We start from the raw sequence: 72089 nt of genomic DNA, 5'->3' as shown, positions 1-72089 counted from the left end.
TCATTGGAGATGTACAATAAGGATTTTGCTGCCTACAGAGCTAAAGGAAAACCTGATGCAGTAAAAAGGGGGATGATCAAGGCTGAAAAGAGCAAGAAAAAGAAGGAAGAGGAAGATGAGGAGGAGGATGAAGAAGACAAGGAAGAGGAGAAAGAAGAGGAAGAAGATCATGATGATGAATAAGTTGGTTCTAGTGCAGTTTTTTGTCTAGAAAGCATTTAACCCCCCTGTACAAAACTCACTCCTTTTAAAGAAAAAAATTGAAATGTAAGGCTGTGTAAGATTTGTTTTTAAACTGTATAGTGTCTTTTTTTGTATAGTTAACACACTACTGAATGTGTCCTTAGCCCTGTCCTGGTGGTATTTTCAATAGCCACTAACCTTGCCTGGTACAGTCTGGGGGTTGTAAATTGGCATGGAAATTTAAAGCAGGTTCTTGCTGGTGCACAGCACAAATTAGTTATATATGGGGACAGTATATTTTTTGTTGTTGTTTTTTTTTCTTTTGGTTTTATTTTTGTTTGTTTTTTTTTCCATCTTCAGTTGTCTCTGATGCAACTTATACAAAGGTAATTAATTGTTCTGTTCACTGAATACAACTCTGTAAATGCAAAAAGAAAAAAGAAAAATGTGGCTGTTTTGTTGGCATTCTGAATACTTCTAAGTAAATAAAATAAAATAAAACAAAAAAGAAAACATTAATAGTGTCTGAGACAAGGAAAACAAACAATTCCCCATTTCTACTCTTTATGTTCTGAGGAGCATAGTAAGTGCAGGTAAGAATGCCCAGACAGAGTGCTTTGTCCTCATTGCACAGAAGAATGGGGTTAACAGGAGACTGACTTCTAAAAAAAGTAAAACAAAATTATGAAAAGACATTGAGATTCAAATAAATAAATCTAGAAAGTTTGCATCAAGCACCTTGAGTCTCTGTTTATTATGCAGAACTCTAGAAGACTGACAACCAATAATCAGAGAAGAAAATCATAACCATTTCCTACATTCCTGAACAGACCAGGTGACTCTAAAGAGGCAGAGTGGAAAGATCTTATTCATTAAATTGACTAGGTAGTGGAGACTTCAGTTGAACTAGATATCAGCATGAGGTTGAACTATCTCTAGAAGGTGATAATTAGTCATTGTAGGAACTGTCAATAATGGAAAAGTAAAATTGATGTTGCAGGTATCCCCAAACTATAAGGGGATTGATGTAAACAGCTGTTTGTATATACAACATATAAGGAGAATAACCATTTTTACATGACAAGAGGAAGAATATGGCAATATCTAAAAAAAAAAAAAAAAAAAAAAAAAAAAAAAACTGAGTATATAGATGTGAAAGGTAGCCAAGAGTAAAGAAATATAAGGTATTAAAATATGAAAAATAATGAAATGAGATTAGTAAAAAAAATTGCAAGACTGCAGATTTGTCTATGTAAATAATTAGTTTTTGTTAATAGCCTAATTAGGTAAACATACAACCAGTGAAATTGCCAGACTTCATTAACAAACAAGACTTAGAAAATTGTTAGAGGGACCAGGTAGGAAGACCATCTTGTATCCCAGGTCCCAAAGAGACTAGTCCACACAGGAGAGCACACAAAATGACCAGTCCCTGTAGGAGAGCGCACAGGTGGCAGAAGCAACATAGCTTCTGGGACAGGGTCATTTTTGAGCATTTATCTTCAGCCAGAGGGCAGACCTGAGAACTAGACCTCTAGACTCTTTTCCCCACCAGAGGAGAGGCAGCCTCCAGGGAGAGATCTGTCCACGTGACCAAGGTAGCAATGCCATCTTGTATCCAGGGTTCCAAAGAGACCAGTACGAGAAGGAGAGTGCACAGATGGCAGAAGCAACATAGCTTTCGAGACAAGGTCCCTTTTGGGCCTTCATCTTCAGCCAGGAGACAAAGCTGAGCTCCAGAACTCTACGCACTTACCTGCAGAGAATACTCTGACAACTGAGACTCAGGAAAGAATTGGACTCCCAGGAAAACTGACAGAGGCTAACAGATTCACAAGAGGAACAAGCTCCAGCCAGAGACAGCTAGAACAACTAACGCCAGATGGCAAAAGGCAAACGTAACAATCTTACTAACAGAAAACAAGACCACTCAGCTTCATCAGAACCCAGCACTCCCATCACAGCGAGTCCTGGATGCCCTAATACACCTGAAAAGCAAGATTCAGATTTGAAAACATATCTCATGATGCCAGTAGAGGATTTTAAGTAGGACATTAATAACTCACTGAAAGAAATATAGGAGAACATGGCTAAATAGGTAGAAGGCCTTAAAGAGGAAGCATAAAAATCCCATAAAGAACTACAGGAAAACACTGCTAAAGGGGTAGAAATCCTTAAAGAAGAAGCACAAAAATCCCTTAAAGAATTACAGGAAAACACAAACAAACAGGTGATGAAATTGAACAAAACAATCCAGGATCAAAAAATGGAAGAAGAAACAATAAAGAAAACCCAAAGGGAGAAAACTCTGGAGATAGAAATCCTAGGAAAGAAATCAGGAAACATAGATGTGAGCATCAGCAACAGAACACAAAGATGCAAAAGAGAATCTCAGATGCAGAAGATTCCATAGAAAACATGGACGCAACAATCAAAGAAAATGCAAAATTCAAAAAGATCCTGACTCAAAACATCCAGGAAATCCAGGACACAATGAGAATACCATGGATAATAGGAGTAGATGAGAATGAAGATTTTCAACTTAAAGGGCCAGTAAATGTCTTAAACAATATTATAGAAGAAAACTTCCCTAACCTAAAGAAGGAGATGCTCATGAACATACAAGAAGCTTATAGAACTCCAAATAGACTGGACCAGAAAAGAAATTCCTTCTGACACATAAAAGTCAGAACAACAAATGCACTAAATAAAGATAGAATACTAAAAGCAGTAAGGGAAAAAGGTCAAGTAACAGATAAAGGTAGAACTACTTGAATTACATCAGAATTCTCACCAGAGACTGAAAGCCAGAGGATCCTGGACAGATGTTATACAGACGCTAAGAGAACACAAATGCCAGCCCAGGCTATAATACAAAGCAAAATTCTCAATTACCATAGATAGAGAAACCAAAGTATTCCATGTCAAAGCCAAATTCACACAATATCTTTCCATTATCAAAGGATAATAAAGGGGAAACACCAACAGAAGGACAGAAATTACGTCCTAGAAAAAGCAAGAAAGTAAGCCTTCATCAAACCTAAAAGAAGACAGCAGAAGAACAGAATCCCAACTCTAACACTAAAAATAACAGGAAGCAACAAGTAGTTTTCCTTAATATCTTTTAAAATCAATGGACTCAATTCTGGAATAAAAAGACATAGACTAATAGACTGGCTACACAAATAGGACCCAACATTTTGCTGCTTACAGGAAACCCACCTCAGGGAAAAAGACAGACACTACCTCAGAGTGAAAGGATGAAGAACAATTTTCCAAGCAAATGGTCCAAAGAAACAAGCTGGAGTAGCCATTCTATTTATGAATAAAATTCCAACCCAAAATTATCAAAAAAAAAAAAAAAAAAGGACAAGGAGGGGCACTTTGTACACATCAAAGGTAAAATCTTCCAAGATGAACTCTCATTTCTGAATATCTATACTCAAAATACAAGGGCAGCCACATTCATTAAAGAAACTTTACTAAATTCAAAGCACATATTGGACCTCACACAATAATAGTGTGAGACTTCAACACCATACTTTCATCAGTGAACAGATCCTGGAAACAGAAACTAAGCAGAGACACATTGAAACTAACAGAAGTTATGAAACAAATGGATTTAACAGATATCTGCAGAAGATTTAATCCTAAAACAAACAGATATACCTTCTTCTCAACACCTCATGGTGCCTTCTCCAAAGTTGACCATATAATTGGTCATAAAACAGGACTCAACAGGCACAAAATTATTGAAATTATCCCATGCTTCCTATCAGATCACCATTGACTAAGGCTGATCTTCAATAACTAAATAAATAATAGAAATCCAACATTCACATGGGAGCTGAACAACACTTTACTCAATGATACCTTCACCAAGGAAGAAATAAAGAAGGAAATTAAAGACTTTTTAGAGTTTAATGAAAATGAAGCCACAACATACCCAAACTTACGGGACACAATGAAAGCATTCCTAAGAGGAAATCTCATAGCTCTTAGTGCCTCCAAAAGGAAACTAGAGAGAGCACACACTGGCAGCCTGACAGCACACCTAAAGGCTCTAAAACAAAAGGAAGCAAATTCACCCAAGAGGAGTACAAGGCAGGAAATAATCAAAGAAAAGGCTGAAATCAACCAGGTGGAAACAAAAAGAACTATTCAAAGAATCAACCAAACCAGGAGCTGGTTCTTTGAGAAAATCAACAGGATAGATAAATCCTAGGCCAGACTCTCTAGAGGGCACAGGGACAGTATCCTAATTTTAAAAATCAGAAATGAAAAGAGAGACATAACAACAGAACATGAGGAAAGCTAAAACATCATCAAATCCTTCTACATAGGGCTATACTCAACAAAACTGGAAATCCTGGATGAAATGGACAAATACCTGGACAGATACCAGATATCACAATTAAATCAGGGTCATATTGATGATCTAAACAGTCCTATATCTCCTAAAGAAATAGAAGTAGTAACTAATAGTCTCCCAACCAAAAAAAGCCCAGGACCAGATGGGTTTAGTGCAGAGTTCTATCAGACCTTCAAAGAAGACCTAAACCAATTCTCCTCAAACTATTCAGCAAAATAGAAACGGAAGGTACTCTACCCAGTTCATTCTATGAAGGCACAATTACTCTGATACCTAAACCACATAAATACCCAACACAAAAAGAGAACTTGAGATCAATTTCCATTATAAATATCAATGCAAAAATACTCAACAAAATAGTCACTAAGGGAATCCAAGAACACATCAAAACAATCATCCATCGTGATCAAGTAGGCTTCATCCCAGGGATGCAAGGATGATTTAATATATAGAAATCCATCAACATAATCCACTATATAAACAAACTCAAAGACAAAAAACACATGATCGTCTACTAGGTCCTGAGAAAGCATTTGACAAAATCCAACAGTTATTCATGTTAAAGGTCTTGGAAAAATCAAGAATTCAAGGCCCATACCTAAATATTATAAAAGCAATATACAGCAAACCAGTAGCCAACATCAAACTAAATGGAGAGAAACTAGAAGCAATCCCACTAAAATCAGGGACTAGCAAGGCTGCCCACTTTCTCATTACCTATTCAAATAGTACTTGAAGTCCTAGCCAGAGCAATTAGACAAGAAAAGGAGATAAAGGAGATACAAATTGGAAAGGAAGAATTCAAAATATCACTATTTGCAGATGATATGATAGTATATATTAGTGATCCTAAAAATTCCATCAGATAACTCCTAAACCTGATAAAGAGCTTCAGTGCAGTAGCTGGATATAAAACTAACTCAAACAAATCAGTGGCCTTTCTCTACACAAAGGATAAACAGGCTGAGAAAGAAATTAGGGAAACAACACCCTTCTCAATAGTCACAAATAATATAAAATACCTTGGTGTGACTCTAAGGAAGTGAAAGATCTGTATGATAAGAACTTCAAGTCTCTGAAGAAAGAAATTAAAGAATATCTCAGAAGATGGAAAGATCTTCCATGCTCATGGATTGGCACAATTAATATAGTAAAAATGGCTATCTTGCCAAAAGCAATATACAGATTCAATAAAATCCCCATCAAAATTCCAACTCAATTCTTCACCAAGTTACAAAGTGCAATTTGCAAATTCATCTGGAATAACAAAAAAAATTGGATAGCAAAAACTATTCTCAACAATAAAAGAATATCTAGTGGAATTACCATGCCTGACCTCAAGCTGTATTAGAGAGCAATTGTGATAAAAACTGCATGGTACTGGTACAGCGAGAGACAGGTAGATCAATGGAATAGAAATGAAGACCCAGAAATAAACCCACACTCCTATGATCACTTGATCTTTGACAAGGGAGCTAAAACTACCAGTGGGAAAAAGACAGCATCTTCGACAAATGGTGCTGCTACAACTGGTGGTTATCATGTAGAAGAATGCGAATTGATCCATTCTTATCTCCTTGTACAAAGCTCAAGTCTAAGTGGATCAAGGAACTCCACATATAACCAGAGACACTGAAACTTATAGAAGAGAAAATTGGGAAAATCCTCGTAGATATTGGCACAGGGGAAACATTCCTGAACAGAAAATCAATGGCTTGTGCTATAAGATCAAGAATCAACAAATGGGACCTCATAAAATTGCAAAGCTTCTGTAAGGCAAAAGACACTATCAATAAGAAAAAAAAGAAAAAAGGCCACCGAGAGATTGGTAAAGGACTCTCTCTCTCTCTCTCTCTCTCTATATATATATATATATATATAGATAGATAGATAGATAGATAGATAGATAGATAGATAGATAGATATTCCAAGAAGATGAATTCCAGAAAGTCAAATAACCCTATTTTAAAAAGGGGGTACAGAGCTATACAAAGAATTCTCAACTGAGGGATACCAAATGGCTGAGAAGCACCTAAAAAAATATTCAACATTTTTAATCATCAGGGAAATGCAAATCAAAAAAACCCTGAGATTCTACCTCACACCTGTCAGAATGGCTAAGATCAAAAATTCAGGTGAAAGCAGATGCTGGTGAGGATGTGGAGAAAGAGGAACACTCCTCCATTGTTGATGAGATTGCAAGCTGGTACAACCATTCTGGAAATCAGTATGGTGTTTCCTCAGAAAATTGAACATAGTACTACCTGAAGTTCCAACAATACCTTTCTTAGGCATATACCCAGAAGCTGTTCCAACTTGTCTTAAGGACACATGCTCCACTATGTTCATAGCAGCCTTATTTATAATAGCCAGAAGCTGGAAAGAACACAGATGTCTCTGGACAGAGAATAGATACAGAAAATGTGATACATTTACACAGTGGAGTACTACACAGCAATTTAAAACAATGAATTTGTGAAATTCTTAGGTAAATGGATATATCTGGAGGATACCATTCTGAGTGAGGTAACTCAATCACAAAAGAACACACCTGATACGCACTGTATGATAAGTGGATACTAGCCCTGAAACTTAGACTAACCAAGATACAATTTGCAAAACACATGAAGCTCAAGAAGAAGGAAGACCAACAAGTGAATACTTGTTCCTCCTCAGAATGGGGAACAAAATACCCATAGAAGGACTTACATAGACAAAGTTTGGAGCTAAGACAGATAGAGGATCATCCAGAGACTGCCCCACCCAGGGATCCTTCCCATATATAACCACAAAACCCAGACACTATTGCGTATGCCAGCAAGATTATGCTGACAGGACCCTGATATAGTTACCTCTTGTGAGGCTATGCCAGTGTCTGAAAAATACAGAAGGGGATGCTCATAGTCATCTATTAGATGGAATACAGGACCCCTAATGAAGAAGCTAAAGAAAGTACCCAAGGAGCTCAAGGGGTCTGCAACCCTATAGGAGGATCAACAATATCAGCTAACCAGTACCCCCCCAGAACTATGTATCTAGTTGCATATATGGCAGAGAGTGACCTAGTCATCCATCAATGAGAGGAGAAGCCCTTGGTCTTGTGAAGATCTTATGCCCAAGTACAGGGGAGTGTCAGGGCCAGGAAGCAGGAGTGGGTGGGTTGTGGAGCAGGGCTGGGGAGGGCACAGGGAACTTTCCGGATAGCATTTGAAATTTAAATGAAGAAAATATCTAATAAAAAAATAATAAGTAATAATAAATAATATGGTGCACAACAGTATCAGGGACTATATCCCATGTTGGCCTCTCTGATTCAAAAAAGAAAAAGGAGAAAAGATTAAGAAAATAGTCTATTTCATTTAGAATAGTCAATTTTGTGTAATACAGGCATTTGAAATAATATCTGGTGATTCTTTTAATGTCCTCAGTGTCTGTTATTATGTCTTGCTTTTCATTTCTGATTTTGCTAATTTGGATATTGTTTTTCTGCCTTTAAGTTAGTTTGGCTAAATGTTTGTCTATATTGTTGATTTTCTCAAAGAACCAGCTCTTGGGTTCCTTGGTTCTTTGTATTGTTTTCTTTGTTTTTAACTGATTGATTTAAGTCCTGAGTTACATTATTTCCCTCCATCTATTCCACTTTGGTGTGTTTGCTTCTTTGTATCCTATAAATTTGGATATGTTGTGTCTTTGTTTCCATTGATTTCTAGAAAGTATTTAATGTCTTTATTTCTTGCCTGACCCAGTGATCACTGAATAAAGAGTTGTTCAGTTTCCATGAGTAAGTAGGCTTCCTGTTGCTTCTGTTGCTGTTGAAGTCCAACTTTAATCCTGGAGCAATGGGACTCTATGGAGGTGACCCTATCTAAGACTCCTAACAATGGAGAATATGGAGCCTGATGTGGCAACCTCTTTTAGTCATTCAGGACCCCAGTGGAAGAATAAGGACACCAGCCTACTCACAAGACCTTTGTCTCAAAACTGTGAAATATGCAGGGACAAAGTGAAAGGCCAACCAATGACTGACCCAAATTGAGTAAGAACCAATGGGTAAGAACCAATCCCTGGTACTATTAATGATACTCTGTTAGGATTGCAGACAGTATCGTAGCATAAATGCAAACAGATGCACAGATCAATAGCCAAACAGTAGATGGAGCTTGGGGAGTCTGTGGAAGAGTTGGGGAAAGAATAGAGGGATCCAATGAGGATAGAGATTCTACTGGTTGACCAACAGAATCAACTAACCTAGATGCTTAGGGGTTCCCAGAGACAGAATCACCAACAAAAGAACACACATGGGCAGGATCTAGGTCCTCCACACATATGTAGCAGATGTGCATCTTGGGCTTCATGTGGGTCCCCCAACAAATGAAGCATTGTCTGTCCCTGAATCTGTTGCCTACCTGTGGATCCTGTTTCCCTAACTTGGCTACCTTGTCTCAGATCAGTGAGAGAGCATTAGCCTAGTCCTGTAGTGACTTTTTGTGCCAGGGTGGCATGATACCCAGGAGGAACTTCCCCTTTTTCAGAGGAGAAGGAAGTAGGGAAATGAGGGGATGAGCTGTGTGGACTGGACAGGGGAGGGGGGACTGATATTGAGATGTAAAATGAAAAAAATCAATTAATTAATAAATGTGCTATTTTGAAAATTAAAAAAAAAAAGATACCCACAAAACAACCAAGACTTAATTGTACTCCCTGGTAAAAATGCCATTTTAAACTAAAAGAAATAGAGTGGTTAAAAATAACTTTAATATAATACAATCTCACTACATTCCTATTAGCATGGCAATGCACATGCTTTGGGAGGTGATTATCAATCCGTTCCCATATATTTCTGAAGAGTATACTAAAGTTGTAGAACCACTTTAGAAAATTGCTCAGAGGTTTACAAAGGAAATGCACACACACACACACACACCATAATTGTCCAAGTTAGGGTTTCCATTGCTGTAAAAAGACACCATGACCAAGGCAAGTCTTATAAAGGCCAACATTTAATTGGGGCTGGCTTACAGGTTCAGAGGTTCAGTCCATTATCATCAAGGAAAGAGCATGGCAACATTCAGGCAGGCATGGTTTGGGAGGAGATGAGAGTTCTATATCTTGATACGAAGGTCTCCAGAAGACACACTTCTAGGCAGCTAGGATGAGGCCTACACCCAGTGACACACCTACTTCAACAAGGCTTACCTTCTAATAGTGCTGCTCCATATATAAACCATAACAATTTTGTAGGCATTCTCTAAAAAAGCTTTATTTATAACATCTTTAGTTAGCAATGATGAAACACACCATAGTATCTTCACATCAAAGAGTAGTACTCAAAACACTATAAGGAAATACGTGAGCATACAACAACATGATGTCTTATTATAATATATGAAATAAGCCAGACTCAAAAAGTTACATTAATTTCATCTGTCCAAAATTCTACAGGAGTTAATGCAATCATGCCAGAAGACAGGGCAGTAACTGCAGGATTAGAATGGTGACAGACAGGATCAGCAAACCAGCATCAAACAAGCTTCTGCACTGATAGAGACGGTGGTATTGGCTAGTTAGCTATGCATTTGCCAGTCATTATGAAATAGTATACTCAATATAATGCATATACTATAATTCATACAAGTTAGATCTCTAAAACAGTTAAATAAATGAGTACAAATTAATTCTTTCATGCTCAATCATAAAAAGCCTGAAGTGATATTAATATCAAATTAATATCAGAACAAAGTTTTCAAATATTTAAAAGTCAATATAAATATTTTAATTATAAGGGTTAAATAAGCTATCATTAAACTGTACTTGATATTTTTTTCCTTCTATTAGCAAAGGTGTTGGAAAATTTAAGATGATACATGTGGCTTATCTTAAATCTCCATGAGATATTTTTAGAAGAGTATTTCCAGAGATAGATTTTCTAATGGAGGCATAATATAAGGTCAGAAAAGAATGATCCTTTCAGCAGATGGTATATGGAAAACTAAATGACTATAGGGGAAAAACATGAATTTATACCCCTATCTTACACAATGCACCCAAACTAAATCAATACAACTACATAATTATAAAATACATAGAAGAAAATTTAAGAGAAAATCCTTGAAACATGTTATATTTATCTTAGGAATGACACAAAAAGCATATGAAACAAAGAAGTTTATCAAGTTGGCTTTTATCAGTACTTAGAATTTCTGCTACTCAGTGGATGAAAATATTTGAATTATGTATTAATACAAAGACCTTGAATCAAGGTTATGAAAAATAATCTTACAAATATAACTCAATAATACAACTTAAAAATGGGCAGAAGATTTGAACAAACACTGGGCTTACATGGTAGAAAACCAAATGGTGATTGAAAAGAGGTTCAATGGGCTTAGCTGTTACATAAATGCAAAAGTTCAGAAGGTATCATTACACATGTGCTGAATACCCAAATTAGAGTAAAATTAACAAGTTTGCCTGACTTCAAACAAAGGTCTTTTCATATTACTGCAGGAATAACTTATACAATAACTCAACAAACTTCAGCCCAGCCATAAATCTACCATATGACTTAGTTTACTGATTTACCTCAAGTGAATGGAAGTATATGTCTATGTAAATAATTGTTCATGAAGTGTCCTCTTACTTTGTTCTCCATAGATGAGACACATAACAATATTGATACCACTTAGCAGGTGAAAGAATAAGCAACCTGGTGTGTATTTGTAAAGCAAAAATAATATTCAATGATAAAGGAAAATGTATGAAAAATGTAACAAAAGAAGTTAGCTTTACAGCAGTTCCAGTAGATACCACGTCGTAATTACACTTAGAGGAAACTCTAGAAAATTCTGATCAGTATCAGTGAGTGGTAGGATTTTCAGTTAATAAAGAAACATTACAGGAAACCAATCACTGGGCAAGTAGGCAGGACTCCAGGGTCTGGAAGAGGAAGAGGGAGGGAGGAGAAAGGAACACTAAATTTTGGATGTCAGAGAGCATGGAGGCACAATGTAGGCAGCAAGGCATTGTCAGTTTATGTGTTGGATCCACCACCAGAGAATTTTTAACACAGATTAGTTTATAAAACAGGACGTTAGGTTCTGCACCCAGTGATTGTGTTACGTGTTGATTCTAAATTAAAGTTGTGTTTTGTCTTCTTTTACATGGCAACTCAACTGGGTTCAAGAGAGAAAGGAATGGCAGCAGAGCAGCAGGTTACAGGAATTTGGAAGAGCAGGTCAGGAATGACAACAGCTAACTGTGGAATTTAGCAACCCTGGTGAAGAGAGCACTTTTGGAGGTCTGGAGAGATAGAGCCAGCATGAGTGAGACAGGCTCTGGCTAAAAGGAAAGAATGCAGTCTCTGTCTGTCCACAAGACTGGAAACAGACCAGCCGGTGCCTAGTGAGCGATAGCATGGTATTTTTTTTAATTAGATATTTTCATTTACATTTCAAATGCTATCCTGAAAGTCCCCTATACCCTTCCCCTCCCTGCTTTCCATCCCAGTCACTCCCACTTCGTGGCCATGGCATTTCCCTGAACTGGGACATACAATCTTCATAAGACCAAGGTCCTCTCTTCTCAATGATAGCCAACTAGGCCATCTTCTGTTACATATGCAGCTAGAGACATGAGCTCTGGGAGTACTAGTTAGTTCAAATTGTTCCACCTAGAGAGTTGCAGACCCCTTCAGCTCCTTGGGTATTTTCTCTAGCTTCTTCATTAGGGGCCCTGTGTTCCTTCCTATAGATGACTGTGAGCACCCACTTCTGTATTTGCCAGGCACTGGCATAGCCTCACAAGAGGTAGCTATATCAGGGTCCTATCAGCAAAATCTTGCTGGCATATGCAATAGTGTCTGGGTTTGGTGGTTGTTTATGGGATGGATCCCTGGGTGGGGCAGTCTCTGGATGGTCCTTCCTTCTGTTTCAGCTCCAAACTTTGTCTCAGTAACTTTCTCCATGGATATTCCAACTTGAAATAAGGACACATGCTCCACTATGTTCATAGCAGCCTTATTTATGATAGCCAGAAGATGGAAAGAACCCAGATGCCCCTCAACAGAGGAATGGATACAGAAAATGTGGTACATTTACACAATGGAGTACTACTCTGCTATTAAAAACAATGAATTCATGAAATTCTTAGGCAAATAGATGTATCTGGATACATCTCAGGATAGAGGAGTGTATCCTGAGTGAGGTAACCCAATCATAAAGAAGTCCCTTGATATGTACTCACTGATAAGTGGATATTAGCCCAGAAACTTAGAATACCCAAGATACAATTTGCAAATACATGAAACTCAAGAAGAAGGAAGACCAACAAGTGGATACTTTGTTCCTCCTTAGAATGGGGAACAAAATAACCCTGGAGGGAGTTACAGAGACAAAGTTTGGAGTAGGATGCTCTTAAATATCTCACACATCAGTCTTCAAAACTTAGTTCTCACAATCTCAGGGAATTTATAAGTGTCAGAAAAGCACGCGAAAATTTGGGAAAGATTACAGAAATAATTTCCATCTTGATTTTCATGATGGTTTGTGTTAATATATATGTTTGTCAATACTTATGTTTTAAATTTTGTTGCCCCTTTCCTATGGTTAAATTCAAATGGCCAGTACTTTAGAATGTAACTGTACTTGGACAAAGGGCCATTCCAGGTGTAATTAGTTAAGAGGGTGAGTAGATTGGATCTCGATTCCAACTAGTCTAGTATCCTTATTGAAGGTGGAAATCTGGGGAGCTAAATCTGTGCTACAGCATTCTTACCCAAATACTGCAGGGAGAGAGCTGGTCTCCCAGGAGTGCTAGCACACCTGTGAGCACAGGTAAGACCACCACTTCTGCTCAATTTCTTGGCCCAAGAAGGACCAGCCCAGAGTCATAGGGACACTGGAACCAAGTAACAGCCAGGCAAAGGATCCTTCAGGATTCTGTCTGTACCCTGGTGCTGACCCTGTGCCACAGTTCTCCATACCCAAACTCATCCCAGAGAGAACTGGTCTCCCAGGAATCCTGACACACAGGTTTGCAGGAAGGACAAGCCACAGTCAGAGACAGCAACACCAGCTAACCCCAGAGATATGAAGATGGCAAAAGGTGAGGGCAAGAACATAAGCAACAGAAACCAAGGCTACTTGGCATCATCAGAATCAAGTTCTCCCACTACAGCGAGCCCTGGATACCCCAACACACCAGGAAAGCACAACTCTGATTGAAAGTCACATCTCATGATGATGATGATGGAGGACATTAAGAAGGACATAAATAACTCCCTTAAAGAAATACAGAAGAACACAGGTAAACAGCTAGAAGCCCTTACAGAAGAAACACAAGAATCCCTTAAAGAATCACAGGAAAACACAACCAAATAGGTAAAGGAATTGAAAAAAAAAACCATCCAGGATCTAAAAATGGAAGCAGAAACAATAAAGAAATCACAAAGGGAGATAACCATGAAGATAGAAAACCAAGGAAAGAGATCAGGATTCATAGATACAAGCATCACCAACAGAATACTAGAGATAGAAGAGAGAATCTCAGGTATAGAAGTTACCATAGAAAATATTGGCACAACAGTCAAAGAAAATGCAAAATGCAAAAAGCTCCTAACTCAAAATATCCAGGAAATCCAGGACACAATGAGAAGTCCAAATCTAAAGATAATAGGTATAGAAGAGAGGGAAGATTTCCAACTTAAAGGGCCAGTAAATATCTTCAATAAAATTATAGAAGAAAACTTCCCTAACCTAAAGAAAGATGCCCATGAACATACAAGAAGCCTGCAGAATTAAAAAAAAAAAATGGACCAGAAAAAAATGCTCCCATCACATAAAAGTCAAAACACCAATTGCACAAAACAAAGAAAAAATATTAAAAGCAGTAAGGGAAAAAGGTCAAGTAATATATAAAGGCAGACCTATCAGAATTAAACCAGACTTATCAACAGACAATATGAAAGCTAGAAGATCCTGGTCAGACCCTAAGAGAACACAAATGCTAGCCCATGCTACTATATCTAGCAAAACTCTCAATTACCATAGAAGAAGAAACCAAGATATTCTATGACAAAACCAAATTTACACAATATCTTTCCACAAATCCAACCCTACAAAGGATAATAGACTGTAAACTCCAACACAAGGAGGGAAAGTACACCCTAGAAAAAGCAAGAAAGTAATCTTTCAACAAACCCAAAAGAAGATAGCCACACAAACATAATTTCACCTCTAACTTGAAAAATAACAGGAAGCAACAATCACTATGTCTTAATATCTCTTTACATTAATGGAAGCAATTCCCCAGGAAAAAAGACATAGACAAACAGATTGGATAAGTAAACAGGACCCAGCATTTGCTACATACAGGAAATGCACCTCAGTGTCAAAGACAGACACTACCTCAGAGTAAAAGGCTGGAAAACAATTTTCCAAGCAAATGGCCCCAAGAAACAAGCTGGAGTAGCCATTCTAATATCTAATAAAATCAACTGTCTCCCAAAAGTTATCAAAAAAGATAAAGAAGGACACTTCATACTCATGGAAGGAAAAATCCACTAAGAAGAACTCTCAATTCTAAACATCTATGCTGCAAATTCAAGGGCACCCACACTCATACAAGAAACTTTACTGAAGCTCAAAGCTCATATTGCACCTCACACAATAATAGTGGGAGACTTCAACACCCCATTCTTGTCAATGGACAGGTCATGGAAACAGAAACTAAACAGAGACCCAGTGAAACTAACAGAAATGATGGACCAAATGGATTTGACAAATATCTGTAGAATACTTTATCCTTAAACAAACAAATATATCATATATTTGTTCACAAAACAACCCTTAACAAATATAAAAAGATTGAAATAATCCCATGCATTTTATCATGCATGAAATAATCCCATATCATTTTATTACAGACTAAGGTTGGTCTTCAATAGCAACAAAACAAACAACATACAAATGGAAGATGAACAATACCTCACTCAATGATAAATTAGTCAAGGAAGAAATAAAGGAATTAAAGACTTTAGAATTTAATGAAAATGAAAGAACATACCCAAACTTATGGGACATAATGAAAGCAGTGGTAGGAGGAAGATTCATAGCTCTAGGTGCCTCCAAAAAGAAACTGGAGAAAGCACACACCAGCAGCTTAACAGCACACCTGAAAGCTCTAGAATAACAGGAAGAAAATAAACTCAAGAGGAGTAGAAGGTAGGAAATGATTAAACTCAGTGCTGAAATCAACCAAGTACAAAGTAAAAGAACCAACAAAACCAGAAGCTGGTTCTTTAAGAAAATCTATCTTTCATTCTTTCCTTCTTTTTCTTCCTTCCTTCCTTCCTTCCTTCCTTCCTTCCTTCCTTCCTTCCTTCCTTCCTTCCTTCCTTCCTTCCTTTCCNCTTTCTTTCTTTCTTTCTTTCTTCTTTCTTTCTTTCTTTCTTTCTTTCTTTCTTTCTTTCTTTCTTTCTTTCTTTCTTCCTTCCTTCCTTCCTTCCTTCCTCCCTCCCTCTCTCTCTTTTTTCCTTCTTTCTTTCCTTCTTCCTTCCATCCTTTCTTTCTCTTCCTTTCTTTTTTTCTTTCTTTCTTTCTTTCTTTCTTTCTTTCTTTCTTTCTTTCTCTCTTTCCTTCCTCCTTTCTTTCTTTCTTTCTTTCTTTCTTTCTTTCTTTCTTCTTTCTTTCTTTCTTTCTTTATTTATTTCTTTCTTCCTTCCTTCCTTTCTCCCTTCCTCCCTCCCTCCCTCCCTCTCTCTCTTTCTTTCTTTCTTTCCTTCTTCCTTCCATCTTTTCTTTTTCTTTCTTTCTTTCTTTCTTTCTTTCTGTCTGTCTGTCTTTCTTTCTTTCTTTCTTTCTTTCTTTCTTTCTTTCTTTCTTTCTTACTTTCTTTTTCAACAATAATCTAACAGGAGTCAGAGTGAAAATGCTGAAAATGGAAACTTCAGCTGAGAAAATGTCTCCATCAGATTGTCTAGTAGGCAAAATATCTTTGAGTATTTTCTTGACTGATGATTTACTATTCTAAGTGCCAACCCTGAACAGCTAGAATAAGAAATCAGTGTGCACAAGATAGTAATTCTATTCCTTCATGACCTCTTGCCAGTGCCTGCCTCCAAGTTCATGTTTGATTTCCTGTCCTTACTACTATTCATAATGTACTGTAAGATATAACACGAAATAAACTCCTCTACAAAAATATAAATAATGATAGCAAAATATGAGTATAGAAATGAGTGTATCATAATTCATATAATATTTGGAATAAAGAAAATAGCACTCACTAAAAAAATAAAATGAAAAATCAAAACGAAAGGGGAAATCTGTAACAGAGCCACACCCAAAGAGAATGTTGGGTGGTAAATGAATCTGTGCCAAATCCAAGGAATGAATAAATTGCTAGCTAACCAAGAGATGACAAGAGAAGCAGATGGGAGAGATCAGTGTCCCCTACCACCATCAAAGGTACCATTATGGTACTGCCAACATCGTACACTCTGCCATTCAGATTCCACAACTGTGAAAGCATACATTGCTCTTGAGACATGTCTGTGGTTCTGAAATTACAACTATAAAAAAACAAAACAAAACAAAACAAAAAAACCAAAAAAACAAAACCTTACCTCTTTCCACAAAATTTTGAGTACTCACTTTCTCTATCTAAATTTCTCTATCTACAGTACATTTTCTGGAATATAATTGGGAATAGTTCATAAAATTCTGAAATAAAATCCATGCAAGATATGAGAGAATGTAATATTTTAACTTCATCATCTTATTCTGCATGTTTGTGCACATGTAGTGATAATGTACATAGTATTTTGGAAGCACTAGGTAATTTTAACCAGGTTCTTCCATGTAAACCTCTTCTATATTGTGAGAAAGTTATAAGCATAACATTATCTTTAATAAATGTTTTGCAAATGTTATACGGTACCTAACAAAAGAGGAACAAAACTGATATAACACAAAATGTCTTCACTAATTGTACATGTTCAGTTATGATTTCCCCTAAATTTTTCATGCCATCACAATATAATACCATCTGCAATCTGGATGGATATACACATTTTGTTGTAATTTCAAACACAACATTTTTGGTTATGTTTCCCTCTTCTACACTGGTTATGAAATTCTTACTTTTAGGTCACACTTGACCTCCAGAGCCAATCTTTTTCTCTCACAGCCATGAATCAAGTCACCAAAGAGCAGGAATATAATCTATTATCTCTGGTTTCTTATTAGAAACAAATGGAGTATAAAATTACAATGACATCAATGACATCTCTTCCTCCCCTGTTCATGTAATTCTTTCTCCCTCACATATTAATGTACAAACCATTGCTTACAAAATATGCTAATTATATCAACTGACAGACATCTTAGATCCCAATAATGCCAAACTACTACTCACCATGAAGTAATATAAACTCTTTAGATTGATGTTATTATAAAGTATATATATATATATATATATATATACATATATATATACATATATATACATACATGTATATATACACATACACACATCTATGTGTGTGTGTGTGTGTGTGTATTTTTTTCAGTCAAACTTTGAAGACCAGAGCCTAGTGAAGATATTGTGTATTATGACATAGTATTGTCTCTTTAAGTTCAGCAATACATATTTAATCTTATAGAGCGAGATATGGAGGTTCATACCTGGAATCTCAGAATTCTGGGATTGAGTAAAGACGAGTGCCCATAAATATTCAAAGCAACTTGTATTCTACAGCAAGCTCTAGGCTTGTCTGGGCTATAAAATGATACACTATTCTGAAATAGAAGGTCTTTTGAGGGGTTGAGGATGGGACTCAATGGTAGAGCTGTAGCCTAATAAACACAATTAGTTTTGATCCCTAGATGAGTATGAGGCTGACTGGGGAAGAGATAATACCCAATTTGCTCTGCTCTGGCACTTACTACTCCAAACTTATATGATACAATATCTCTCTTTATCTGCCCTCATGATGTATCTGAACTATTGTCTTTAACACAGTTGTCTCTAGAATGTCTGTGCAATAACTTGCACTTTCTGTTTGTTTTTTATGCAGGAATTGTTCTTCTCCATTATCATGCCTCTGCATCTGTAAGTACTCAGCATTTACTATCAGTGCTGAGAAACTTGCCTCTACTGTCATTATACCTTTGTAGGTCAAAGTGCTACAATCTTCACACCTAATATCGATTAAAACATGATATTTATCTTAATAACAAGAATCTATTCATGGAGAGCATTTGTGTTTCTAAGAATTTCTACAGTGATCAATATAGCCTCTAGAAGATTGAATAAAACTCAGTGTTTCCTAGTAAATGAAGCTAGAATGCTCTGAAAAGCAGCACTGTTTATTTACTGGCTGTGCACTGTATTGTTTCTAGCCATGCTGTTCTCATATGAGTCATTTGAAAATTATTATTTGTTTTAATGTTTTTCTTTTTTTTTCTTTTTTCTGTTTTCTTTTTTTCCGAGACAGGGTTTCTCTGTATAGCCCTTGCTGTCCTGGAACTCACTATGTAGACCAGGCTGGCCTCGAACTCAGAAATCCACCTGCCTCTGTCACCCAAGTGCTGGGATTAAAGTCATGCGCCACCACCGCCCAGCTTATTTGTTTTAATGTAAGGACACAATCTGTGATTTCTCTCTTTGAATTATATTTTAAACCAATGAATGCATTTAGAATATGAACATTTGATTTCCACATCTTCTCTGCATGCTTCTTTTGAAGTGAACTAATGAATTACATATATGTGGCTTCTCTGCTTTTCACCATACTGTCTGTAATTATAACCATAATTGATAACTAATAAGGTTTTGATTAGATAAAATCAGTCACTATTTCCGGTGCTGTTATGCAGTGATAAGAAAAAGATCTGATTTATTCAGCATTAACTACTGAATTATAAACAGCCCCCACCAGCCTTGTTAAAATTCAAGTCAGTCTTAATGCTAATGAATTAATGAAATATTTCACTGCTCTATTTATTTTGTTCCTAAATAGTATGCTGCCAGGGTGGGACTCACACCTCATATAATTTCTTTGTATCAAATAAACAAAAGAATTTTTGTATGAAAATATCTTAAACTTCAAATATGAAGTTTAGAGATTCAAAAATGATAGATTGTTTCTTTGATTAGCCCCATATTAGTAGAAATAATTATTGCTTTCCAAGAATTTAACAAATATTAATGAATAGTAAAGATTTTAAAATTACATTCTTGAATACAAGATGGAAATCAAGGGTAAGGGAAAATAAAAAAAAAAAAGAAAATGGGTTAACCAAAACTAAGAATGTATGTGGAAGCCTTATGAACCTTAATGTTTAGCTTTTACACACACACACACACACACACACACACACACACACACACACTATACATAAATATTTTATTTGAAGGTGTTCAAACAGAAGTATCCTTTTTGGGTGAAGAAAAACACTGTTCCGAGAAGACAGAGATTGTTAAATGAGAATCTCAACACCAAACTTGCATGGTTGAATTATTGGTGGGGTTTATACCAGAGGCACTCAAAACAATCCAGGTTGTTGTCATAGTTCTTGGTTTCCCACTATAACTATGGGTAAGAGATACTTTTCTGAAGACACCATGCGTGTAAGTCTGAGGACAAAAGAAAAGTAACCTGGAACTGACCATGAAAATCTCTCACTACTGGCTAGATTTCACAGTACTGTAACATGCTATGCAGAATTTTCCTGGGGATAAAAGGTATCAGTGGTCTTACCCAGCTATGAACTTTGCATGCTATAATATGATTTGACAGGGAAAATATGCCCAAGAATGCAAAATGGTAAGAAGTTCCACAGGAGTAACCAACTGCTCTTCTGATTGAATTGAAAGACTGTTCCAGAGGGAGGAATTCAGTCTGGTCCTGTAAACATGATCATCATAGCTGGGGAAATTGTCGGTTCTAAGGGTGAACCTATTGGAGTTGATTTTCTAGTAATCTCTGTTGTCAAAGTGTTTCCTGCTAAATATTCATGTTTACATCTATAGATTTGTGCTGCTCTCAACCTTGGTCAGGGAAGTTTCCCATTGAGGTGGGCAACGGTTATCACAAAGATGGAACTGTTCATGGTGAGGGGTGATAGGAATAAGTGATTGAAAGTGTTAAGCTGTAGAAGAAATCTGTTTTCAGAGCTGGTCCAGCCACCCAAGGCTTAGGGCAGAATGTGGAGGAGAGAAAGAGAAGAATTTAATAACTAGAGGATGGGGAGGAGTGAGGCGACATGCTGACCTCTGGATGTGACCTCTTGCTGCACATGTGACCTCATAGCAGCTGTAGTAACCTGAACAACATGAGTACAAGACAGTCAAAAGTCCCAGCATGGATGGGACTTAATTTTTCTATTTAAATACCCATTTTATCAGGTGATGGCTATTAAGGGAGGGAAAGATACTCTTCTTGGTGCTGGGAGGATTAGTAGACTGCCCATCCCATCACGTCATATCTCTTCATATATAGGAAGTGCTAACTGAATTTAGTTGGTTTTATAAAACAGAGATATGAAACTGAGAAGGAGCTGTGTTGGGGAAAGTTTCCTCAGGGGAGTCGGAGGGAGGGATTGATGGATAGCTATGACCAAAATGAATTGTGAACATATATGAAATTTTCATAGAATAAAACATTAAGAGAAACAATGGCCATTGGCATATGCAAACTACCTAAAAATTAGAATAGCAATTTGTTTTTGTTTAAAATACAATGATTATTTCAATAGATGGAAAACTATACAGTAAGTAACATAAGGTCTACTTGGGTTTTCAAGGTCCACTAGTGATAATAATACTATTCTATAAACATTGGCCTTTCAAAAAGAATCTAAATACAGAGCAGCTGGCACGTTAGTGGCTTCTATTATGTTGTAAGAAGTATTTATGTCATCACAAATAAAATGAGGAACCACTAGTGTTCATTCAACAGTATTTATTCAACCACTAGTGTTCATTCATTCACTTGTACAAAGCAATTTTGATCTGAATAAAAATCAGTTGTATAACTGTACTGTGTGGCAGAGAAAATGGATTCCTAGGTTGGGTAGATCCTACATTCTCAGAATCTACCATTCTCATAGAGTTCAATCTTTTTAAAAAGATTCTGAATTATACTTTTTTTTCCTCACATACACTGTATATACCAACCACTCTCAATCCCCTCCCTTACATCTTGTCTCCCTCAAAAAAATCCCAAATTCAAGTCTATTTATCTTGTTTCTCAACCCATTGAGATTAATATAACAAATGGTTTGCAGCTACCCACACCTTAGTGGACTCAGCAGTAGATACAAAACTAAAAACAGGGAGTCCCTTTCTTTTAGAATTCATCTGTGTCCACTGGCTCAGAGCTGTGCTGCTTCATTTGTTTTAAATTTGATACAAATATGAGTCACCTGGGAAAAGAGAATCTCAGTTGAGGAATTACCTTCATTCAATTGACTTGCATGCAATTCTGTGGGACACTTTCTTAGTGAACAATAGATGTGGGAGAATCCAGTTCATTCTATGTGGTAATAGCTGCTAGTAATCAGCTCACCTCAATGGTCTCTACTTCAGGTTCTTGTAATGGCTTTCTTCAACAACCCATAAGCCAAAGAAATCCTTTCCTTCTTAAGCTGAGTTTGGTTTCATTAACAGCAACCTGGCTAAGAAGAGGGAGATGTGGAGATTCATGTGTGTGTCTCCTTCCTCGACTGATTCTTGATAAGTCATTTTTGTGTGGGCCCCCTGCAGGTAAGTACAATTTTCATGAGCTGACAATTGCATTGGTTGGAGAAGTCTGGAAAACCGTTTCCTATCTCTGTACTCCATCTTCCAGCTCAATACTTCCTACTTCCTCTTGCACAGTGTGTCCTGAGCCTTACAAGAATAGTATCACTGCTTTGATAGAACTGACCCCACAGATGACACTTGGGCAGCCAAGAAAAAAAACATTAGCTTTTTAAAAACTGTACATAATATGAGGACAATTTATAATAATATAGACAAATTAAAGGGTTTTATAGTAGAGAGTGTTTAATTCATATCAAAAGAACTGTAGGGAAATTTCTGCAAGATTTCATATTTGGTGAGGTATCCTTCAAAGAATGAACTTAGGTGAACTAAAGATGATGAATAAGGGATAGAGAAAGTCATCTTTTGAAAATGATCAGTTTTTAATATGTTCACCAACAGAAGCAGTATAATATGAGAGGTGAACAGTTTTTTCATGGAAAATGAAAATAAAAGCGAGTATAACAAAAACTAAGATATACTTATGGTATATTGCATGCCCAATATTGTCTTTTACCACATCATACTACACTTTTATTTTCACACATACGCTGTATATACCAACCACTCTCAATCCCCTCCCTTACATCTCGTCCCCCTCAAAAATGTCTCAGTCTCTATAAATTGAACTAGAGACAGTCTACAGAACCTTAGCCTGGCAAAAGTGATGGCAATTCTCCAGGGAGAATAGTTACCAGAACACAAATAGGATGAAAGACACATGCAACCACACACACACACGCAGGAAAGTTACAAGTAAACACTTGTACAAAATGTCCTTATGAAATCTACTTCTCTATACAGTGAAAATACCCAGTATGGAAAACATTGGTAATGTGTATTTTGGGAAAAAATAATTCTAGAAAACTATGCTTCATAACTCTTGATTCCTTTTGAGCAATTTAAATGTCTGCTAATCCTCAACAAATGACCAAGCAATTTTGCCTTATTCTTAAACTACTTTTCTGAAATTACTTCTGAGTCTCTGCTTTTCATTTTTCTTTTGTATTACCCAGTTCCTTTCCCTGATCCCTGCATTCAAATTATCTCCATTGTATTGACTTCTAAATCCCTACTCATATAAAAATATTTGAAGTAGTTATTTTCTACTCAGCTCTTTCATAATTATAATCATTACCTTGTTGTCTGATACTTCATTTCTTTTTTATTAAATTCATAGCACTTCTCTTATTCAACATTTCTCTTGTTATAATGCTTCTAAATAAATGACTATTTTCCAAAAAAACAAATCTCTGCAGGATTAGATAGAATCTGTGCATTTCTACTAGGAACCACTTATTTATATTGATGTCAGTAAGTCAATTTAGATAAATAAAATCAACTCTGGTTATTTTAGAATGATTCCAAGTCAAACCATGTATGTAAAAGTAAAAATAATCTTTTTGAAACTTATTACTTTTAATATTCTTATGAGAAAATTCACCATCAGGAATAAAAAAAAACCCTAACATTTTACAGAATTTAAATATCAAAGCACATATATTTTCACAGAAACAAATGCATCACTACCATAGGATCACACTAATGAAAGGTTTATACATAAAGCTATTTGCCATTATGAAAACCAGTGGTAATAATAATATAATGCACCAGTTAGTTCATCCTCGTTAGACTCTCTCTCTCTCTCTCTCTCTCTCTCTCTCTCTCTCTCTCTCTCTCTCTCTCTTTTAATTATACTTCCTGGCCTACAGAAGTACCTGCCAGGATACAAATGAAAAAAGTGAACTCAGTTCAAATAACAACTCTGTCAGCAAGCTCTGTCTGCCATCTCACCCTCTAGTTACTACATGATTCCATCACACTGCTTGGGCTTTCCCCACATGCCAGTGTGGCCCCTCCCAAGGAACCAAATATTCTCACTTGGAAATTAAAAGACTATTTTAATACAAAATAACAAGTGCCACATCAGGACTTAATATTCTGCACAATGAAACTTAACACAAGAGAAAAACTGCCCAGTCCTAAGGGTAAGGCAGATAGAGATTTAAAATAGGTCAGAACTGAATACTGGACTGGTTTGAAAAAAAAAGTGACTTAAAAGTTTCATTTAGTTTTCAGGCTGATTGCTTTTCAATGCACAGATAATTCTCTAAGGGCCATTCACAGTCACTTTAGATATACTTCATCAGTGGCATATACAAAGCACCATATAAGAAATGTAGAACATCATGACTATGTAATTAACTGTAGAAATAACTGCTAAGAAAATATAGCAATATTTAACACAGGATTTCTAAAACCATTAATGTTCATTACTTTCCCCAAAGCTAACATTTTATTTTATAGACTTTGTCTATCAAGAGTGGCCCGCATTTGTAGTCTGGTGGTGGGCTGGCAATACGTTTTCTCTTCTGTACAGCAATGTTACAGTTGTATACAGACATCAGAAATGTGGCATTTGGAGCAGGCTTTCTGTTACCCTTCCAAGTGTTCCCGGTCAAACAACAGCGAATACACGGAATGCCTTTCCTCCTGTAGGGTTCTGTAAACTGCAAGAACACAAAAGGGACATCAAGGTCATCTGTACATATAATCCCCCCAATAAATCTTGCTCTGTGAGGACATTGAATCAAAGAGCTCCATGAAGTCAGATGGACCAACTGTCTCAGACTACCATCATTTACTGTTCTGGGGAAGCTCTGGTAAGGATGACATAATCGTCTAGGCAGTGGTTGCCTGCTGGACTGAACATTACTAAAGTAAATGGAGAAGCTCACGAAGAAGGACAGTAGACACTCCACAGTTTCACAGCATCTGGGGCATGTTATCATGAATTTCCCCCTAAGTTCTAATACAGTGGAGTTAGGCAGCTGCTCTTTCACCCCTATTGCAAGGATACTGAGACTACACTTTGCAATTGGTTTATCCCATTAGTAGTTATTTACAACTTAGAACCTGGCTGATACTTAATTAACACTGTAGAGTACTGACATAATCACTTCCTAACTTTAATACAATACAAATACAAACTGTATCACCATAACTCATACATACATAGCCTTGATAGTTTTGAGAAAAATGACAGTGGAATTTAATGATCAAATTTGGAAAGAACTAGAATTCTCTCTCTCTCTCTCTCTCTCTCTCTCTCTCTCTCTCTCTCTCTCTCTCTCTCTGTGTGTGTGTGTGTGTGTGTGTGTCTCAGTGTGTGTGTATGTGTGTGTGTGTGTGTGTGTCTGTCTGTCTGTGTCTGTGTCTCTCTATCCAATGCCATCTGGGGGTTGTTTTTATTTTTAAGCAAACAGTGAAAGTAATGCAAAACTATGTATTTTTATTCTAAAGACATGCTTTATTTGTATTTTATACAAAATTTTGTTTTGTAATTGAATATTCCTAAGGACAAAATAAAATTCCTGTCTATATTCATTCTTATACAATAAGTAGGGAAAGGATTTTAGATACAGAAAGTGAGGATACTGACCGAAATAAGCAGGCATGACACAATGATATGACACACCAGGCATACATGTACATGACACAATGATATGACATACCAGGCATACATGTACATGACACAATGACATGACACACCAGGCATACATGTACATGACACAATGATATGACACACCAGGCATACATGTACATGACACAATGATATGACACACCAGGTATACATGTACATAGAAGACAAATTTAAAGTCATTTCCAGGTCATGAGCCAAGATGCAGAAGTGAAAAAAGAGACACTCAACACTCAACGTGTGACTCTTGATTGGGACTGGCAATCTGGACTCTCTATATGCTCCATGGGATAGTCTTTGTGGTTTTAGAAACTACTAGAAGCCCAATCCCTTTATCCTCTAATTTTGAAATGTGTTTCTGGAATCATCTAAAACTTAGATGCATAAATAAATGGCATATCGATGATTTTAAAAATTCATTAAAAATTTATTTTTATTTTTTAATAGTTTATAAACTGAGTAGATAAAATTTCCCACGTCATAAAAATATGTTTCACTACTAAGATGAACAACATAAGATAGCCTGAAAGAGTTCATTTACATCACAATAAGCATATACCCTCAAATCAAAAAAAGAAGTTATTTCTAGGGAAAATAAGCATATGCCTTCAGATAAAAAAAGAAGAAGAAGAAAACAAATTATTTTGAGGGAAAATAAGACTCGTTGTGTTGGTCAAATACTTTGTCAGATAACTGGATTAGAGAAATACTCAGTGTCTTGCACACCTAGAAAGAAATATAAAATCTCTTCTAAAAAGTCTCAAAGAGGATGAAGGAAATTTCCTTTTTATAAGATCAATTAACAAAAGAGTGGTTATCTGGGTAATCCAATTTTCATGTTGGGTTTTTTTTTTCAGAAGCCCACAGGAGATAACCACATCTGGTACTAGAGCTCCTCTCATCCCAGAAGGAACAGAAGCTATGCAAGGGCTCACTCGAAGGAAACACATAGTTCAGTCACTTAGCATTCTAAGTAGAACTGTAGAGTAGCAACAAGTAAGAGAACCCACTAAAATGTAAAATAATGTATGTTTTGTTAGACTTTACCTTTCTGAGAATATTCCATTCTGAAAAGAAGCAGTGTACATCTTTCTTTTATCCACAGGCATGACATCCACATATCCACCATGATTTCGAACCACCCCAGCATGCACCGCTGCTCTGCAGATACTAGACAGCTGAGCAAGTGAAGACAATAGCCACCATTAGAAAGAAATTCCATGCCAGACTTACAATATTCCATGACAGACTCTGCTCTATAGTGTAGCCAGTGAGCAGCTGTTGCATAATATTCCACACATAAAGGGGTATTTGGGAAGTAACGCATCAAACCAGTTCTCAGCAAGTTTGAATGTAGAGGCTAAACGTAGCTGGCATAGCGAAAACTTACCATCACCAACATTGGAAATACTTGTTCTGTCCCAGCAAAACTTTAACACCAAGGGAATACAGAGGAAATTAATTCTTTTTAATTCTTCAAGCACCATTCATAATTCTCAGCCTTTGCTGGTATATATTGTGATATGTGCGATGAACCAGTCACAATATAGAGGAAATGACCCTCGCTTCCTTCTGATTTTACTTATAAGTAATACAACCCATATCTAAGATCCATTTGCCAGAATGCAGGCACACATGAAATGGAGATTTTTTTTCTCCTGATTAAAATAATCTATACACAGCCATTTTACTATGCCATACTCACATACTCAGCTACAAAATCCAAGCTAGAGAGGAATTCTATAGAGGAGAAGCTTTGTTTTATGTTTGTGACCCAAATTGTCAATGTTTAAAACTACTGTATTCCAAAGTCAAATCCTTTCTTTTGGACCATGTACATCTTCCCTCGATCCAAAAATTGGCTATCATCAAAATGTTCTATGGAAATAAATCAATAGCTAGTTATTAAGGCAAAGCTAGACAGGAAAGACCTGGCTTGTTTCAGTAACCCACAATCTATTTTACCTCCCAATAGTCTTTCCCCAGATAGGTATCTGTTGGGTTGTTTTCTCAGTTCACAATGGGGATGGTTTCACAAGGGTTTTAAAGTTCACACAAATATGCATGTCTGGCCTGACCTTGCTTTATCACAGTGTGCTGACCCCTAGGCATCAGTCAGAATTTATTAGATCCAAGAGCCTGAAGGCCAGGATGTCTGATCCTTCTTCTGTTTTTGCACTTTTACAAAATGCAGTCTATCAAAGACTGCACGTCCTTCCTCTGAGGAGGAGGCATCTCACACAGCAGGTTAAAGTCCAGATTGCATGGGTCACTGAACGCTCATAATAGATGACATTAATAGTAATTTTTGAGCATCCAGTTCTGTGTTTGCCAGGCATCGGAATAGCCTCACAAGAGACAAGGTCCTTTCAGCAAAATCTTGCTGCTGTATGCAATGGTGTCAGCATTTGGAGGCTGGTTATGGGATGGATCCCTGGGTGTGGCAGTCTCTAGATAGTCTATCCTTTTGTCTCAGCTCCAAGCTTTGTCTCTGTAACTCCTTCCATGGGTGTTTTGTTCCCAATTCTAAGAAGGGGCAAAGTGCCCACACTTTGGCAAATACAGAAGTGGATGCTTACAGTCAGCTATTGGATGGAACACAGGGCCCCCAAAGGAGGAGCTAGAGAAAGTACCCAAGGAGCTAAAGGGGTCTGCATCCCTATAGGTGGAACAATAATATGAACTAACCAGTACCCCTGGAGCTCATGTCTCTAGCTGCATATGTAGCAGAAGATGGCCTAGTAGGCCTTCATTGGAAAGAGAGGCCCATCGGTCTTGCAAACTTTATATGCCTCAGTGCAGGGGAACCCTAGGACCAAGAAGTGAGAGTGGTTGGGGGAGGGGAATGGGGGGAATATGGGGGACTTTGGGGATAGCATTCATGTAAATGAAGAAAATACCTAATTTAAAAAAAGTAATTTTTGCACATTTCAGTATTCCTCTTGTTTTATTAAAATAGTGTAATCAGCGTTCTCCCCTCAAGGCACCAGAAATGCTTTCATGTGATGAGCATTAACCATGTAGGTATTTTAGAGTGCTCTTTTGCTCTCAAGCATGCAGTCAACAATCATTCTCCCTAAGTTCAGAAGTCAAGTTCCTTCCTACCCATACATTAGGAGAATATACTATTGAAATGACACATTTCATTTGTGAATGTAGCAAAATTTTGAATGAAGTCAGGACTAATATGATCTGTAGAAAGCTACAAAAAAGAGGTCAATAGTAGCAGGATCATAACATACTTTGAGTTCTATAGACAGAAAGAGGGCAACACTCAGGGGAGGAAGAGAAAGCAACAGGAGGGAAGCTGCTTGATTCCTCCCTAACTTTCCATACCAACCTTAACTGGAGAGACTACACATCTTGTGGGACCGAAGAAGATTGGGAAGCTTAGCTAGAGCTATGCAGTTACTGTGTGATAAGAATCTTCCAGTTCACTAACAGCTCATATTGTCTATAGGCTTTAGATAAGACCTTAAAATCATCTCACTTTAAATAGCAAGAGATCCCTTACAGACAGAATAGTGGGGAAGAGATTTTTAAAAGACTTCATCAGACATGTCTAAAACGAGAAGTTATGGAACTTAGGGAAAACCTTTAAGGAATGACTCCTTTTTGTGTTCTATGTCCTGACTTTACATTGCTTGGCAGACAAAAACAGCAACTGAATTGCCCAGATGCTGCCTCCAAAGAACTTCACAATTAATAATCACAAAGATCACATTGCCTGGTAACACAGGCCAAAGAGAGAAAAGAGTTGAAAGAAGGCTGGCATCTTAGCTTCCTATGTACTTCACAAAGCACATGGTGGCACTGAGAAATAAAGAACACAATAATGATAGATAATTTTTCAAAAAGATGTACTTCAGGTGTAAGAATCTGAACCAAACTGATTGGATGGGTGAATTCGTCAACCAATCCTGGGGCCAGAGGCTTAGGAAGAATGTCAAAGGGGCAGCTGGACTGGGAAGGATTTGGACTTACCTGATTGATAAGAAAAGTAAGAGGGAGTATATAATTCAGGCTTCCTCCTGCAACCAAACATCTAGACTATTTCACTGACTTCATGCATCACCATTCGTTTCTGTAACTCTTTTAAATCTGCAATGCCTTCCAAGTATCCACAGCATGGAATCTGAACTCATCATCATGAAAACACAGACTCTCTGTCCCTATTGGCCAATCATATTCCTTCTTCCTCTCCCTTGCTCTGCTTCCCTCCCTCCTGTTAGTTGCAGTTTTTATGTGTACAGAGCCCTGCAAAGCTGTCTCTGGGGCATGCTGCATCTATACTCACCAACAATTCTCACTAGAACCGATCTTCCTAAAATCCTCTAGTAGTCAGGACTACAAAAGGCACCTGCAATGAGTGTATTCATTCTGAAGCCATTGTTACTAGATGTCCTGTTCCAATCAACCTAAAGTCCCACATTACAATGTGCTGGCAGTTAGTTCCCTTTTATATGTACACTAACAAGTAACCTATTTGTAACTCTTTATCATTTTTCAAATATCTCCTTGGCAGTGAACATATAACTAAATATATTCACATATATATGACAAAATAACAACTATCTAGTTCACATTCAGACACAGAAGAACCAAAGAAAGATTGGGGAGAAAGAAACTGGATTTTCCTACCTAAGAATGCCTCCAGGCCCTCTAGTTAAGGGTACGATATACTGGCAAGACATGTAGTAAAATAGTGAAAATAAATAATTATACAAGCATATTTTATGTAAATATTAATTTATAATTAGGTATTCTGAAAATATGTATAGCAGTTCAGAAACAATCCCATGGCACTGTGTAGAACATATATCTACATCTAAATAAGCATGTATATTTAGTTTCTTGCAGATATCTTCTTGCAGACCCAGAAATGAATCCACACACCTATGGCCACTTGATCTTTGACAAAGGAGCTAAAACCATCCAGTGGAAAAAAAAAGACAGCATTTTCAACAAATGGTGCTGGCTCAACTAGCGGTTAACATGTAGAAGAATAAGAATTGATCCATTCTTATTTCCTTGTACAAAGCTCAGTTCTAAGTGGATCAAGGACCTCCACATAAAACCAGAGACACTGAAACTTATAGAGGAGAAAGTGGGAAAGAACCTCGAACATATGGGCACAGGGGAAAAATCCCGAACAGAACATCAATGGCTTGTACTGTAAGATCGAGAATTAAAAAATGGGACCTCATAAAATTTCAAAACTTCTGTAAGGCAAAGGATTCTGTCAATAAGACAAAAAGGCCACCCATAGATTGGAAAAATCTTTACCAAACCTAAATCCAATAGAGAGCTAATATCCAATATATATAAAGAACTCAAGAAGTTAGACTCTAGAAAATCAAATAATCCTATTAAAAATGGGATACAGAGCTAAACAAAGAATTCTCAGAGGAATACCGAATGGCTGACTTCAACATCCTTAATCACCAGGGAAATGCAAATCAAAACAGTGCTCCGATTCCACATCATACCAGTCAGAATGGCTAAGTTCAAGAACTCAAGTAACAACAGATGCTGGTGAGGATGTAGAGGAAGAGGAACACTCCTCCATTGCTGGTGGGATTGCAAACTGGTACAACCACTCTGGAAATCAGTTTGGTGGTTCCTCAGAAAATTGGACATAGCACTTCTGAAGGATCCAGCAATACCTCTCCTAGGCATATACCCAGAAGATGCTCCAACATGTAATAAAGACACATGCTCCACTATGTTCATATCAGCCTTATTTATAATTACCGGAAAAGGAAAGAATCCAGATGTGCCTCAACAGAGAAATGGAATCAGAAAAATGTGGCACATTTACATAATGGAGTTATGCAGCTATTAAAAACAATAAATTTATGAAATTCTTAGAATAATGGATGGATCTGGAGTATATCATCCTGAGTGAGGTAACCTAATCACAAAAGAACACACATGATATGCACTCACTGATAAGTGCATATTAGCTCAGAAGCTCAGAATACCCAAGATACAATTCACAAAACACATGAAACTCAAGAAGGAAGACCAAAGTGTGGATATTTCGTTCCTTTTTAGAAGGGGGAACAAAATACCCATGGAAGGAGTTACAGAGACAAAGTGTGAAGCAGAGACTGAAGGAAAGACCATCCAGAAAGTGCCCCACCTGGGGATCCATCCCATAGACAGCCACTAAAACCAGACACTATTTTGTATGCCAACAACAGCTTGCTAACAAGAACCTGATATTGCTGTCTCCTGGGAGGCTCTGCCAATGCCTGACAAATACAGAAATGGGTGCTCACAGCCATTCATTGGATGGAGCACAGGGTCCTCAATGAAGGAGCTAGAAAACGTAGCCAAGGAACTGAATCGGGTTTGCAGCCCTATAGGAGGAACAACAATATGAAATAATCAGTTACCATAGCTCCTTGCGACTAAACCACCAACCAAAGAAAACACATGGTGGGACTCTTGGCTCTAGCTGCATATGTCACAGAGGATGGCCTAGTTAGTCATCAATGGGAGGAGAGGCCCTTGGTCCTGTGAAGGTAATATGCCCCAGCATAGGGGACAGCAAGGGCCAGGAAGCAGGAGTGGGTGGGTTGGTGAGCGGGGGGAGGGGGAAATGTCTAGGGGGGTTTCGGAGGGGAAACTAGGAAAGGGGATAACATTTGAAATGTAAATAAATATCTTAAAAAAAATAAAAATGCCTCCAGACCGTCTCCTTAAGGGTCTCATATATATAGGCAAGACATGAAGTAAAATAATGAAAATAAGTAATTATACAAGCATGTTTTATGTAAATATTTATTTATAATTAGGTATTCTGAAAATATGTATAAGCAGTTTAGAAACAATCCCGTGACTCTGTGTAGGACACATATGCACATCTAAATGAGTACATGTATTTAGATTCTTGCAGATATTGGGAGCTGCATAAATCAGCATACTTACATCAGAATAAATTCTGGTCCCGATTACACGAGCATAATGTGGATTTGACTGCATACAGTTTCGAGGACAGTACACTCTAGAAAACAAACACATAAAGTAAGCTGACATGTTCAGTGTTTATTTTCTTTTTTTTTTTAGATTTATTTATTTATTATATGTAAGTACACTGTATTTGTCTTCAGACACAGCAGAAGAGGGCGTCAGATCTCCTTATGGATGGTTGTGAGCCACCATGTGGTTGCTGAGATTTGAACTCAGGACCTTTGGAAGAGCAGTCAGTGCTCTTAATTGCTGAGCCATCAGCCCCATGTTCCGTGTTTCTTATAAATGAAACCTATATAGAAATGAAGTCAGCATTGTAGGGCATGCTTACCTTCATCTTTCCTACAAGAGATCATTGGCATGAGTCAGCACTTGACATAGTGCCTCCTTTCACTTAAGTCCCGGTTTTGTTGTTGTTTGGGTTTTTTATTTGTATATGTTTACTCAGAAGCCTCTGACTTGGGAATTTAAAGCAGAAAAAGAGCATAAACAAAGTCCAGTGGAACTGAGTTTGAAACTCAGGGTTGGTAGAATTGCTAAGGGTGTGGCTTGACCAGTCAGTGTGCCTGCTTGTCACTCACTGTATGTTTCATAGCGTGTTTCTTCTCTGTGTTCACAACTTAGGTGTCTTGTTCAGGATCAATGTCTTAGTTTCATCTACAAACAGTTAATTTCCAGTTCATGCCTCAGGCTGGAATGTATCTGTTTGCACTCTGAATGCATGCTGCTTTCTCAGCACTTCCTCTTACATCTAACAAATATCTCAAACTTATCTGGCACAAAACAAAACTTATCTCCTGTTAAGTCCTGCTCTTTTATGTCTTTCCTATCACAACACAATGTAAATCCATTATTGTAGCAATCTCAGACAAAGAATTTATTTTACCTAGTTTTTTGTTTGTTTGTTTGTTTTTAATCTAGTACCTTACATGCAACTGGACAGTAATTCTTATCACTCACATTTAATGCAACCATGCCCAGCTTAAACCAATGAGCTTAAACCAGATCAGCCACTGTGTGACTTAGAGCAGCAGACTTCCTTGTGATCTTGCTTGACTTGATTCTCCTCGATCAATTTACATATATTTAAGCTAAATGAAGTTGTAGCATGCCATTTATGCCTTCTAATTATCCCAAAGTTTTCTCCCTCATTGAAAATAAATGAACAGATCCTTACAATATTTTCTGCATTTGTTAAATTTATATATGGTTCTTCTACCTCAATTCCATGCTCTGATCAAGGGTAGTTATTCTGACAACATACAAAATATGCTCTGGGCTCATGCCTTAGGGCCTTTACATTTCTCTTCTCCCCATGGGAAGTTCTTTCTCATAAGAGCCTACTGCCATTTTAATATCTGATTGGCTACCCTAAATTTTAAAAAGCTACCAAAAGTTTGTTTTTAAATTGAAACATTTAGTTCAAAATAATTAAATACATTTTTAGAAAACCAGAAACTATTAATTCATATTTAAAAAAACAATATTATTTCTTAATTGATATTCTCTCTGTGTGTCTATGTGTCTCTGTATGTCTCTCTGTGTATATTCTTGCCCCTCTACCCACACAAATAGGCACTTAAAACTGTGAAAACATTATTTTACATAGTATATGGACTCAACATTATAACTATATAAAAATACCTTGAACGTGATAACATCCATGAGTTTTCTAATAATATCAGTAATAACAGTAATAATACTTAAACTGAATTTACTCTTACCAATTTAGATATATCCTCTTCAGGAAATAGCTTTATTTGTTACTTCTAAAATTTGTGTAATACCATATAACACACTAAACTATGTATACTTTGTCAAATATATAAGTCAGAACCATTTAAAGGTAAATAATAAATAATTTTTACAGAGTGGATTCTTATAAGGAATATACCTGGAGGTTCTGAAAACTGAAATATGTCCCCACTGACTAGAAATGATCTCAGTAAATGTAAAAACTGCTAGGAATCCATCTTCCTCCTATGGCTATCAACCCCCCCCCCCCACCTTTCCCTAGGCTCATGCCATGCCTTAATCCTGTTTGCATCAACAGCTGCAACTTGATTCTCTTCCTATTTGAACAGTTCAGATAAAGAAAGATGGGGTGGGGTGCTTGTTTATGCTGTTTTTATTATTATTCCATATTTTCCTGAGAAGGGGCAATCTAATAGCCAGTCCTTGACTCCCATTTGCTTATATGCTGTGAATAGAATTGCTAATCACTCATTTAGGCTTTCAATAGGTATTTAAAGTTCTAGTTATTCACAGTGAGTCATATATAGCAATATTGAAGAATTATTTATTATGCATTTAATATTTACTTAAAAGTTTACTTTAGATATGGAATCCCTGAAGACATGAAAATACAGTAAATTGTGGGTCTTCACATTGTTTTTGAGGTAATTCCTTTAAGAATACAGGATATCTATGTCTATATTTATGATCAGTTGTTCACACGACATCTGAAAGTGAGACCCTTCCTACAGAGAGAAAAGAAAAAATCCTTTTCCAATCTTACTGGCATTAATTTTGGTTACTAGCTGAAATTAGATTCCTCTAATTTACAAATCACATAACAATGTTAAATGTGAATCACATTGATTTCTGTTGGAAGAACTTGTTGTAGAATGAATATTATTGACAGTCCCACATGCATCCTAGCCCACATTACTCTGGAGATAGGCAGGGCCTTTGTGGGAGGTCAAAAGAGAAGAACCCTTATCCAATTGGATTAGTACCCCTGCGAAAAGGGCAGATGGAAAGAACTCTTCACATCAAGTAAGAACATGTACAAGCTAGAAAGAGAATCACATCAGTGACCAAGTCAGTGACACCTTGATCTTAGACTTCCAACCTTCAGCTACATGAGAAATAAATACCTGATGTTTATAACACCCAGTGAGACGTTTATTATAATAGTTTAAGTGAACTAGTACAAACCCTGTGTGCCACATATGAACATGTGATCACATGCATAAATTCTTATACCATGGAATGGCCAATACTTAAAGAAGGTAGAATAGGGGTCCTGGGGTACATGTAGTGTGTGATATCTAGGAAGCAAGTCTAGATCATAAACAATTCTAAACCTTAGAACCAGAATTTTATAAAATCAGATATCCCAGGCCAAGTGGTACACATTAAGTGGCTATGCAGATACATGTGCACATATGCAAATTGCTATACTTATTACAAGGAAAAGAAACTGTGAAAAGGATTACCTGGGGCAATGAGAAGCAGGTTTATGAAATGGACAGAGCTGTTCCACTGTAGTTTCACAGGTCACAGCTTGAACTGAAGAATTAAAGCAAAAAATAAGTGAATTCCTTTGCAAAACAACCCATACAAGGTAAGAACACAAGTAATAAAATAGTATAAACCTGTTACTTTGGAGACTGTGAAGGAATTAGCAGAATGATATTTTCTGAGAGAGAAAAAAAAAAGGAAATGTCAATTATTTTGGGCATTAACAACAATGTAAATCTTGGTACTTCTTAGGGCTTTAATTCGTTAAATATGTTTTTAAAAATGTTTAGAGAAATAATGTAAGCACACATCATTTATTTACAATAAATCTATACACTCATGTCCTTTCTCCACAGAACCAGTTTAAGACTTTAAAAATCAATATAGAAAAAAATTGCAAAATGATAACTGTCTTATAAAGGGGTAGTGGTTATTTATTCAGTTGTTCACTTTTGATGAATAATAGGTCTATGGTAAATGAATGAACCTCTTCTTATTGTATGAATCATCCAGTAGAAGAGTGAACATAAGATTAAATATACCAAGATATATTAAAATATTCAACTGGTTTATATATACTAAAATTTTAAGAAAATCATCTTTTATTTTGAACTACGGTTAATTTCTAAGTGATATTTAAACATGATCCACCCATTAAATTGGTTGCTTAGTATTAAAGATATGAAACCTTAATATTATATTTCAACCAGTTTCATATTCAGTGTTTAATATTTCTCATTTATGTGACCCTACAAACTAAGTTCTTTCTTTTCACAAAATGCAAAAGCTAAAAAAGTATCATGTTTCATATTTCATTAGCATTTCTATAACAATCAAAAGTGCAATTTAAGATAGAAGCGCATCATTACTTGTATCTGCTTTATTAATGACTATAATTTATTAATGGTGACTTACACACTGTGCTAAGTGAAATAAACTAACAAATTGTGCTAAGCAGAGACATTGCCAATGGGTAAAAACACACAATTGTACACACAGAATGTCAGGATGCCGATTTGTAAGGAACATTCTAAAGATTATTTGTTATAATTATAAATTCCATGTTTTGTTGTTTTATCAAGACAGGATCTCACCATGAACTCTGACTGTCCTGACACTCACTGGCTGGCCTTGAACTCACAGAGATGAGCTTACTTCTGCCTTCCAAATGCTGGGATTAAGGAGCTGCACTACTATACCCGGCGATGAATTCCAATTTAGTCTGTGAAAGTTCCTGCGATTGTATACTTACAAGAAAAGAGTATATGCTGCAATCCCTAATGGAAGTTTCTTCTGTGAAGTTCAATATTGTCTTTTACATAGAATGAAAATTACACTACTCAAAGACATTTCAAAAGAGTGCACTGTTCTACGTTGAAGCACACATGACAATGTTCCCTTTTAGGATGAGACACATCGTACTAAATTTGAGAAACACTCAGAAAGTGAATCAACGATGTCCCTGTGCTTAAATTAAACTTAAATAAATAAACAAAAAAATAAAAGACAAGAGTACATTGCATGCTTAGAAAACTCTTCAAAATCTTCTTTTACTTAGTAATCATATTTATCCTATTAGTCAAATTACCATTGCATGGAAAAGACATCATTGCATTGCATAAATAACATGCAACAAATTAACCTTCGTTAGGATATTTTCTGTCATAGCTGAAAAAGTTACTCTTTAACTTTAAAAGTTAGCTGTAATTTTAAAAACTTTTTATTTTATATGTGTAAGAGTTTTGCCTGCATGTATTTATGTTCATCATGTGTTGATTGCGGCCTGCCAATTGCATAAAAGGGATTTGGGTCCCTTCCAAGTGGAATTACAGGCAGTTGTGCCCTTCAGTGTGGGTGCTGGGAGCAAATTCTGGTCCCCTGAAAGAGTAGTCAGTGCTTTTAACTACTGAATCATCTCTTTAGCCCAGAGACTAACTAAAAATTTACATATACTTATTGAATCTCTTGAAAAATAAGAATTTTATTATGCCTCTAAGCACAAAGATCCCCATCATTTTATGTATGTAAATAATAAACTAAAATGAACTTCGAAAAATTAGCAATTTCTTTTCCATAAATTCTTCTATGATTGGGTCAAAGATAAGTTAGCTCCTTACAATTTCATTTCATCTGAGAGTAAAAATCATTTGGGCTCTTACCCAATTGTTTGAATGCCATTTCTGTTGGATTTGATGAAGTAATGCTTTCTCCCTTGTCGAGTGACATCTACCCACCCACCTTCATTGTCTATTATCCCATAGTGGATGGCAGCTCGGCAGATACTGGATTGCTTTCAGGGAAGGAAGAGACAGAAGATATTAAATAATTCAAGCTCTATATGAAGAAGCAAAATACTATACGACTTTAACCTAAACAAACATTTCTGAGGAAAAAAATATCATATAATAATTTTGATAAAAGTTGCAATTTCCACATTCAAAATAGATACTGTATCTTCATACATTTCAAAATAAATACAACATTTTCAAGGTTGCATCCTGAAATGATTTTCATTTTCACTTACCATTTCATAATGTACACTCCCAATTACTTTAGCTTTACTGTCCAAGCAGCCAGCAGGGCACTCATACCTAAGTGACAGTTGTGGGAAAGAAACTTTAGTTTCTCTGATCACTGACACAGAATGCACACACTTCTTTCATCTTGTCAGTTGACGTTGGACTGACAATGACACCCACCTGTTGCAGGTGGTCCCTTTACACTGGTCTCTCAATCTTACTTCACAAGAAACAATCTGAGCTAAAAGAAAAACAAACAAAACACAGAGAGTTTTAATAATTCCAATGCTTCGAAAATGGGTTTTGCATACTATTAAACCCCCCAAAAAAATCCACGGTCTTTCTTTCTTTCTTTCTTTCTTTCTTTCTTTCTTTCTTTCTTTCTTTCTTTCTTTCTTTCTTTCTTTCTTTCTTTCTTTCTTTTTTCTTTCTTTCTTTCCTTCCTTCCTTCCTTCCTTCCTTCCTTTCTTTCTTTTTTTCTTTCTTTCTTTCTTTCTTTCTTTCTTTCATTCTTTCTTTCTCTCTTTCTCTCTCTTTCTTTCTTTCTTCCTCCTTCTTTCTTTCTTTCCCTTTCTCTTTCTTTCTTTCTTTCTTCTTTCTTTTTTTCTATTTTTTCTTTTTTTCTTTCTTTTTTTTGAGATAAGAGTTTTTCTTTGTAGTCTTGGCTGTCCTGGATCTCACTCTGTAGACCAGGCTGGCCTCAAACTCAAGTTCTACCTGCCTCTGCCTCCACAGTGCTAGCATTAAAAGATATCTGTGCTACCCAGCTAAAAGATGTTTTTTGATATTTTGAAAACGTGCAAATAAAACTAGGACAATTATCATCCATGCAAAGTCTAAGCATCTGATATGTGATTAAGCTCTTACACATCTGCTGAGTGCTGATGACGTCATTTCTGTCACTGTCATCTGATCTTGTTCGAACATGGGTGTCATGGACCTGAGACTGTTGCCGTTCAATTTCATTTGTTTCTTCTTCTCGGGGGGTATAATACCTGTCTGACCCTTCTGCCAGAGGGAAAAGATTTTAAAAATGTGGATCTTACTTACATGAGCACAAACTATTGAACAAATGATTTTCTACACCTGTTAATTAAAAACTACAAATTCAGTACTCTTTTCAGCACAGGTTGTGGTACAAGGTCATGGTTGTATGTACCACACTGAAGTGACATATACATATCAGCCTTCAATCTGTGTGTGTGTGTGTGTGTGTGAGAGTATACTTGTGTTGGTTTTGGGCCTAGCTAATGTTCAGTGGACTCATCTCTCATCTAGTTCTAGTATAGCATCAGTGTTTGGTTTTCATAAAGACACATGAAACTGACTTTGTTCTCTAATAGCACCAGGGCTTATGAAATTTGCATCTCCCACCTCCTCCAAATGAAAATATCCCCCAAAGGTTAGATATACCCTTGTTATCTATTCCTGCATCAATTCCTGTGGACTTTCTGACTTTTAAAACAAACTTCAAGATGCAAAGATATTCACTTTAAATAGAGAATAGTTTTAAGCTTGGCATTGAACTCTGGGTTGGCCTATAACAAGAGTTTATTGCTGTCCTGTTAAAAAAAAAGTGCGCATTTTCATTTGTGTTCCTAAACTCAGAACTTAGAAGAAAGGTGTGGATAAAGAGGAGTGTTGGCTTTAAGAAGGATGCACCAATTACTGGTGAAGGGAAGAGAAGGTGCAGGTTTGTACAAAGACCATCACAAGAGGGCATGCTGCAAAAAGTGGACAAGGAAACCAAATAGGGACACACAATAGGGAGGCAGAATGGGTACTTCTGGTCTGCTTATCACCTCCAAGGAGTATTCAGACACAAATGCAAACAACACATGTCTTTCGATGAGCACTGAGCAGGGAGGGAACAGGGCTCCAGCCTTTCTAGCACACTTGATCTACATCAACCTTCATTTTGTCATCAAAAGTAGAAAGTAGAAGGTAAAACATGGCCACAGGTAAGATCATGGCTTTACCCAAATCCTTGTCATACAAATGATATTTTTCAGGCACCATTAACAGGGCATTACATTTGTATTACATGCTTTTGAGACAGAATTTCAGGTATTTCAGGCTGGCTGTGAACTTGCAATACAACTGAGGATGAATTTGTATTCCTGATTCTCCTCCTTCCACCTTAGTAGTGCTGAGAGTGAAGGCGAGTCTAACTATTCCTGCTGCTAGTGATTCAGTCCAGGGCTTCTTGCATGCTAGGCAAGCATTCTACCACCTGAACCCCATATTTTCACGTTAAGACTGCAAATCTATTTTAGAACACCGATTTTATAAGTTCTACAGTATATCACACTCCTAATATTATTCCAGCTTAAGAAAGATAGTATATGGTAGAGATGAGATGGAGAAAGAGAGAGAGAGAGAGACAGACAGACAGACAGACAGACAGACAGACATGTCTAACTCACCATCCATGGGTCAGTACGATACTTAAAAACATACTCTCAAACTCTCAAACTAACTCTCAAACTCTCAAAGCATTAAAAGTGAATTAACTGAAGTGCTAAACCATTAAACATGACAGTTAAGGAGACAACTCCCAACAACACATTAAAATCCCTTTTAAGATATACAGTGTCTTTCTGGGATAGGAATAAATGATAGGGGCAGTGGTTTAAAACTTGCTACTGTTCTGTAGGCACACGAACCGTCATAATGGATCTCTTATATGAATCTTTTAAAAATAAGTTGAAATAAGTATTCGTATATAAAATCACCTCTTCATAGTTCATCTGACAACGAATGTGGGTTTAGACTCCTTTTTTATTTCTTGGCACTAGGGATTCCGCTCCAGGACTCACTGACATGTCACAAACCCTAGCCTTTTGCTATACCATGTAAAAACATGCATAGTGCTACACAGCTGACAAACAAAGGTTTCAAAGGGAAAACAATAGCCATGTAACACTGACCTTTGTAGCACAAGTTTTCTCTACAGCCTCCTCCAAAACTGGGTGGGCAAGCAGAACAAGGCCTTCCATGTTTGTAAGGTGCATGGCCCCACCAGTTTCCCCTAAAAAGATGATCCACTCCATTAAGACATGGTCTTACAGCACTACTTAGAGGTTGCAAACATCACTACATAAACATTTCTAGAGTAATGACATAGGCATCTTAAGATAAAGATTTTTGTATATATTTTGTATGGACTCCATTTGGACTAGGCTTACATATAGTTAAATGCCTTGTTATAATGAAAAATTTTAAAGTAATGTGACATAAATGTTATAAAAATTTTTTTTGTTTTTTTGGCTTTTCGAGACAGGGTTTCTCTTCACAGCTCTGGCTGTCCTGGAGCTCACTTTGTAGACCAGGCTGGCCTCGAACTCAGAAATCCGCCTGCCTCTGCCTCCCGAGTGCTGGGATAAAAATTTTTTAAATGAAACATTTACCAAAAACTGAATTCAGAAGAACATTTACCTATCCCACACATCCTAATAATTAAATCTGACTCTCAGAATAGTTGTGTGAATTTTTAACACAATCTTTCATGTCTTCTTTACATGTGTAAAACATTCTCAAATATATGTAGCTGAAAACCTCTCATCAAAACTAATAAATATGGACACATAAATGGCACAGCAAATGAAGCTCAAAATACACACAAGAAAAATGTGTTTTATTTCTTTCGATTTCAATAGTCTGCTGCCTTCATACATTGACTTATGCATTTCAGCAACTATAATCATTGCCGTGGGAGATAACAGAACTAAACCAATACACTTTATGAATATACCTTGAAAATTAAAAAAAATCAGGATTTCAAAATTATTTTCACATTAAGAAAACTTTCTATTAGAAACGCAGACCCTGACTACTTACTTAGGGGAGTAATTGCACACCAAGTAGACTGCCTTGGGCCATATCTGCCCCCAGATGTTCATGTTGTGGCACAGGTTGACGGCACAGCCTATTCTGCTACTAGTAGCCCACACCACCTGTGTTAGAGAAAAGAGGCTCAAGGAGGGCTAAGATGAAATGAGACAGTAGTGCATCCAAGGAAATGGATAGTAAATGAACTACAGACGACCCGACAGATCATTCATGCTGAAGTGAGATGTGCCCAACATCTATCTTGTCTGTGATTTGGTTTGCTCTTTTTATGCAATTTATAAATAAAACTTATAAGCAGTACAAGTCAGCATTTATAAAATACAAACCTACTAAATAATTCAAAGTTATATTTCTATCTTACTCTATGGCCACTTCTATGAAAAAGACTACTAACTAAAGTAACAGAAGTCTATATAAGATGTAAATGTGCAATGCTCTGAGCTCCCCCATTTTAGAAGCAGGGCAACAGTGACCTTTTTCTACTCAACCCTGTCTTTCTTTGACTTAGAGATTAGGAATACGTGCGATCCTAAACATGAATGTAAAATATAAAATATACCCATAAATATTCTAAATTCTGCACATATGCAAATAGTGGGAATCAATCATAGATTATAATTTTGGTATCAAATTATTTCAAAGATGGCAAACTGCTCCTTAACAATATTTATTGGAGCCATAGTAAATTATTTTACATGTGAAGTCTTTAAAATAACCTTTTAAGGAAAGTGTTTGGACTTCTGTGATAGTGTTATTGCTTATAGACATCATTACGCCTATTCTAAGGAATTAACAATGCTACACATTTTCTTAAATAATCACATTAAGTAAAACAGAAAGACACACATATTTGTATGTTCTCTGGTAGTTACTGTAGGTGAATTTGGAGGAACCAACTCTAGCTCACACAAAGCATACCTGAGTGTAGTGTGTACAAACAGGGCCAGAACATCTGAAAGGACAGTAAGGGTCACACTCATTTTCATATGGGTAGCTAAAGTCTCTCACTTCATCATACCATGCTTGTACATGAAAGGTTGGGGGTCGGTATCTGTTAGGAGGAAAAAAAATCACAAGTAACAAGAAGAGTTTGGAAAAAACATATGAAACCAACATAGATTGACAAGGATTGACAGAAAGTTAATTCTGTGTGAGCTACAAGTCTTAAATATACAAATGATACAAAAACAGGCTAGGAAATGGGTGAATCTTTGGGTAGGATAGCTGAGTTTTCTTTGTTTTGCGGTCTGCTCTTTTAATCTTAGGTCACAAGCATTAGGAAACTGCCAGTGATGCACATTTCATTCATGACATTTTTGTTTCCAGAAATAAAAAGCTGTGCTTTCTACTACCTTCCCCAGTGTGCCCCCAAATTCTGTCCAATGGAGGGCAGCAGGCTCGCGGGGCCATGTTCCCACAAACACATTTCAGCCCAGGATTCTGCAGATCTTTCCAGCTCCACATCCCATGTCTACAAGGGTAAACAGAAATAAAACAAAAGATACAATGTTTGCCTTGGACATTGCTTTAAATTCACATCATGGGTTCTTGTTTTCTCTTTCTTTCTTAAGTGAATACATTCACCTGGTTTTCCCTCATTTATCACCTAGAATTTTTTCTCCACCAGATTTCTACTTAACTTCCCTGACTATATCTGTTTCTCTTCTAGTGTGCCTAATTTTTTAAAAATTGCTAGAGTGATAAGACATTAATTTACCTGAGTCTTCTCCCTTAATGTAGCCAACAAAATCCCATAGGTATCTAGAGCAAGGTTTCTTTATAGAGCCTGTAATTTCTTCAGGATTTGATCATGGTTTAAACATCCTTTGGTGATTTGTCAGCCAGGAATCTATCTTTGGCTTTCTATCCAGCATTATCTAACATGGTCTCTATGTTACCTCTCCAACCCGTTCAAAGGAAGCTCCACCCTTTATGATGCTCTCAAAACTTGGATACATTCTTTGTATGGCACTATTACCAAGCATGGAGATGTTGATTTGCATAGCTACTTCTCCCAAAAGAGTATGGGTTGCCCGGAGGCAGTTGTTTTACTCCTTCTTGTGCTCATTATATGGATTCAGTGACAAATAAGAACATGTTGCATATATGAATAAATATTGATTCTGACTACAAAAAAGTATACACTATTCTTATTTATAAAATTCAATGAGAATTCACTGGCTCATTTAAAACTAATTTTAAAAAATCAATGTACAAGTTGATAACTTAGTGAAAATTTACAAGTTATGAAATTAGTATTCAAGTTTTCACCAATTCAAAACATGGGCTGTGCATGAGTTATAATATTAAAATGGCAAAACCATATATAAATGAGTACATTGGCATTTTCAGAACAGGACTCCACATGATAAGAGAACAGGAAAACAGTTCCAAGATTGGAACATTTGAACAGTTTAAGGGATGGAGCTGTAGAAGAGCAAACAGGACAAAATAACACATAGATATGTAAATAATTATGGATGACTTAATTTAAGCTGTCAAAAAGAATAAATGATGGATTAATGCAGTTGCCACAAGGGGATAAGAGAATTAAAAAGCATGTGCCTGTGTGTGTGTTTGGTGGAACTGCAGAATGTTGCAATGTGCATACCAAGAGGATAGTGATATGCATGCCAATAGACTATAAGAACATGTGCATACCAAGAGGATAGTGATATGCATGCCAATAGATTATGAGAACATGCAAAAGCAGTTCTAAATAAAAATTATGTTCTGAAGATATAAAATTTTGATTAACTATGCAGAGATAAATAACTTCAGAAAAATGATATAGAACAGTGAGAGAAATGAAAAGGAAGTCTAGGATTATTAAAATTGGGAGAAGAAAAACAATGAGATAGTATTCTTTTTAAGCCAAGAAAAATACATCATAAAGACTAAAGAAAAACTATTGGCAAATTCAACTCTAGTGAGGGCAAAGAGATTTCAAGAGTAGATGGACTAGCTGAGTAGTAATGGATGAGTAAAGCAATTCCAGGTCAGTGATGTAGAAATTGGCCATAGAGGTTAGAAAGCAAGTGAAAAGCAAAGTCACGGAAATTGACTTTCCAGATAGTTTATGGCTGAGATGGTGGAGTAGGAAGGAAAGGTAAGAGTGGGGTCCAAGCAAATGTGTTTTCTCTCCTTGATTTTATAAACTGAATGAACCCTAATATAACCACAAGCTGAAAGATCTCATGAAAGAGACTCAGCCTTTCTACACACACACAAACACACACACACACACAAACTTATGCATACACACAGACTCAGATGTGCTCGCACGCATACACACAGGTGCATTTCCATATGAACAAGCATGCACACACATTATATATACATACACATACATTTACAAACACATATAGGTATGGAATTCTTTCTTGCTCATTCCTACAATTTTTCATAATAAGAATTTCTTCTTTTCAGTTGTGAATATAAAATATGGAAAATATTTTCACTATAAATAAGTAAAAGTTTACATTGTTTCTATATTCTTGTTATAGTATACCTTTATTACTTATCAAATTACTGAAACATCTCTACATTCAGCTAAAAATTAATGAGTGGTATATAATTGTTGATTATAACTAATAACTTTATTTTATTTTGTATTAATATCAAATATTCCTAATTACCATAGACACCATAAGTGTAGGTTACCAATAAATATTGTTCTGGTAAGAACTTTATTTGCTGCTATATGTATGCTATTAATTAATTTCATTATTTGTTTAAGTTAAATTACCCATTTTAATTTATTATACAAAATATCATTAAAGTGATTGTTATCTCTTCAACAAAAATTTACTCAAGAAATATGAATTTGAATGAAATCCCAGAGAATGAGAAAAATGTTGTATTCCTTTTGCATCCAGAAAATTGGAAAAATAATCAGATTTCCCGATAGTCACCTGACAGTAAAGCATCCTAAAGAGACAGCAACAACAAAAAAGGTTGCTGCCTATCTTGAAACACATGATTGCAGCTTTTCCCACAGTGCTTTCGGTCACATTGCAAAACCACACTAAACCAAAAGTTTTCTAGTAGGCCAACCTCATTCTAAGAGATATCCAGAAACAAGAAGAGAATCACAAATATGGCTAAAAATTAAAATACCCAGAGACTATCGTGTTGATTTTTTTAAGGAAATGATACTGATTTATTTTCACTTCATAAAGCATGCATGTACATTGTACTGAATTTCCTTTCAAAGTCAAATGGAGGGCATCAGTTCTGCTGAGTCTGAGATCTATTATTGCTTAAATGGTCTTTTCAACCCAAAGAAAACTTTCTTTTTCTTTTTTTAATTAAGTATTTTCTTTATTTACATTTCAAATATTATCCCCTTCCCTAGTTTATCGTGTTGATTTTTAAATACTCATCTTACACATCAGAGCTGCAGTGACTTACTGCTAAAACTGCAATGAGGCTCTGAGAATTTTGGGGCTAGGTTATGAAACAGAGCTTCTATTTGGTTCTCTTTTCAGATACATCTTGACTAACTTGAGCCAACACATTATACAGCCAACCACAGGGGAAAATTGGCGGGAAGGACACTGTGGAGAAAGACCACACAGAGGGATCAGCAGCTGTGAGATTTCTTGGCCCAAGCTTGAGAACGGGGAGAGTACCTCAGGTGATGGTGGCTTAGGTCCAGTAATAAATGAAAGCCTCACCCCCACCACCCACTCCCAGGGACCACCCAGCTAAGCCTACGGAAAAGGCCTGGAGACTACTGAAGGCCAGCTTCTTCTTGCTTTGCACTTGACTATGTACTTTGGCCTCTGAGGTTTTCCATAGAAACTGGAACTTTTGAGAAGGAGATACAACTGCTTCTAAACTCACAACTTTGTGTTTTCCAAAACAGTGTTTATATCTGTTACACAGAAAGTGAAATAAAATTTAAAGCATGCTCATACCTGTTTGGCTAACCTTACTTATTTATAAAATGTGTCAGGAAAATACAAGGTAACTCGGAAAGTTGTCTTAAGGAGTAAAATGCATTCATTCATGCACATGTATATACAGATATGCAGATATAATGTAACAACAATTAATCAAAACAGAAGTATGAATTTGAAAAGGAGCAAAGAGGGGCATTGCGGGAACACTTAGAGATAGGGAAGTGAAGGATGAAATAATCTAATTATATTGTAATCTCAGAAAAAGAAAGTTTCTAAAAAAAAAAAACTATTTTTTTTGCTTAGTACACTGAAAACAAGAGAAGAAAGTCAACAGAATCTATAATTTGTAATTTATAGCAAATATATTTATAAAGACTACAGCAGAAAATCATTTAAGTAAATTTAATTTTAACCCATATTCAATAAATATTAATTAATACTAATTTTAAAGAGATAATTTATCAAATTTAATTATTTCTAAGTGTCTAGTTGAAGAACAACAATGTAAAAATTTTAAAACTTTCCAGAATAAAGTAGTAAAAATGTACTGTCCTGGAAGAATTATCACTAAAGCCCAAAGACAGCATCGTACATGTACACATAGCTTTTAGAACACATGTATTTGAGTATGTAGGATATTTCAGACTTTAGACTGCCAATAACTCATACCCATACTATTTAAATGGAGGTTGAACTCTAACAGATTTCTATTTGATTTTTGGTTTGTAAATCAAATCAAGATGTCTTAAGAGGCTTTTTTTTTTCTTTCTCTGAACTATTTACACAGCACTAATTTGAAGTCAGCCTACACTAAAATTACCATTTCTTCATAAAATCAGTACATGAGGTATGTCAGAAGGAAAGCATGGTTATTTCTGAGCTACATATATAACACACACCCACCTATGGGAAAGGACTGTAATGCATTCCTTCCAATTTGGGGATGACTTCAGGTTACAGCTACTCTGCCTCTTGCTCTGAAGAACTCTGTAGTGGTCGGGAATAGTCAGAAGTCTAAGAGGCTGCAGAGAAAGCAGCATTACCCCGAGGCAATGAATGTTTATTAAGGTTTCCTAGAAACCACAGAGATGTGAGTTGGGCTTCTCTTAAAATCTACTTTCAAATGAAGCCTCCACAATCATGCAGGAAGCAGCAACGTAGCCATTTAGAACAATGCCGTTTCTTTGATTAAGTTTAATTTCTGAAATGGAAATTTAATATCCAGACAAACTCAAAAGACAGTATCAGTAGTCTGCTTTTCCAGGAATTATCATTATCATAGACTTTAATGAGCCTGTCCTCAGTGGCTAGAGCAGAAATTAATCTGACACCATCCCTATATTTGTCTATAAAATTTGTACCTATTTGTCTCTTGGTTGAAGCCTTTATAGCCAAACATTCCTCCTTGCTGGCCCTCTACAGCTTCTACTACAACACTTTGAAGGGCTTCTTATCAAAACTGCAAATTTTGACTCAGTTGTACAGGATGGAAGTTATGGTATGTACAACACCTGGAGCCAAGACCAGTAAGAACACAGAGCAACAAGGTCCATATTTGCACAGTCATCTTTCTTGGATGATAAATTTTTAGTCTCTTTCCAACAAGATTGTTTGTTCTTCCTTCTTCTAAATTACACAAGAGATTCTCCAAAGCGTGTTCACTCCAACATTCTTTTCCATATGACCCTCTCAATCTGTTTAAACACATAATTTACTAGTTGTTATATTTTCTTCTTGCTTTGTCGCCATTGTTCTGAATCTTAATTCCCAAATGAGAACTTTAAAAGCAGAACCCTGTTGTGTGTGTCTTGTGAGATTTCTGACTCCTAATGTATAATTTGCCTCAGAGGAGATATGATTGTTCAAGTGTGCTTGTTCTCTGCTTCTCATCTCACCACATCCCCAACAGTAGGCAGTAACATACTTGGGTGAGTTAGGTGCAAGTGGTAGAGTAGGCATAATGCACCTGTGTTATGCAAAAATATAACTCTGCAAATATGAATTCTTTTTGTGAGTGCTATTACCTTTTAATAGACTTTCTGGTAAACCAAAGACTGCATTGCCTTCATTACATTACTACAAACAATGCCTTTATTATGTATATTGATGTTTTATTAAGATGGGAGTAGTATAGAGTGGGGATATAGCTTGGCCAGCCATTCTAGTTGAATCTGTGAGCTCAAGAGACAGTGTTACTTTTGTCTCAAAAATAAGACAATTAGTGATAAAGACACTTAGTGTTGACCTCCAGCCTTTACATGCACACAGTCACACACACACACACACACACACACATATACACAAACACATACACATATGTGTATACAATCACAAATGTTATACACACAAAATAAACAGGCAAAAAATAACAATAAACCTTATTGGTCCTTTACATCTTGATCAGTGAATATGGAATCAATTTCTGTCAATGAATTTCTTCATTAGGTATATTATATATAAGCCCAATAAATTTTAGAAATGAATTTCATTAGCCATATTTATATCCCAACAAATTTTAGAAAGTCAAATCTAGAAAAATGCATGATTCAAAAAATTCTCACAATAAATTACAGTATCTATTTACATATTGTACTATTTATTTTGCTCATCACTGGTACCAAAGAAGTTGTCAGAAACAATGTCAAAAAGGACATATTTATTTTGGATCAGGTTTCTGAGAATCATAGTCCACCATAACTAGGAAGGTATGGTAGAGCAGCTGGATCATATAGCAGAGTGACCAGAAAGCAGTAGCTTGTTACATGGCTGCAACTAAAAAGGAGTGAGCCAAATGGGAACCTGAAGTGAGCATGGCCATCAAGTCCCTTAATGGCCTCTCTCTGTCATCTGGCCTCCATGTGACAAAGCTCTTCTAACCTCCCAGAAGAGCATCATTAACTGATGGCCAAACGTTAAAACAGATGAGATTTGGGGTGGCATTTCCCAACCAACCTGTAACAAATAGCAATAACTTGGGTTTTTAAAGGTAAAGGAAACGCTAATTGTTTCTATTTACTGTGCGTAAAACAGCCTTTTATATTTTAAAAGATTAAAAATGAAAAACTTCTCCTTTCATTAATTAGTTTTAAAAATAACTTATATAAACAAAAAAACTGAAACCACAATTTACCCAAAATTTTCCACTTAAACCAAAGACTGATATTAGAAACACACTGTGGGGAATTACAGACTGGTTTCCAGTTGAGCTGAGGACTGAACCCCGATGGTCATAATTCACCTACATGACACAGTAGGTGTTCCCTCATGTTCCTGGAACTCTGGCCCCTGCCTAAGGTACCACCTCCCACAGCCCCCACAAGAGAAGCATGGTCAGTAGTCACATAAGCAATGGCCCAAGTTTCTGACCTTCAGTCTAAATTCTTCCCCAGTTACCTAGCAACAGTGAAGACCATAAAAGGGGCTATTCAGCCCCGACCTCGCTCTCTTACTCCTTAGTTCCTTTACCTCTCACTTCTCTCTCCTCTTCCCTTTCTCTTCTCCTCTCCTCTCCTCTCTCTTTCTCTCTAGCCTTCTCTCTCTCTCTCTCTCTCTCTCTCTCTCTCTCTCTCTCTCTCTCTCTCTCTCTCTCTCTCTCTCTCTCTCTCTCTCTCTCTCTCTCTCTCTTTCTCCCTGCCATCTATAATAAAGCTCTTCAACCATAGAGAGTCTCTGCTCCATCAAGATTCACTGTGCCACTCTCGACAGTGTTGGGAACTACTTCCCTCATCCCTCTTTCCTATAACCCCAGGGTGACAGAGTGTCACCTCAGGGTCCCTGGTCAGGGGCTACCCCTTCTCTACCCCACCCCTCACCGCCCGTGGGTCAGGAGCGTCACCCAGGGCTGTGTGGAAAGCGCAGGCAGCTCTGCCTGCATCTGCCTGCATCTGCCTGCATCTGCCTGCCCAGAGCACAGGAACTTTGGCCGAATGTTAGGCCCCTTTTCCAACCCACTCTTCCCCCGGCCACCCCTGGGCCCCCTTTGGAGTTTCCACAACATACAAATGCAAGTCTACATGCTTTCAACACAACTGCTATATTGTACTCTTTGATTCTCTACACTGCTCTTTACATATTTACATTGCATTTATTTATAACCTCTGCTGTCTGTATCAATTTTTTTCCACAAAGGTAAAAAATTCGTATCTTTCTAGGCAGTGAGAGATACATAAATTCTATACTCCTAGTTTCCCTTACTTGCTGGAAGAATTAAAATCAGTTTGATAAACAGAATATTTTCTATGAGACTTTTAAAGACTACTGAGGAATAATTTTCCCTGAACAGTTAAAATATAAATGATGATACTAGGCAAGGACTATGATTTATATGTATTAGCATGTACAAACATATATGTACACAACACATATAAATACATATGACACTATATATATATATATATATATATATATATATATATATACATATATATGGTACTTACATAATGGCTTTCAAATATTTCTGTTTGATCATCTGATGAAAATTTGGCAAGCAGTCCTTTTATCTCTGCACTGCTATCTCAGATCCTGTTGCTATGTTCTGTGCTCAAATGGCTCAACTCAAACTGAGCTATTACCTTATCTCATTTGTCTCTTGGATCCTAGCTATATCTAACTGATAGAAGACACTGGTAGTCAGTGTGTGTGTGTGTGTGTGTACATATTCTCTGTTCCAAGCCACCTCCTTGTTCCAGGTGTTCTCTGACTTCGGAACCCTGGACACTGTGAAACAAGAGCTTACAGTAATGGAAATTCCACTTCCACTCAGTTCCACCAAGATCCCTTGCATAGAGCCACAGACACTGTTTCACAATGTTCCCTCATCAGACTCTTCATTTTTATCGGCTCAGACTCAGCTGATGGTCTTTGCTCTACAGCTCACTGAGGAAAGCAAAAGCATTCTCACAAATGTAATCTCTTTCCTTTAGCAACTGAATCCAATCGTTTCCACACTTGTGGCCTCAGATTTCCTGCTAACATGAATGAAATCACATTGTAGAGGCTATGCCTTATCCATTCTATGTAAGGTCCTTCATTCACTCAACACATTCTCTCCTAAACTGAAAAGTAAAAGCATTCTTCTATTACTCACTAGTTGCCCTCTCACTTCTCTGGTTTCTCCAGGACTATCTCAGTGAGTCAAGGGGATGTCACCACTTGCTGCCCTCACTCTTCCTATCTCTGCAGTAGGGTTGCTGGACACAAATCAACTATTTACATTCTTTTCTCTTATGAGCTTTTTAATGACACTGAAAAACTGTTCAACTTTTTGTTATTTCTCCTCTTGCCTTACAAGAAAGCTATGCCATCTGCTCCTCCAACCTTGCTGAGTCTTTGCACTCTGTGTCTTTGTTGCCCTTTTCTTTTGATTTAAAACTCACATATCACACTTTGAGCCAATCTAAGGCATTCAATCTTCAGTCCATAACAATCTTCTCTTTGATTCAGGCAGTTACAGCTCAGCTAGGATAACTCCTAACAATATCTACAACCCTTCCATTATTATTATCTCAAACCCCACCTCTTTCTTCACTGGACACACTAAATTCAATTAAGGATGATGTGGTCCTTCAAACTCAGTCTCTTCACTTTGCTCTGTTTCTCATTCTGCCACAGGAAATGCTTCAATTAATCATCAAGGAGCTGGAAACTCCTTTTTTTTTTAAAAAAAATAGGTTTTTTGAGACAGGTTTCTCTGTAGCCCTGGCTGTCCTGGGACTCACTCTGTAGAGTGAACTGGCCTTGAACTCAGAAATCTGCCTACCTCTGTCTCCCAAGTGCTGGGATTAAAGGCGTGTGCCACCACCACCCAGCTAGAGCTGGGAACTCTTAACATAACCTCAAATTCTTCCTTATCCTTTGCCCTTCAATATGAAGTGAGTCAACAATATCGATGAAACATATTCTGAAACTGTGTCACTCCATCATTACCAGTCTCATGGTGGTCCAAAGCATCTCCCAGAGAGCACAGTGATGTCTTTCTAACTTAATTCTGTCTTCTGTTTCGTGGTCATCTAATCAGAGTAATTTTATGACATTTCACAATACTTTAAGTAAACCGTGCTGTGTACTAAGTTTGCATTTACTCAGAATACAAAAATCCAGTTTTCTTTTTACTTGAGAAAAAAGTGATTCTAGCCAATGTTTATGTAACTAATTTTTTTTTATTCCTCTAGTTGTTGGAGAACATTCAGTCTCTTTGAACTGTAAACATCCAATTTTATTCCTCTCTTTTCTGGAGTAACAGATTTTGTGTATGGTCTTTTTTCTGTCTGCCACAATAGCCTCTGCTTCTGTGATTAGCTGAAGCATTGTAAACCAGTTGCAATTAAAAGGTGTTACCAAGCACTAATGATAGTGTCAGGTTAGTTTTCTGTCATCACCTCACTCAGCTTATGTTTGTGAACCTGTTGAGTTTTCAAACATTAATTCATTTCTGACATTCTAGTACAGTGTCTGAAGCAAGAATGTACAGCCAATATCTACTGAATATAACAAATTTCAAACTTTCTGATGCAAATAAATTGTTTAAGGAATTACTATAGCTTTTACAATTTTAAAGACAAAAGATAGACAGAAACCTTGTCAGTAGTTCTCAACCTGTGGGTTGCAATCTCTTGGAGTCTCATATTGTTACATATCAGATATCCTGCATATCAGATATCTACATTATGATTCATAACAGTAGAGAAATTACAGTTATGAAGTATCAACAGGGTAATTTTATGACTGGGTATCACCACAGCATGAGGAACTGTATTAAAGGGTCATATTAGTTGAGAACCCCTGACTTAGCCTTGATATAATATCTATACCAATGAAGTCCTGTGGAGTGTTTTCATTATATAAATTCCTAAGATGTGTGAAGAAACAAAATTTGCAAAATAATAAAAAGAGACTAGTCCTTAATTAAGTAACATTTTTCTTGACTGTGATTACATTTATATAAATGGATATTTTCAATTTCTCATGAAGATACACAATATAGACACCTGAATATGCAAAGAAATTGTATTTTCTAATAAATGTCACTAAATTTGTGATGTGTCTGTAATTGAAGTTGAAACTTCTAGATTGAAAAGATTTAGCACTGTGACTACTACCAGGTTATATAAAATGCTGGTCTGGAAAGAGAATGAAACAAAAAAACATGCTAATTTCTTCTAACCAATCTTCATTGAAATAGTCTTAGGTCATCTTATCATTCAGTTGTTCCCACACCGTCAAGTATCATAGCATGCTCTTTTGCTCTGATATTTTAAAGAAGCATTTGCAAGAGTTACTTAACTTTTAGCTTTCCTCCATTTTGTATTCAGCCCAACCCATCATAACCCCTCACATCCCACTTCCTAACCCTCCATTTCCTTTGTAGTTCCTTCCCTTTATCCATACCTCTAGTCTTCGAACAGTATCAAGAGCTCATCTTTTTGTTATTGTTGTTTTGCTTGGTTTTGTTTTTTTGTTTGTTTGGTTTTTTTGAGACAGTGTTTCTCTGTGTAGCCCTGGATTTCCTGGAACTCACTCTATAGACTGGGCTGGCTTGGAATTCACAGAGATCCAAGTGCTAGGATTAAAGTCATGCTCCATCACTGCCCAACAGCCCAACAAGAGCTCATGTCTTAAATGTCTCTATCGACAGAGATCTTTGCTCTCCTCCTGCCTTTCCTGGCTGAATGCTCATAAGCCATAGCTTTAAGCTACAGACTGGTTCCATGAATCCTACTGCTGCTTGTCTAATCACAGTTTAATAAATTCATGTGGATATCTATATCATATCCAGCACTGAGCTCTAGTTTTCCCTAACAAAAACAGTTCCCGATGAACACATAGACACTTGCCATATGTAAAGCATAACCATATGACTTCAAAAATGAGCTTAAATGATAGCACATGTGATGACCTGGGAAGAAATTGATCCCTGCATATAATGTTACAGTTTCTGTCTTCCTTATAGAGGAAAATTCCTTATAAAGGAAATATGAGACAAGTTTTGGTTTGGAAAGAAGAGGTGAGAGCGGGTAGGAAACAACTAGCTACCCTTTCTGGGAAAGGAAGAGGTAATGTGTGGATTCTGCCTCCATCTCCTGGTATTATATTGAATGACATATAATCAGCATTTTCCAATTTTCACAACATTCCAAACATCCTTCTAAGTTTGTAGGATGCATAATGTTTTTCATTCATATGTAATCAAAAGTAGAAACTGCTACCAATTTTCAAAATTCTGTATTATAACTTGGATGCACAGGCCTTTCATGAGGAATGGAAATTTTATCTCCTGGTTGCCTCCTAGCCAGGTAAGATCCATGTATCTTTTAAAAGGCTTCTTTGAATTTTTCAGAATGCATGAACTATAAGGAGGTGATATTTATATAGCCACCACTTCTCACCACCTTCACACTGCCACCCACTCCTGGTTACTATCAACTTGACAACCGCTACACCACCATTTTATTGTTGTAGATAGTTGCATTCCAACCACTTAAAGCCTAAACCAGTGATGCCTGGAGCAATCCTAAAATCAGGCTCTCTTCTATTCAAATGCTCTCTCTCTCTCTCTCTCTCTCTATATATATATATATATATATATATATATATATATATATATATATATATATATATATAAAGAGACCTATATTGTCCCTCCTAATTAAATCTCTGTCTTCATTTTCTCTCCCACTTCCCAGGCTCACTCTCTCAGCCACACAGAACAACAGATTGAGTCTAGACAGTCAAGAAGGGAAGGGTGCATTTGTTGCTAAGCCCTAGATATTGCATTATATAAAGGAACCTCCCAACGTATGCTGAATGAAGGATCAAACCCCAGCACAATCCCCAACTCTTTACACCATTTTCTCTATAAACCTAGATAGCCAGCTTCTATTTCATCTCCTGAACTCCAGCAAGTTACTCCATTAATACAAACTTTAGTAAAGCTGGGTTTTTGTGTTATTTCTTTCTCCAGTATTGCTATTGTAGTGGCAAAAACTTCCAAAGACAAAAATACATTAATTTTAAACTGCAGATACTTTTCCAAAAAATATAAGTCCCATGAATTTTAGGTTTTGTAGCTAAAAATACTTTAAATATATAACTTTATTATTTCTAAGCAATAATATTTTTATGTTTATAGAAATTTCTTTCTTTAGATTGGGAAAGGTTTCCTCTATGGTTTTGTTGAAAATATTTTCTGGGTCTTGGAGCTGGGACTCTTTGCCTTCTTCTATTTCTATTGTTCTTAGGTTAGGTCTTTTCATGGTATCCCAGTTTTCCTGGAGAGTTTGTGTCAGGAATTTTTTTACACTTAACATTTTCTTTCACTGATAAGTTTCTTCTACTCTATTTTCTACACCTGCCACTTTCTTGAGCTAACAGGGGCCTTATCTGGCATCAACAAGAAGGAGGCCCTTGATCTTGTGAAGGCTTGATGCCCCAGTGTAAAGGAATGCTAGGGCAGTGAGGCTGGAGTGTGTGGGGGGGAGCAGCCTCATAAAAGCACAGTAAAGGGGGATGAGATGGGGGCTTTTCAGAGGGGAAACTGGAAAGGGGGATAACATTTGAAATGTAAATAAATAAAATATCCAATAAAAAAAGGACAATACAGGCTGGGACGGAGGAAATGAATAAATTACTTAAAGAAATAGAGGAAAATACAGTCAAACAGACAGAGATCTTAAAGAGAAACAAATCCCTGAAAGATATACAGAAAAAATACAATTAAACAGGTCAAGGAAATAAATAAAACTGTTCAAGACCTGAAAGTGGGAATAGAATTAATAAATGCAAACTGAGGGAATCCTGGATATAGAAAGTCTAGTGAAGAGAATAGGAATATCAGATGAAAGCATCATCTAAGCAATACTATTAAAGAAAAATTAAAATACTATTGAGAAATTAAGCTATCCTGTTTATTATTTTAATTTCTATTATGCCTATTCTCCACATTTGCCTCAGATATTATCTTGCTTATTATTTCTCTTATGCCTTCATTTAACACATATATTTTAGAATTGAATTCAAGTCAAGAAAAGAAATAAGGCATGCATATATTTCACTAAAACTTAAGTATTATACAGAGGGAACAGTAAGGTATTTAAGAATGGAGCAGATGAATGAGCCCACTAGAAAATTCTTTGGAAGGATGACATCTGAGCTCAATTTTGAGGGCTACATAGAAGACTAATAAGAAGAGGTGGAACACAGGCATGTAAACATGGAAGAAACCAAATGGATGAAGTAGCTGCAGAAGCATATCCTTTATTTAGAACAGCAAACATGCCAGTGTGAACACAGGTAGCTGAGGTTCATGGTGTAGACTACAGGTGCTTCCTTACCTGAGTTAATTCTAGAGCCTTTAACCTTTTAACCAGGGAGAAGTTAATAGATCTTTTGTTCAACTAACTGAGTGACCCACACAGACAAGCTGAGGGAAAGGTCAGCTTTACCAAGTGTGAAGAGGATACACTAGGCTATAAAACAGGAATGAATTAGTGCAGTCTGCTAAATGGGAAGGTATTATGCCAACTCAGATTTGAGTAGAGAAAGAAAGGTTTGAATAAAATAGAAGAGGTGGGGCTCAAAGACATTTGTGAGGTGGATGCTAGAACTGGATTAGCAGATGCACATTCATGTGTGTGGTGTAGAAATCAGATGTGTGGACTTGAATATAGTTATTTGTCTGTTTCTTCGAGAGGAGTGAACAGACATTATAAGGCCCTTGGCTTTCTTTTGAAGTTATTGTAGAATGAGTCTACATGGAGGCCACCCCATGCATACTAGGAAATGCATGAAGAGAGTGCAGAGAGCATTGCCAGACTGAAGTATGGAAGACAGAGCCATGTAAGCCTTAGAATATTTCAATTAAATTGATAAAAGCAAAACCCAGAGAAAATATTTTTCAATGTTGAAAAAAAGAAGGATATAGAGTCATAAATCCACAGGAAGGCAGGTTCAAAGAAAGCACATTACTTCAACAAAGCCTCCTTAGTGTCACCTCTGGGCTTTATATTTTTCCACTGGTTTTACCACTGAAATAGCCTGGGCCCAGAAGGGCAGCAGACTATTAGAGTTCACATTCCAATAAACAAAAGAGACAAGATGTGAGCCTGCTGCTCTACACATCCAAATTCAGTGTTTACAGGTGGCGATCTCTTGTCCCTTCATTTGATGCCCTAAGGCTCGATTCTTTTTTTTTTTCTTTTTTTATTATTAGGTATTTTCCTCTTAGCGCAGTAGGCAGCGCGTCAGTCTCATAATCTAAGGCTCGATTCTTAAATCACCCTGAACCAAACTCTCCTTGGGGTTTCCAGTTTCTGTCATCATGTCTGTGGTTCCAGATTCTTCCCCAGCTCTGGGCCTGTATCTACCTAGCCTGATTCTCCCAAAGCAGGCTGACTCTGCTTGGCATCTACATTTGTCTGTTTTTCCACCTTTCTTCTTAAATTTAATGGTACTGATCACTTTTATGAAACAGGACGCACCTCACAGGTAGTCTAGAAGAACTCTCACAAGAAGGAGCATTTCAATACCCTCAGATCAAAGAATTTTGTGCCCCATGTACGTGAAGATTTTAAGTATTTCTATACATTTTACTCAATCAAACTATAAGGTCTTCAAGAAAAGGTCTGGCTTTCAATAGTAATATTTAACTCTGCACATTAAGTGATGATAAGGGTAGGCACGGGGATGTGACATTAATAAGTTGGCTGTTGTAGGATTATAATAAGTACCAATTGCAAATATGGACATTGGCTGTTTCAACAATTAATCTGAAAAGGCATATAGACTATAAGAGGACATTGAAAGTTACACAGAAAATGACTCTTTGGCCAACTTCGATATTTAAGCTTTATTCCTTAAAATAAAAGCATTTTAAATAATCAAGCTAACTGTATTCTAAAAGACTGATCTGTATCAGCCTTTCATTCTTATGAAAGTCATAATAATATAATAATCGATAATAGTCCCAATAATTATTTTTCAATACCCCTTCGGTATGTATTCTAAAATTAATGTCTCCTACTATTTCAGTGGGGCACAGAGATTTGCAGCCTGGTTAAAAACAGCACACAGTTCCAATGTTAATAGTATCTAAGAGCAACACAACATAAACCCTGGCTCTTGCTGAATCTCTATTTCAAGGATAGAAAGAAACCAATGAATCGAAATGAAAATCAAACATCCCAAACTAGGCATAATACATACTCTGCAGTTATTGTTGGTTTGTTTGTTTGTTTTTGCAAGTAAACATGAGAATTGTGAAACTTATTTTTCATAATTTGAATATTAAATCACACACAGAGACCATAACAATCCCTTATGTAGGATTGAGTTCCCTAAGTTCTTCTGTATTTTAAATAAAAATCCAAAGGTGAAGCTGGGGAAATGGTTCAATCCACAAAGTACTTACCATATAAACACTAGGACCTAGGTTTAGATCCTCAGCCATCTCGTAAGTGAGGCACTCTCCTATTCCAGGCAAGGTGGTGTAAATTGATAAAGCTAACACTGAAGAAGCATAGACAAAAGGAACTATGGCTCTCATTGGCCAACTACTCTTGCTGGGTCAGGGAATTTCAAGTTCAGTGAGAGAACCTGTCTCAAAATTAAGGTCGCAGGTGATAGATATATTCAACTGGTGTCTTCCACATGCATGCACCTACATATGCACACACATATGAACATTTACATGCACATACACCTCATACACATAAGCACACATGCAAACATGAAGCCACTTAAGACTACCATCATTAAATAAACTTAGAGAGGATCCATAATTTGCTCTTATTGAAGGCTCACTGCTGAAGGAACTTAGAGTTTTTCCCCTTAAGCACTCAAAAAGAAATATATTTATTTTGTATTCAATATTATGACATCACATCCTGCAAGGAATTTTGAGAACTGAACAGTCTCTTTAGATCCCAAATATAAATACTGGCAGGAAGCCTAAAAATCCATTACATATTTCTGTATAACATATTGTTACCTTGTAATATTTATGTTAGAGAATTAAACCTCAGGCTATTTCAATTAATCATCACAACCCTTCGTGGCATAGATAGCCTCAAGGAGCATGCAGCAGAGAAACTTTAGTATGTGGCCATTCACACAGCCAGTGAGTCATGTGACCAGGACTTTTACATGGGCCCAAAAATCCCAGTTTCTGATGAGGTGTCTTGAATACAACCTTTCTTTAGCATAAAATTTTTTTTAAAAAGTTAAAAAATGTATAGTACTATGTTCTAAAGGGTAATGGAAAGTTAGAACAGCCATGTTTCTATTGATTTATCTAAAGCAATAACCAGCAGAACTAATGTCAATACAGGGTAAAAAGCAATAAGAGGAATGCACTACAACTACCTACATCACACAACCTGTCTGAATATGCTCATTAAATAAACTTTGCTGTCACTGAAGTATTGGCTAGCTGGCTTTGCTAGCACAGTGCATTCTGAGTTCATGGGAGTAATATAATACAGTTTGAAAGCTTATCTAAATACGTAAGGTATGCAAATAATTTTAAAGAACTAATTTTGTGTCCCAAACCTGTTGATTTATATGAGGTAATTAAGGACGAAATGATCCTGTTATATTTACACTTTGAAGATTAAGAACAATAAATTGGCTAAAGCAGTTAAAACAAGTATAAAGTGGTTTTCATATTTGCAAGAAACAAAGGTCTACTTGGGGGCATACATGTGTGCCAACAATTCAGAACTCTTCACTAAGTCTTGGTCTGAGTTGTGTAGCTCCACTATTTATAGGAAGGTCCTAAGAGACCCTAGAGCATAAACTTTCTACTAAGTAGATTGAAAGTTAATATGGGAACTGGCCAGATGGCTGAGACAATAAAGACAAAACCTGAGGATCAAGGTTTGATAACCTGAGTTCATGTGCTGAAAAAGAGAACTGACTGCTGAAAGTTGGCCTCTGATTGCCACCTCTTCATCATGGCATGTGACCCCCCACACACACACACAAAAGAAGTAAATGTAAAAAGAGACATTTAAAGTCGATACAGTAACTATTTAGGGAAGGGGTGACCTACCTTTAAAGCAGAGTTCAGAATACTTAGGAACAGTGGATCTGAAGGTACTTAAGTTTATACTGAAATTGAAAGAGCCCTTAACAACAGAAACATGAACAGATAGTGTGCAGATAAGGATGTACTACAAGAAAATGTTAAAAATTAAAGCAGAATGAGTGGGAAAAGATTAAAGAACAGCATGAATGAATTTATCTATGCTGCCCTATGCACCAAGAACATTTCTTTGATATACACCACGTGAACATGTCTTACCATATACTCCATATTAGAAGCTGTTGGGTACACCTGACTTCTCAGTTTATTATGGAGATCCAAGATGCTCTGCATGTCATTGTCTGTGATGGCTCTTTTCCCTCTTTGCTTAGCTGTCCACCATTCACCATCCTCATCCATGTATTTTTCCAAAAGTTTCTCCAGCAAAGTGGCATTAGGAACCACCATAGCTGGAACTGCTCTAGCCACAAATAGCAGTGCGGTCACTCTGAGCCACTCCTGTGCCTTACACATCATAATGAATGGCCTCTGGGTTTCCCCGGGGAAAATCTCCAAGACAGGCTCTTCCACTCCTTGTGGCTATAAGACATGTCACATGATTCAGATGAAATTATTTTATGATAGCAAACCCCAACATATAAGCACTCTGGTTTTGAAAATACGTTTTCTATCACCTCCATTTTTCCATAAAGAACTTTTAAAATGTGCTGTTGACACAAAATATTTTTCCAAGCTAACCACTAAGCCAAAAGTCGAGGGCAAAAGGAGGAAGCTCAAGGCTTGAGAATAATTTCTGAATTACAAGGTTTTAAATGACATACCTTACAATGAGTACTATTTATATAGTGTTTTATTTTTGTCTGGAAACTTTTATATTCTGCAGAAACTTTAAAGTTTTCTATTTAATTTGCTTTGTTTTATTTTATTTTTAAAGGCACAATATCCCAGCATTTCATCTCTGGTTCATAGCTATTCATACACTACTCATGCCTGTATTGCTGGTACCTGGAGATGGCCACGAGGTTCACTGAAAATGAATGGCTCAGGCCCCTGGAGCAACTTTTTTTTTCACCCATGCACAGATGGAAAGATCATTCATATTCCCATATTCCAGCAAAATTTGAGCCCAACATGTGAATTTAACCCTACCAAGCGTTCTCCTGGAGAACTTCAGACTATGTCCCTCACATACAACAGGAGCCCAAGGTTCACTGAACCCTGCAGGGAGAGCGTCCCCAGGACAAGGCGAAATGAAGTGTTCCTGCCCTGCAATCCATCTACCCTGTCTTGGCCAGACCTTTCTCTACAAGTCAGTTTTTCCCAGATGATGTTTCCAAATAGGGAACCAGGAAAACCTGGCAGCTGGACCACTCTGGATGCAACTTGTGCATCGCCCTTACCTCTCCAGTGTGATGTTCCTCAGAGAGCGGAGCCTTACAGAACTGCTTGTCTCTGCAGCTGCTCCTTGCCTTGACTCTGCCCTTCACAGAGGCGACAAGGACCAGGCCACCGCGGGAGTCAGAGTGAGGAGCTGGCTGACCCCTGGGGACGCGAGCCCCTAGCTCTGTGTCTCAAAGCGAACCTGGGAGGAGCAGTGGGCACGGGCTCCAAAGTTAGCAAAGTGCCCCTGAAAGCAGCTCTCAGAGTGGTTCCCGGTGTTCCAGAGATCTAGGGTGAGGTGGGACAAAGGAAAAACTCCCCGGGGACCTCCTGCTTCAGCTTGCAGAGCCCTGGCGCCAGGCGCTTCCGCGGCTCCTCAGCTCTCCGCATTTATTGAGGTGCCTGCACAGGCACGTGATGCCAGAGCCCTCCTTTACCACCCCCACCTCCACCTCCACCCAGTTCTGGCCCGAGGCCTGTGGGAGTCGACTTGCAGCAAGCCAGGATCTTTCGTGGGCGTGCACTGTGCCTTTGTGAGTGGAGGCCCGCAAGGTCTGGACCCTGGGGGAAGAGAGCCTCTAACTTCTTCCACCTCTCTCAGATCAGACACCCTCCCCCTAAGATTCTCTCTGATGGGATGCTGAAATTACTTACAGTCTGGTTGCAAAGGAGCTAGCTCCAGAACTGGAGGTAAGTGAGCATGGAGGTACGCTAAAAACTTCCAGTCTTGTACACACAAAAGGAAATCTAGAGGGTGGGATAAAAAGAGAAACACTTTTTTATTTTCTCTAATGGATTCCCCATTGGTCTCTAGTTTCTAGAAGGAAGAAGTCTTTCTTTGGCTACTAAAGCTTAATGAGGACCAGATGGAGAAAGACTATTGCCTGACAGTTGAGACATGTCAGGAAACAGGCAGCATCGGCTTCTGAAAAGGGATCACCAGCACTTGGCATTTGTGGAAATAAGAAGAGTCCTTTAAACAATATATCATTGATAGACTGTCAGGATCTCAAAATCCAGTCCCAAGACAGATACCTGTTTTGCATCCTAGAGTAGGAATTTACTAATTGTAAACTCAAAAAGTATTGCCCTACTGAGTGTGGTGCAGTTTGTACAAGCACACTTTGTTTTGAAGTGGATTATCTAATCCCCCTGTCTTTGCATCTGCTCCTTTCAGAGTCCATCTCAAATTTCTGTCTTTATATCTGGAATGTCTCAAAGTCCAAATAAAAACCCTGTGGTGGGGATTCTCAGATTGTCCCAACCATTACCTGTCTCTTTCTATTATCCAGCTGCTCTTCTGTAGTCAGGCCCCAAAGTCCCTGGTGACATGAATCCTTGTTTCCTAGAATAGCAAAGAATGGGGAGCAGGCATATCAGAAAGAGAGCCACACTGAACCTTCTCAGGTATAGGATCACAAGGGTTTTCTTTAGCGTTGTACACACAGAATGGATGCAAATTTGTAGTTTGGGAATATTAATTCATAATTAGTGCCCCTAGCATTCAGATTTTACATCTAAAACAGTACAGTTTATGGTAAAGGACAGGTGATAGAGCAATAGTATAGTATAGTAAAGATGGAGATCATGTCTACATGGAACACTTTATGTGTCATTGAAAATCATAGAGAGAATTGAGTTAAATCTGTTAAAAGTAATTATATCTTTTTGAAATATTTGAAGAGGAACCTAAATAAATCATATTTAATATAAGAATGGCCTAAATATTCATCATATTAAGCATAAGCCTTCAATAATCTTGCATTTCCAATTTACTATATAAGCTTTTTTTATACAGTTCATGTTTTTATTTGTTATTGCAAAGTCTATTTGTCAACACAAAAGCACATCTTATCCACATCAAATGAATGTTAAAATGGCACTTTGGTTTATGACCGAAGCAGTTCCTTGTAAAGCCATGGTGGGTTGTGGCATTTCTACTCTATTGTGGCAGATACTGTTGTGTACTTGGCCAACACAGAATCTCCCACCTGTTTGTTCCATCTGAATCTGTAGCCTCTGGTTTTACATGGGGTACCCACCTTCTCATCAGCAGCAACCTTAGGAAGTGACTAGTGCTCATTCTAAGCAATATTGAAAATAGATCCCTGTAGCAGTGACTAGTGTAGGAAGAGACAGTTCAAGCAATACTTGTTCATCATTCAAGGAAGGCAGGGCTGAATTTAGAGCTGAGGAAAGGAGTTACAGTGGTTTTCTTTTGTGATCAAAAGAAAAATTATCTTTAGGTGCTAATTTGTGAGATTTGAAAAGTACAGTTGCTTTTGAGCAAAGACAAGGGACAGATGAAAGAATGACCTCTTTACCTGTTGAACAAAAGAATAAATAGTGGCTGTTCCTCCCGGTTCCTGGCCAACCACTCCATTTTCTGGTTATGGGAGATAACAAATGGATGTTTAAGCCACACTGGCTTGGCTTGAGTATTAGCTACATGTAGCCTAAAGCACTGGAATTCACATGTTTCTGCAAAGATGATTTTCTTTTGCTAGTATTCTATTCCTCATGCTGTAATTATCAATGTATGTGGAAAGTAAGGAATTACTTTAAAATGTGTGCTAACCTACCTCTGAATTTCCAAGTGAGTACATGTTGTAGAGGTGTCAGTTACCCCATACTGCCATAACCTCACATCTTCTCTCTAGAACCCCTATTAAGACATCCTTACATCTCTTTCCCTGGAGATGTGTAATGCTACATTTCTTGTGTTTAGTACTTTAATAAATAGAACTTGTGTAGATGTATTAATTTATTTTAAAGACTTACTTATTTTCCTCTTCTGTGTAAATGTCAGTGCCTGAATATATCTGTATATTGCATTATATGATCCAGGGAAGCCTTTGATGTACATATGGTGTAAGTGCCTGAATGTTTGTGTATATATACAGAGAGGGCAACCAGTGCTCTGGAGTAGGAACTACAGGAGGTCAAGAGCCACCAAGTCAGTTTTGAGAGGCAAACCCAGGTTTTCTCCAACAGCAGCACCTATTCTTAATTCCTGAGCCATTTTACCAGCCCTGGACCTTGCAGGAGAAATACTTGCCTATCTCAAAGTCATGAAGAAAACACCGCTATATTATGTTTTAACTGTACTGCTAGCCATTTTCCAATCATGTCTTTGTTCCATATAGGGTGGATTTGTGCTCGCATATGAAGAAGGCCCTTCATATAGAGTCACCTTCACGATTTCATAACTAAGGTACAGAAATAAATTTCATTGTCAAGACCAGCTTTATTATGATGCTTGGGTTAGGTTAGTAGCACTGTAACTATTTAGATCCACATTCATGTTATAAGTTGGTAACTCTTTTAGTGTGTCTTGAGGTCTAGGGAAAAAATTAGCCTGATTTGAGATTTGAATGAAACACTGTTGTTATTTTGCAATTGGGTGCTGCTCATGCATTACCTTCAGGAATTCCTCTTTCTCTTTGCTCACAGCTGGGACACTCTCTATGCACTTATAAAGCATTCAGTAACTTCCTTGTGTTTCTCTGTCTTTCCTGCTACTCTAGTCTGCCTAGGAAATCTATAACACTCAGTCTGATGATCTAACTCAATCCATTCCCTGCCATAGGTTTACATGGTTCAGCCATCTCTTCTGCCACTTCCCTGCCCTCTTCTAATTTCTCAAGTCAGAGTTACTTGAATACTTAGCCTATTCCCCAACAACAGTAAAATTTCTTATAGAGTAAGAGGTGTATATGGGTTCCATTTTATCTCTTACAATGTATATTAAATACACAGATGAATGGGACTTTTGGAAATACAAAATATGATCTTGGGAAAGTATGTTTGTTAGTTGATTTTTCCCATTGCCTTAACAAAATGCCATATAGAAACAAGGAGGAGAAAGGGTTTATTTGGGTTTATAGTATAGGGTGCATAGTCTTTCATTGCTGGAGGTATGGCTGATGAACCATTTAAGCAGGAGACTGCTAGCCACAGATGGGATACAGAAGCAGAGAGCTTGCTCAGGAAGCAGAGAATTCTGACCAGAAAGAAATCCAGTAAATGACTCTTAAGGCCCAACTATAGTGGCCTCCATATGCCAGCTAGGCCTCATGTTCTAAAGGCTGTACAACCTCTAAATACAATACCAGTATCCAAGGACAAAGAGTGTAAATACATTTGAACCTAAGGGTATGTGTGCTCCAGGATGTACATAGCAGATGAACTGAAATCTACAAAATAAACAAAGCTCATCATGCTTGAGATGATTGTCACCTAAGGTATTTCCTTGGGGGCGAAACATCTATGAAGTAAATATGTGGGAGACAATTGTGCTACTGAGAGAGGGGCAATTATTTTAAAAGTAAAAACTGGACAGGGCATTAGCAACTATTGGAAGAGTCTCAAAACTAAATAATATTAATAGTTTTTCAGTATTTTCTAGTTAAAGAATTCTGTCCTAAGACATTCATTTAAATTAAAATTTATAAATATAAATTCTCTCTTTAATAAATAAATGCAATGCATGTCTAATGCATTTATTCTTTCCCATACTGCCTTCCTAATTATCTGTAGAATATGTTTCCTAACAGTAAAATGATCACGTATTTCAGAAGGGTGCGGTATTTGTGTTATGAGTGTTGTCTCAATTAGTGGCTTATGCTTCTACATATCACCGTAAAACCTATATGTACAGTTACAGCATCAGCAGATTTTTAATCTAGAGCATGTCCAAGAGATAGAAAGATACATCCATTGACCTAAAACCATCCATCTGGTTTAAGCAGTATATTTTCAACATAGAGAAATGCAAACGTGTTTTCAAATGAAAGAAGTTGTAGGGCACATTCAGGGGTAGCCACCCCATATCTAGACCTACAGATGTGCTTTAAGAAGTGTTTGGGGTAGAGGTCTTCCAGGATTACTGGGACGAACTGCTGAGAGAAGAATATTACAGGGAAAGTCTCCACCCTTTCATCAGTAGAATTAATGGCTGAAGCAAGTCTTTCATTCCAGCCTAAAGGGCATAAAAGCTTTCTCAGCTGTCATTAGCTAGCCTATGAAGAAGTAGTTGACTAAAGTCCATATTCCACTTAAATGACAATTTTATAGAATAATGCTTAATTAAAGTGAAATTAATAACTCTACTGTCTGACATATAGATGCACTCCTACAATTAAGAATGCACATGTATGTGTGAGTATGTGTGTTTGTGTGTGTGTGTGTGTGTGTGTGTGTAGTATGTTAGGATTAAATGTTTTGTCAATTGATATTAGGGTAGTTTTTTGAAAATTTGATTATAACGACAAATTGTACAGAAAACACTGAAAATAGGGAGGATTTGAGAAACCCTTTTATTTGTAATATATAATATCAAACTAGTCTCCTGAAAATAAACCCAAAGATTAGTATGAATCTTATCAATGCTTTCTATCTAGAAGTGGTTATTGTATAGATGGATCTGCCAATAACACATTTGGCCTGTAAGCACAAAGAAGTGAGTTTGGATCAGAGTTCTTGTAAAAGCTGAAGAGGCAGCATAAGAATTGGGTAGGCAGAGACAGGAGGATCCTTGGAACTCATTGTCCATACAGCTTGGTTAATTCAGTGAGCTCCAGGTTCAGTGAGAGATACTGTCTCAAAAACTAAGGTGAAGAACTAATGAGCAAGACAGATGACATCTGTCCCCAGCATGCATGCACATAAGCTCATACATACTGAATGAACACATAGTACACACACAAAGTGAGAGGTGGGAAGAGAGGGAGGAAGAAAGCAAGGAGGAAAGGGATAGGGGAAGATACAGAGAAAGAGAGTGGGGAGAATTACAACAAAATAAAATATTAAGGAACCAATGATTTTATAAACAATAAGCAAAGCATATGAGCAAATAGAAAATATTGAATTACTTGCTTAAATAACCAGTTCTTGTAAACATATTTGAAACATCCATAATGTTATTATTAAAAAATACATCATTGACAGGAGATTCCTGTTTCTTCATCTGCCTTGCTTCATTTAATGATCTTAATTTCGGTACCAATTTTGATATCTTCTTGGTTCTAAATATGTCTTTCTTTTCACCATTTGTGCAAATTCTTTCCCAATCTATAATACATACCAACAGCTACAGTTATCTCTTATCTCTCTTCTTTCCTTTTTTCTCAAATCCTAACTCTTCCAGAAACTCTTCAACTTGTCCAACTATAAACATACTCTACCTATATTCTAAAATCTGCATATAGCCTAAAATGCTTAATGAAAGGCAAGATTAGTAGTACAACTACAATTTCTTTTAGACTTGAAGAGACTAGTAAGACTTAATTACAATGGGGACCTAGATTTGAGAATCTTTGAAATATATGTTGTATGTGTATATGAGTGTGTTTGTCTATGTGTTTGTGTGCACATATGTGCATTTGTGTAGAGACACCAGAAGTTGACATCAGATGTCATCCTCACTTTCCCTTACAATATTTTTATAAGGTTTATTTTAGCTATTTCTAAATCATTTGTTTGTGTGAGAGTGTGTAGGAATAGGGGGAGTGTGTGCCCATGAATCCACACATTAACAGAGACAAGCAGTTTCAGAAATCTCTGGAGTTAGAGGTCCACGTGGTTATGAACCTTTAGACACTATGATTGGAAAATCAAAATCAGGTCAGCAAGAGCAGTATATACTAGTAATCTCCAAGAAATCCCACCAGCCCAGGTCACTATATTTCTAGAAACAGAGTTGATGTTGTTTTCTTTTGTTTATGTTTGTTTGTTTGTTTGTTTGTTTTTACTAATTCTGGAATCTATCATTTTAGCTAGGCTATCTAAGCAGCTAGACACTCCAAGGATCCACCTATCTTATCCTCTCTACTGCTACAATTTGCAATTACAGGCATACCTGACTTTGTATATGTCAGGGATCTAAACTCAGGTCTTCATCCTTGTGTAGTGAACATAATAACTGATCTATCTCTCCAGCCCCAAAATAGAATCTATTTTATTTGAAATAAATACATAACAATCTACACTCATAGTAAGTACCATTAAATTTAATATGTATTTGTTGTAATTTGGATAAAGAATAATTCTGTGGAAATTTTTCTTCTTTCTTTTTTTGAGTATCCATGGTAAATTAAACATCCCTACTGTAGTGATTGATTGAGTTCTGTCAACAAATCGTTCTCTTACATTGGCTTTGGGCTTGATCTTTTGACTTTTATTGCCCCCATTGAATGTTGGCCGAAGTGACAGAGTATTTATTCCACACTAACTTTGAGGAGACATAGCAACTTGAACCTGCCATCTTGGAAGTCCATCTCATTGTCATGAAACAGCATGCCATGCTTATTGTTGTTCTCTCAAGATAGTCCTGAATTAGACTCTCAGCTACAGAATTCAGCCTGTCAAAGAACCACAAAGTCCACCTACCAGACCCACGAATACATTGGGTATAATGATCTCAACTCCAGAAATTTTACTCTTGCATTCTGCACATTAGCTGTCAGAGAAGAGACCTTGCTGAGACCTTAACACTTTAAGTAATGAACTGGTCATGTAGAACAAGTGTTGTTGAAGTTCAGTGAAATCAGGTAACTAGAACTGAATGACCTTTTACCTCAAAATCCTTGCCAGAGCCATCCCATAACCAAACCTTCCTCCACCAACTGCTACTTTCTTAGGCATGCAAGTGCAATCTTTGTACAATGAAACACTGGCATCAGAGGTGAGAGGCAGTGGCAAGCTCACAGAGGACATTTTAACTAACCATTTTTTTTTTTTTTTTTTTTTTTTTGGTTTTTCGAGACAGGGTTTCTCTCTATAGCCCTGGCTGTCCTGGAACTCACTTTGTAGACCAGGCTGGCCTCGAACTCAGAAATCCGTCTGCCTCTGCCTCCCAAGTGCTGGGATTAAAGGCGTGCGCCACCACCGCCCGGCTTAACTAACCATTTTATTTTGAAGTTTAGACACTTTTCTTACTTCTCACTTCACTAGTGGCCTGTGGTTTGAAAGGTTGCAGGGGTATTTTGTTTTTGTTTTGTTTTCCTATGAACTTTGTCAATAATCCAGCTATTGCCTCTTAACCAAACAATAAATAAATACAAGGATAGTTGTATGTAGGTGATTCAATTTTAAAGAAAAGCAGGAAAGCAGTAAATAAAGTGTTGCATCAAGCTGTGCTGCACAGCTATCCTTTCTAAGAGATTGTTCACTTGGAAGAATTGAATTGCTTTTTCTAAAGGATTTATAGATTTAAAAATGTATGATTTTGTCAGCATACTCTACTGTTACATAGTATTTTAATAAATGAGATGTTTAAGAAAAATATAACCCTGAAACCAAACAGGAATTCTTACTTTAGAAAGAGCTGGCTCTGCAAAAAGGAACATTCATTTGACTAAAACAAAAAGTGAATGGCAGGAAGCATGCAGGGTCAAATCCAAGGTGAAACACATTTCTTGATATGGAAAAATAAAATGAAGTAAAAAGACTGTCTGCCCTCAACGTTATTATATAAAGGAAGCAATGTTCTGCAGAGTCAGATTAAGCTTGTGCCAGGAAGGAAGTAGTAGGTGTGTGTTTTGAGACATGAACAGTGGCTGAGATCCAGATGGCCAACAGAATGGCTGAGCAAGGAATCAAAAACATTCAAGACTCATTTCCCTTCTTGCAAAAGCAGCCTTCTCTCTAGCTCATTCAAGATTTTATAGAATAATTTGAGATGCATCTGTATATATTACAGATATACAGATATTATATCTTATATAATAAATACTAATAATATAGATAAATATTAGTATATATATTATATATACTAAATATGCAAAAATCAAGACCACCTGCAGTTGTAAAAAAATTATTTGAAAGGGAACATGTAAGAAAAATCATCCACTTCATCAAATCCCAGAAGATAGATTTGATTTCTACTTTAAATTAATATCTTTACTGATTGTAACAATTCAGCTCACAGACTGTCTGTCTACTTCCAAGCTGAACATTGCTCCCATATGTGAAGCAAATTGCCTTGCTCTATCTGACCAGATTTCCTGTTCTACTTCAGGCTTCTCAAGATTTATTTAAAGTATACCCTTGGCTCAGTTTGCTAATCCAAGCTACAGGGTTAGAATTAAAGAAACACAAACCAAGAGAAAAATCATCTAAAGAAATACAGACCCATTTTCTTTCTCCTCGTCTTTTTGCTATTTAACCCACAATTTCCCCTTTCTTTTTCCAAAGACAATTTTTTCTTTGTGACACTCTGTGCTACTTTGAGCATTAGCAACTTTATATGTCGCAACTGTTTTCTAAACATTTCTAAAGCTATTTAATTTGGTAAAACATACATTGTAATTGATCTTCATTTTGTGGC

The 72089-nt window shown here is 36.9% G+C and overlaps 1 protein-coding gene across 2 annotated transcripts; it reads right to left on the bottom strand.

The window, feature by feature from the left end:
- Positions 1-24037: 24037 nt before the first annotated feature.
- Positions 24038-63462, bottom strand: Crispld1 (cysteine rich secretory protein LCCL domain containing 1). 2 transcript variants are annotated; one of them, XM_021161462.1, is made up of 15 exons: positions 62782-63462; positions 61640-61960; positions 43789-43907; positions 43355-43487; positions 42425-42540; positions 41515-41615; positions 39452-39592; positions 38765-38825; positions 38590-38656; positions 38225-38355; positions 36200-36243; positions 36041-36113; positions 32778-32853; positions 26889-27019; positions 24242-24870 (listed from the first exon to the last, which is right to left on the bottom strand). In XM_021161462.1, the coding sequence occupies exons 2-15, from the start codon at positions 61895-61897 to the stop codon at positions 24819-24821; spliced, it is 1503 nt and encodes a 500-aa protein (XP_021017121.1). In that variant the 5' UTR covers positions 61898-61960; positions 62782-63462; the 3' UTR covers positions 24242-24818. The 2 variants fall into 2 exon arrangements, with proteins under 2 accessions (XP_029334234.1, XP_021017121.1); XM_029478374.1 differs by lacking the exons at positions 42425-42540; positions 43789-43907; positions 61640-61960; positions 62782-63462 and having other exon boundaries at positions 24038-24870; positions 43355-43422.
- Positions 63463-72089: the final 8627 nt, after the last annotated feature.

Source organism: Mus caroli, chromosome 1, assembly GCF_900094665.2.
Source record: "Mus caroli chromosome 1, CAROLI_EIJ_v1.1, whole genome shotgun sequence".
In the NCBI taxonomy this organism is placed as follows: Eukaryota; Metazoa; Chordata; class Mammalia; order Rodentia; family Muridae; genus Mus; species Mus caroli.
Note: the sequence above shows the minus strand (reverse complement) of the source record. Positions and strands in the feature narration are given on the sequence as shown.

What these genes read in the sequence shown, in the direction of transcription:
- Crispld1 (XM_021161462.1), bottom strand. Translation starts at nt 61,897, where the DNA reads ATGATGTGTAAGGCACAGGAGTGGCTCAGAGTGACCGCACTGCTATTT. An exon ending in TTGGGGGCACACTGGGGAAG is followed by an intron (nt 43,488 to 43,788) that starts GTAGTAGAAAGC and finishes TCCTCCTAACAG; the next exon opens with ATACCGACCCCCAACCTTTC. An exon ending in CATCAGCACTCAGCAGATGT is followed by an intron (nt 38,826 to 39,451) that starts GTAAGAGCTTAA and finishes TTTTTCTTTTAG; the next exon opens with CTCAGATTGTTTCTTGTGAA.